Source organism: Carassius gibelio, chromosome A5, assembly GCF_023724105.1.
Source record: "Carassius gibelio isolate Cgi1373 ecotype wild population from Czech Republic chromosome A5, carGib1.2-hapl.c, whole genome shotgun sequence".
Classification (NCBI taxonomy): Eukaryota; Metazoa; Chordata; class Actinopteri; order Cypriniformes; family Cyprinidae; genus Carassius; species Carassius gibelio.
Genome location: NC_068375.1, coordinates 21,428,725 through 21,500,813, shown reverse-complemented (window position 1 = coordinate 21,500,813; position 72,089 = coordinate 21,428,725). Strand labels below are relative to the sequence as shown.

Here is a 72,089-nt window from a genome sequence, read left to right as displayed (position 1 = left end):
GTAAGTTCAAAGGAACAGCATTTCTTTGAATACTAATAATTCTAATAAGTATTTATTGTCATTTTTTATATTTTTGTCTGTGCGTTTGTGTGAATCGTTGCTGAATAAAATATTAATTTATTTAAAAATAGATTTATATTTACAACTTTTGCTTTTTAAGATAAAGGAATAATTCACTTAAAAATACATTTTCAAATTATCATTTATTTAAAGGTGGGGTAAGTGATTTTTTAAAAATGTTTTAGAAAACTGATTTGGGCTGAGTAGCAAAACAAACTTGTAGCCAATCAGCAGTAAGGGGCGTGTCTACTCATGATGTGGAGGAGAGAACATTCAGAGCACAGGACAGACATAAGCCAAGCCGAGTGACAGAAAATAGCGATAACGGATAAAAAAAACAAAAGAGGTAAACATCTGTGGAACAAAAGATGGCTTAAGGCAAGAAGTAGCTTTCCAGTGCTGGAGAGATCTCAAGGACTGGAAGGCCTGCGATCGGACACCGAGGTTGCTTTGTTTCTTTCGATAGTTGAGTAACACCGTGTCTGCGCGCCGCAATAGCTGAAGTCTGTCTAGTACACTGGACACGACAAAGCAACCGTTGAAAATCATTTGAAATTTGTGTCAATGCGTCATGAATAGAATATAGCAGCAATTTTCTGTCTGGGATTTTGTGTCGTGCTGCGCCGCATCCAGTGTAGACCATAGATATATCTTTGGTGTAGACAGCATCACTGATTATAATGAACTCTATAGTATTTTGACTCGCCTCGCTACTCGCATCCGGTGTAGACATGGTATAACATTGATTTTGCTTTGTTTCACAGAACTAATTGTTGCCTGGGTTGTGTATGTATGTGTGGGGCAGAGCTATCAAAATAGGGGCGAGACCCTTTCGCGGTAGGGGCATGTTTGTTTTGGTGATTTCAGATGTCAACAATGGCTACCAGAAATCACTTACCCCACTTTTAACTTTGTGTTGTTTCTAAATTCAAATGACATTTTTCTTCCATTGAAAACCAAATATTGAGAGCTGAGCAGAGCTAAAAAAAAAAAAAGAAAAGAGAAAAAAAGAAATAAAAAAAATTATTCCATAAGACTCATGCCTTACAGTCTGTTCCAAGTAGTCAGCAGTCATGTGATGGCTTTTTATGAGAAACGGAACAACATTTATGTGATTATTTTACTGATAATTGAAGCGGGTAAATAATAACAGAATTGGGGATAAACTAATTACTTTGATAAAATGTTAGGGTTTGGTTTTGCATGAAACCAGTTTTTATTTTCGTTTTTATTCTTTCCATGCTAGCACATAAACAGCAAAAAAAAATCTTGCCACACCAGAGCGTGTCATAAGTGTGCCATATACACATCAGACACATAGTTGTAAGGCCACTGTAAAGTGCCCTTTAAATAAAGTGTTTGTGACAATTATGAAGAATCAAGCCGTGGAAATTACTCTTATGAGTGGAAAGGTAGATGTGAGCACTGCAGTACTTCATAGGGAGGCAAGCAGAATGATCCTGTTTTCATATGCAGGAGTCATTCCCCTGCAATTATCTTAGTGAATGGGGCCCGTGGAAGGTAATTGCTTTGTTTTTCAATTATTTGCTGAGGCTCTGGTAATTTACTTCATTCTATGAAATATGCCAATTAGACATTTTAATTACAGTTTTCACTGTATCACTTTTCCCTGTCTCTGAAAGGATGTAATACTGCTATTAGCTAGACACAGAGGAGAAAAAATGACTTACATTTCTCAAGTAGATTCAAATTGGAGAGATTGGCTTTTTGCCCGCATCTTCCCAGCTCAGACAGACAACTGAATTCTAGACAAAAGAATTCTAACAGACCTTTTTATTTATTAGAACGAAAGTCCCGACAGGATTATTTCTTCAGTGCATCCGCAGAACTGCATACTATAATCACAACAAGCAAGACACAGGTTTGTGTTAAATGTATGTTCATTGTATTTATGTATTTGATAAAAATTGAAATATTTATGCTGAAGATTGTTATATACCGGTTAGTTGCATGCTTATAAGCCTTTATTGTGTATAACATTATTCATATATGTACAGAATATGGTAAACATTTTCCTTTATTTTGCCTGACTTGCTCAACAAAAGAAAGCAAAATGAGAAAAGGTCATAAGGTGTGTCCGTAAACCCTTCATGTTTGTCCCTGTTCCTTTGAGTACATGAAATCTTCCACTTATTACTGTGTCTTCATTTGTCCTTGGAACTGCAATTTGATTTAATTTCAAAGATAAGTCCACAATCCTGTTCCCTGTCACCCCCTCCCACTTACTCTCCCACCAGTTGGATTGTGTGTGTATTTTTTCTTTTTGTCCTTAGGAGCACTTAGGCGTCTAAGGAACAGGCATCTGTCTTGAATATGGCCATCTCTGCCAACCCGCAAGGGCAGAAGAGAGCATCATATGTCTTGAGGAAGGGCTACAGAACCCTTTGTCTATACCTTCAATAACGCGGACTGATGAATGATTCTGATCGCTGGCTCTGAGTAATATATAAAGTCATTTTACAATGTACCTTTGCACTAAATTATACTCCCTCAATAAAGGTTTGACAGGTGCGGGTACTTCACCAGGCTCTTTTATATCTCTCAAGCATCAGATGGCCTCCATTTATCAGTAGCCAACCAGCCCGAGATTTCTTTCACTCTTTTTTCCTCCTTTTGTATATTCTTTGTCCACACAAAAAGCTGGTGTCACGGAATTGTGAGTCGTAGATGTCTTTGCCAATGTAAATATAAAGACTGTTCCAGCTGTGTAATAAAAAAAGGATATTTGAATGAACGCTGATTTTCTACTAGCGTTGCACAGGGAAGGATGTCATTGTGTGGCCATTTGTTTGGCACTAAGCTGAAGGGCCTTGCTAGTGGGGCTGTTATGTTATTGTCAGTGATCCATTAGCAGATAATTCAGGATTAATGAACATCTAAACATTTTGGTAATCTTTGGACTGAGGTGAAAGACTGGATAAATGTTACCCTTGCAAGGAGCTTTTTAGAGCCCCACTTTCTAATAACATCTCGAAAGGAGTATGAAACCCAGTTGAGTTTAGACAAGTTGTATGGAAACACTTCTAAGTATGCCATGCATTTTCTTGTAATGAAGAAATCAGCTAATCTTCTATAGAGACAATTTGGGCAAGAAACTATCATTTGTCCTCCAGACAAATTCTAAACTTTATTTCTTGTTAAACTGAGGGATTTTTTGTTGATGCATGATGCAATATCTCCATTTCAATTAGTCAAGGTAAAAGCAAGGAACTATTTATGTCTATGATCGACACTTATTTATGTGTGTGTGTGTGTGTGTGTGTGTGTGTGTGTGTATATACAATATATATATAAAAGTGTGATGTTGAGAATCTACGGGTTAGACTCATGGGCCACTGCTTGAAAAAAAAACTGTCCTTAGGGCTTCAATTAATCATCACAGTCATTAAACTTGCCTGTCAAGCTGTGAGGCGCTGTGTGCTCAGTCAAAGGGATTTGCTTTTAAGCTAAACAAATGTTAGCATTATGTATGTTGAGCTAACAACCTGTCTCAGAAAATAAATGTAGCTACAGCTTTTCAATTTTAGTATTGATATCACGTTTACGTAAGGCGAGTGGACAAATTGTGTAAAATATCTGTCAGTGCAGCTGTGAACAAAGCTAAATAGATTTGCTGCTTTTCATTTTCTGCATAGAATGACAAAGCTACACAGCAAATGCAATGCTTTTTGTGATTCTTTTTATGATGACAATTGTTTGTGTTTATTTATTTATTTATTTATGTTGGTGAATTTTAATCTCATTAACCCATTACAGAAGTAAAAGCTATGTCTGCTTTGATTTTGATATGAGCTACTTTTTAGTATTCATTTTAATTATATAATTAAATTGTACAAACTCCTATAATATGAATATAAATGTCTGGGAATAAGTCAAAATGGTTTGGCCTGGAATTCATCTTTCAGTATTTATTCAAATTTTCAAATATTGGTCAGCAGATGGTAATCAGCTTACATCAATAATGAAAAAAAGTCAAATAAAAAATCCTTAATGAATATCTATCTTCAACATGTAGTCTGGCCATCACATCTCTAGTACTCACATTTAACACAAAGCTGTCTACAGTATACTATTGTATTATTTCTGTCCGTTTCTCCTTTCCCCTCATTGCTGCTCTCTGCATTTGTTCATATGGCAAATCTGATGCATCAGGTAAAAGCTTGCAAGGTTCCAATGTCTTTGAATGGCAAAATGTCCACATACTGTACATACATAAATATGTACACCACCATTTAAAAGCCTGGGGTCGGTAAGATGTTTTTAAAAGATGTTTCTTATGTTTACCAAGGCTGAAGTTATGTCTTTACTGTTACGTTTGATCAATTAGTTAACTTGTTGACAGCTTGCAGTGTAGTTTTTAACAGCAGTGTTAATCGTAGTTTACCTTACTTCAGCTAATGACTAGCACGGCAAGCTAAAGCTAAAGTATCCACAACACTAGCCTCATATTTTCATGCTAATTTTTGTCAGTGTAAATTATGCCACTAAACACCTCATCCATTCCAAAGACAGGATGTATGAGGATAAAACAGACAACAAGTCACTAAGTACCTTAAATGAAGTCAGGGGTTATGCCCCATATCTAATTGAGTGTTGTAAAACAAAGTCTATGCTGGCAGAGTGGCAGAGTGCTGTAGGCCGCAGGCGGACATTTGCAGCAGTGTATGTAGCCGAGGTGCAGCCCTATAACTTACTGACTGGGAGGTACTTACTATATAATGCAATATTCCTGCACTGCATCGTGCCATTTGTCATTTGAAGCGGGACAGAGATTATGGCTTAGGGCAGTGCATCTGTCCTGCAAGTAGCTAAAAGCCTTCCCGGCTGAGCCTGCTGATTTAGCCGCTGGAGCAGAGGTCAATTCCCCCCATTACTCCTCTCTCTCTCTCTCACTCTCTCTCTCTCTCTCTCTCTCTCTTTATCTCCCACCCACTTCCACACCTCAGCCCACTGCTAGTGTGTATCTACATTCAAAGCGCTGCTCTGTTTGCTAATGTATACTCCCTAGCTTAGCACCCACTTAGCAGCGTCCCCTGATTTCCTGTGACAGTCCCTGCTAGCTAAGCCCTGTGTCTAAGCGGGTGACTAAATGAAACATATTGATGTCCCACTGGGCTCAGCCCTTGTTGTTTTGACAAATCCTCCTTTGGTGTTGATCAATCAGGGCTTCTCAATGGGGAGTGGAACGCTCCCAATATTTCATTCCCTAGTGTGCTCGCACACGAGGCTGCAGGGCAAGCAGGGGTATTCAATTTGGGTTCGTAAGAGCTGCCCGTTTAGCCCGTCCTTGTGATTTACCCGCCATGCATGCATGACTGGGATGAAAAGGAAAGGGAAGATCATCAGCCCCCCCTCCCTCAATGCTGACATAAGTTACAAGCGAAAATTTTAATTAGTGGGGCGGCACACTGCGATAATTCACTGCCTCTTCTGTCTGTTTGCTTGTTTGTCATTGTGAGCTTCTATTCATTGCATCTGGCATCTGCATGCACTGGGAGGAGAGAGAGGCGGCAACGCAACCAGCATTTCAACTCCAGGGAAAAGAAGAACTTATCTTGACATTGTTCAATGATTCAGGATTACAGACCTGGACCAATGAAGAGCGGACTATAAATACAGACACGTCCTTTCATAGTTAATAGATTACAGTGGTTTATTTTGTTTCTGTTTTTACACCTTAGACTGTTTCTTTTTTTCTTCTGTCATTAAACTTATTTATAGATTTTAAGAGGTTGTAACCATAATTGTGCCGACAAAAATAAGCATTTTGTTTTTTGTGTAACAAAAATACTAATGTTTTAAACTCTTTTTTTTAACTATAAACTATCGTTTCAGGTCAGCTGTCTGATTCAAGTTCACGCTTGAAACCCCACATCACTTATCGCACAAGCTTCACAATGTGCACACATCACGCTTCACAACATTCTGATTTTACATCAAGCGTGAGCTCATGAACCCACTTATGACCATTGGCCCAAAGTGATGGTTTATGTTGTATTTATTTATTTTTTGAATATTAGTGTTTTCATCAACTGTTCACTTGGTTCACGTGGTTCTTGAACCATTAAGACCACCGTGGTCCGGTACACTTGCTTTATATGGATTCGATTTCTGAAAATCTTTGTTTGTGTTCATCTGATGAAGGATAGTAATATGCATCTGGGATTGGCATGAGGGGGAGTATGATGAGAGAATTTTCATTTTTGGGTGAACTATCCCTTTAAGCCTTTTGGGGGTTTGCTTTCTATCCTAGCTTACTTGACTAAAATTGACTCAAATTCATAGTGAAATTGAATTAAGTATCATCAGACAGAACAGCAGCAAACCTGCTGCAGAAAATAAAAAGATGTGGTTCACAGTCACAAATTCTTAGTTATGAATCATTACAATCGCTATTTCCAGAGAACTGTATCTCACCCTTCAACAAAATTTGGTGTTTTATATCTTAACCACAAGTTGGCCCTGAGCCGATTGTGAAAAATTAGCAGGAGCTGGTGTCATGCTGACAGGAAGTAATAAAGACTATAGCTATTTCACCTGGAAGAGTGTGTTGTCCTGGTGTTGCCCGAACTAGAGTACTGTTCTGTGTATGCTGTGCTACTCTTCATAATTTATTTACCTCACAGTCTGTTTGCAAGAGCCTCATAGTTCCGCAGCACTTGAAAGCACAGGACTAAGAAGCCGTAGCAAACGGGAACAGTTGGGGGCTGTAATCAAAGACGTCCATCCCGCCGCCCATCACGACCACCCCTATCATTCCCTCCCAGAATGTTATTAATGTCAGTCTACTCTCCACCTCCCAATCTGGTCTATATACCACCAGAGTCAGAGCGATGACTTGTGGCTCGTCCCAGACCACCTCAGGCCCATTGCTGGCCTTTGCTCTCTCTCATTGTCCCCCTCCATGTCAGCCGGGTATGCAGTGACATGCTGGCTAGCTTGTTAGCGACCCTTGAGTTCAAACTGTTACCATCTGTCCTGCTGGTTCTTACCCCGAGTGCTTTATCTTGTGTTAGTCTCTGCTGGATGTTCAGATTTTTCCAAAAGACTGTGGATGGAGCTCACGCAGAGATATACTTGAAAGGGATTTGGTTTGGTGGGAGCGTAAAAACTTTTTGTTACTATTGTTACTTTCACAGTACCTTTTTACACAGTATACTGTATAAACAGTGGGTGTCAACATTGTGTTTTTGCAGTTTTTAAATATGCATTAAGCATTAGGCAAACTATTTTACCTGTTACTGTTGCTTTATTAAAGTCTTTTCTCTGCAGTTTAGCACATGTGCTGTGATGTCACATGGGTGTACTTCTATGGTTGTAATTTTGTAGCTGATATTTGCAGTATATTCAAGTTCAATCCAAACCATTGCATCAACAGTATTTCCATAAATTTGCATAATGCAACTATTTCTGTTAACAAAAGATAATTCAGAAGTCATTTTGTTGTGTTTCTACCTTTCATCATGCTCTGCTGATTTTCATATAAATCTCTTTTCTAAGGATGTGCCGAGCGTTATGTTAGCACAGTGAGAGAGAGGGGAGAGCTTTAGTGGATATTCATTTATGGCTTGCATTTAAGGGGGGAACTTGGAATACAATGAAATATTTATCATGGAAAGATGAATGGCACAGACTGGGAGAGGGCACTGAATTATAAAGGAAAGGTTAGGATCTAATTGAATTAGGATGTGTGGAGAGCACGAGCTAGCCAACTGCTGGGGTTCACAGTGTCTGCCACAAATCTCCACATCACTCTTTGTTTCACTCGTCTGCCTCACTGACTCCTCTCTCAAATAAGAGTTCATGCTTAGAAATAAATCACATTACAAATTATTAAACATTCATTTGTTACAAATGAAAAGATTTTTAGCAGGGATTATTTGTACAGTTTACATAAATGTAAAAGACGATGTGATAAAGACTGATTTTGATCTGAGATTATTATAGTTATATTTATAGTTATTTGTGTATATAAAGAGTGATTAAAATATCTTACATTTGAAATATAATTTAAAAAATTAACATTATTTCCCACTGAAAAAAAAGAAAGAAAGAAATCTGTTCCTTTTAGCTTTAGGTCAACTGATAATGTATTTTACTAATACCGATAGCTAAGGAAAGAAATGAGGCCAATAACTGATTAATCTGTTAATAGTTTTTAAAGACAAAGACATGATTTTAAAACTGACAAACTTTACATGCTATGCAAATTAGTTCTGAAACGTATTAAGAAATTAACAGTAATGTCCTAACCATAGAAATGCTTGATTATGCAATAAAATAAATAAATTGTTGTGCCGTGCTGATAATCCATTCACCAGATGGTGATAAATAAATAAATAAATCAGAAATCCCAAAAATGATCCACATTTTCTTGGGAAGTTGTTATACCCTGTGTGAGCTCAAGTCAATGAGATTTAGTCCAATGCGATAATATTTTAGCATTTTCAGGAAAATGAAAATCCTCTTTGGATCAAAATGACTAAAAACAACATGACAAAAAAAAGCTATGCTTTACCACTAGTTTCTATGTATTGTCATATGAAGTGTATGAATGATACAGAATAAAGTTAGAGAGAGAGAAAAAGAATAGATATAAATAATGTTGTAAGTTTTCTCTTTTTCTAAGTTTTGTTTTTTAAAAATACATTTTACAAATAAAAATACGCAAAAGAAGAAGTTTAGACTTTGTACACAGATGAAAACAAGGCTGTGAGGGACAGACTTACAGTTTCTATGCTTTATAAAGGTCTGATCACATGGAAGTTTCCACAACTCACCAATCAAACTGTTTCATGTTTTATTTTATTTTTTGGTACTGTATAGTGAACAATTTGTAGAAAGATGTTTCATCAGCTGAACAACTGGCATGTTTTTAAAGATCAATCCATTGAACACAGTGTATTTGTGTTCCACATGGGCTTGTTTTCAGTCCTGTCAAAAATAAGGTCCGTTGGCATTGGTTTTGGCCAATAACTGATAGTTCCAATAAGCAACTACTGGGGCAGATTAAACAGTAAAACTCTCACATCAGCAAGTATGAAAACTATTTTGTCACATATAAACCACCAGAGGATAGTCTTCCTGCACATTTGCATGCATTATTTTGTTTTCAATCGTTATAAATTGATAATAGCATACGAAAAAAAAGTGACATTATTCATACTAACTAATACATCAACAAATTGTCATTTATAGATTTAGCAATACAAAGGACCTGCTTAGGTGCCCCCCTGGGGTCCGTGTTCCCCTGATTGGGAATCAGTGATTTAGAATATTAATTTTTTTCAATAGAAATTTAAGGCTCAGTAAATAGAGGCAGACAAAACAAGACGGCACCACTTTGTACTTTTTAAAAGAACATATTTTCATTTCTGTCCATCCCACCCTCCCTTCTTCAGGAATAACCTCATTAGAATCGAGGGAATCTGATTGTGTATTCCTGTGAGATTAACATTTTACTGGTTAATTTAATTTGAGGGGCTGGCAGAGCAGGGCAGTGTTCAGAAGGGAAAGAAAGAAAGAGAAGTGTGCATCCATCTAACAGGTGGCTGAATCGACCTCAGCTGGTGCCACCTCGGCCTCTGACACTGACCTTGCTCAGAACAAGCTTAGCTTAGTCTCTCTCTCTCTCTCTTTCCTCCTCCTCTCCTTCCCTGTCTTTCTCTCACTCCACTCGGCTCTCTCTAAACAAATAACACTTCTGCTTTCAAGGGGGAGAAGATAGAAAGACACTAAAGGGGAAATATGTTACAGTACTTGCGGTGGCGGAAAGCATTTGAGGATGAATAATTTCTCCCTGTCTCTGGAGAGACGTCGCTGTATTTCTTTCGCTTTTTTTCTTTTAAGGAGAGGGTGGATTTACATAAAAGGAGCAGCGACCACAGCGGTCTGAAAGAGCCTCTAACTGGTGGGAGGATTAAGTGTATCACTGAATAGAATTATGTTGTAAATGACAGGGAGGGGTAAAGACCCCCCGGGCCCCCTCGCTCCCCTCTCAGTGCCGTGGTCCCATCTGGTGCTTTAAAGAATACCTAGCAGTAATTACCCCCAGATGGCTTAGGGGCTTTGCACAGGCCGCCCGACCAGGTGCCAGCAAGTCCTGCTGGGTCACTGTATTCACTGCCAGCCTCATCAGGACCGCAAAGTGGACCGAAGCTCACAGAAGGTTTTGTACGTGTGTGTGTAATAATTTTTATGTATTTATTTGTTTATTTTAAAGGGGTTTTAAGCACATATTTAAGCAAACTATTGAACATGACAGGGCCGAGCATCAAACAGGGAGGGAAAGGGTGGTAGATTGGACTCTATAAACTGTTTATTTCACAGAATTGTATGAATTTGATCAGTTCTCATTATCTACAGATACAGTGATTTGTAAAGCAAAGTGTGTTTGAATACCGAGGAGCATCCATATTGCATTGATCTGTTTTGACTGACCAAAAAATAAGATAACGAGAGGCACGCAAACTGAAACCTTTATTGATCACTCGGCTATTTTCTGTCAGGCCCCAATAATGTACCTGAAGGCATCTGTGTTTGGCCACAAGTCTGTTTGGATGGGCTCTCCATAACACAACACGAAAAAGTGCAACGTAAGAGGCTTTTAAACCTATGCTGAAACAAGAGTTTCACTTATTATTTTTACTCACTTTTAGTGTCTCATAAAAACTTTAAAATCACATATGGACTCGTTTAGTGTATTATTTGTATAAAATGATGACACTATGATTTAACAAAAAATGATGTTCAAAGAAAAATTATAAAATTACATGAAATATATTGTAATAATAAACAAAATGTAATTATTTTATATAATCTAAGAAATACTATTAACTTAATTATTTATTGAAAACCTTTATTATTAATATCTGTCAGAATAAGCAGCTTTTGATGTTCTTTATACTAACACAGGTTTTTTATGGTTGCCCGGCAACAAAGTAACTTGGTGCATTAGTACAGAATGTGCCATCACAGGTGTGTATTTATAATCATTTTACAAAAGCTGTGAATGCAGCTCATCCGATCAGAATCAACAGCTGATCAGTGGCTCACTCGTTTTGATGAGAGTAATAGTGACACCTGAGCAGAATCGATTTAGTCTTTTGTTTTAACCATCACATTTACTCTTATCTTTGAGACAATTTTATATGGAGCCCCGCACATGACACGCAGGAAAAAAATATAAGGCTAAATCATGTGCACGATTTACTTATTCGTTCCCTCAATTTACTAAAATGTGCACATGATTACTATTGCGTTCACTCGATTTATAAATTGTGAGCACGATTTAGTAATTCATTCTCTCGATTTAGCAAATCGGGCGAACGCAATAGTAAATCGAGGGAACGCAATAGTAATCGTGTGCACGTTTTAGTAAATTGATGAAACGAATTAGTAAATTGTACGCACAATTTATTTATTTTTTTCTTGCATGCCATGTGCGGGGGCTCCGTAATTTAGTCATTTATCCCTCGCAAAATGATTTCCCACCTTTCTACGTATAATCACTATCTCACAGTAAACCCCCTAGGAATGACACAACTACACTGTTGTGAATGTTTAAACATTGCAAAAACCACAATAGTTTCGGCAGGCAAACTTAAGATAAATACTGAATTGTTTTTTATTTAGTTCTTATTTTTTTATTTAGCATTTCTCAGTATCCAAAAGATTACATGTTTTCCTAATTAATGTTGTTCAGTTCCTTTGACACAATCTTTTTGTTTAAAGCGCTTTATAAATAAAGATGACTCGACAAGATTACTAGAATAAGGTGACTGCATGCTGTTATATTCCTCATATTAATATTCATATTAACAGTGCAGTTCACACTCATTGTATTTAACGTCACATTCTCTCTATAGACATAACAAGCCTGTAAAATCATCATGATTCTTCATCTAAAAATGCACACACATACTTTATTAATATAATCTGACCTACTTTATTATCAGATCTGTCAGTGACTCTAAACAGGCTGCTCCACTTTTGTTTGCAGCCGTGTGTGCTAGAGTATATGCAGGGTTCCTCCTCTAAAAGCAAATGCTATTCAGCCTGCTGGCTGCAAGTGAATGCTGCTCCTCTTTCTGTAAACAATAGAAGCTTGACCTCTGCCACAGGCTCACATTAAACTCCAGTGTCTCTCATCAGCAGACTGCTGCCTTTAACGTTCTTCATAGAGAGAGGGCCGTTACAAAGGTATGATTTGAAGATATGCCTTGTTCTGCCTTACAAACACTCACGCAGGATGGTCATGTTGCTAACGGACACGGTTTCACTTATATTCCTGTATAATTTAGTTTGACAACTATACAGATTCTTGTGGTAACTCTCATTTTTAATTGTATTTTTTTATTCTTTTTTACATAACAATTAAAAAGCCAGAATACACCAGTATAAAGTGTCACATGATCCTTCAGAAATCATATTAATATGGTGATTTATTATTAATTATCAATATTGGCAACAGTTGTGCAGCCAAATATTTTTTGGGGAAACTGCTATACTTTTTTCAGTATTCTTTGATGGATAAAGTTAAAAAGAACAGCATTTATTCAAAAAATCTTTGCTGTCACAAATGAACACATCCTTGCTGAATAAAAGTTGTAATTTCTTTCAAAAAAGAAAGAATACAAATGTACCGATCCCAAACTTTTGAACTGTAGTGTATATTGTTAGAAAAGATTTCTATTTTAAATAAATGCTCTTCTTTTTAACTTTTTATTCATTAAACATTCCTGACAAAATATATATATATTACGGGTTCCCCAAAAAAATATTAAGCAGCAATATATCCTCTCCTGGACATTATTAAAATTGAAAATAGAATAAACTAAATTGAGTGTTAATAAGTCCATGACCAAAAGTGTCATTTGTCTCAAATGAACAGTCATTATAACCAGCCGAACGCTGTTTTAGTTTCATTTCTCAAAAGGCATTTCGTCACTGTGGCTTATGTGGAGCAGCTACCAAGCCATTTGCTCAAGATGCATGCAACGCTTTGCTATTGCAGGTCAACAGAAATGATACCAGGGCGCCTTTTATGCTAGCACTCTCCTGTATGGCTGCAGCAAGGCCGGAGCGGGATTTGAAGGAGACAGACTCCATCATTGCTCTAGAGTGCTATTGATTCTTTATTAAGCCAGTGAGCAGTTCTTAGGGGGATCTTTGGGTCCCCTTCACGCAGTCATCCCTGAGAGGAGAGTGCCGTTTATCTGTTGTGACAAAGTGTTGGTTGGACTGGGGAGATTTCTCTTCCAAAGTACCTCTTAGAAAACCTCAAGCACTGTTATAATTGAAGAGTATTCCATGACCGATGACCAACTCTTCATTTTTAAGATCATAATTGAAAACATGTTACTTTTAATATGTAATATTCTTATAAGTAAATATGCATATTTTATTTAAATATGAATAGAGATAAAATAAAAAAGTAATACTGACCCTTTAAAGGAAAAGAGTGATGTTTTTTTTCCCCTCTAATCCATGATAGATGTCCTAATACCATAATACTTTGGCATGCTGTTGTTATTTTTCTAAATATTTTGCAGCACCAGAGAAGGATGTAATCTCATGTTAGAAAGGGATTACAGGAAAAAAAATATATATATATACATGTGTTTTGCTATTACTCTATCACTCAAGCAAATACTCTTAAAGCTGTAATACTTTTCAAGGATTAACCTTATCGTATAATACTCAAAGGAACTGAGAAATTCACAGCCTTGCTGCTGTATTTGTATCGTGCATCACAGCTTCTGGAACTGAAAGGGTTTCTAAGTGTATTCAAGCAGACTGATTAACTTAGATTGCAGAGCGTGGTGTCATCTGGAAGAGCACCGTCAAGACTCGCCCACCTTCACACTCCATTTATAGTGACCACTGACTGGTCCGGTGGTGTCTGACATATGCTAGACCAGACCCCAGCAGACATCTCCAATGGCCTTGCCCTGATTATTGAATATTGGAGGATCCCCCCACCCCCCCCCCCCACCCCCCTTGGATTGAAATACTAGATGAGAGTATGGGAAGAGTGACATGTCAGAAAACAAGTGTGTCCTCTGTGTATGTCATTGTGCTTCTGAAACAAGCTAAAAGTGTTCATTTTTAAAGAGTTGGATTCTCGTGCTAAACATGGTCTTTTCTGGAGTATAGCCCTTCATAACATCATTTGTATAGGCACTTCTCCAGCAAGAGTGTGGCACATCAACCAGAGCGAGAGCCAGAGCAGCCCATCAGCGTGCTTCATTCGGGTTACAGAAGTCATCATCAGCGCTATACAGGACTTGCTCGAGAAGGATTTGTCATTTTGATTCTAGATTACAAAATCAATAATGTCACCAAAGAAGTGTGTTTTTGGTTGTGAGGGAAAGATGACCCTTTTCAGCTTCCCAAAGAACCCAGCGTAATGAATTAATGATTTTTATTGTTTTGTTTTTTTCATGTGGGGCAGAACAAGAGTTTCACAACTGTGTTTGTTTGTTCCTAACATTTCGGTGACAATTTTTTTATAAACAAATAAAATAAAAACATTTGTTCCTATTTTATTTATGTAGATGTCAGCTTTAGCTCCGCCCACGGCACGCCCCCAGGAGCTCGACTGCCTTCGGAGAGAATTGTAAGACTCTTCAGAGATCTGAAAGATGCAGTACTCTATAGGTACTCAAGATTAACACGAGACTGGCAGAAACTGTTATGTATGCTTTAATGAAAACTATAACAGAAATATGTAGCTATTTTTGCATGAATAAACAACTGATCAAATGATCTACCCCTAAACTAAAGTATTAACAAATTTTGATGCATTAAATATAATATAGTTTAAGAATGTTCATCCCTCCAAAACAGAGAAAACATCTTTCACAAACATCTACATGTCTGTCTCTTTTAGTAAAGTGTTTGGTCTATATAATGAGTTGTATTTGAAGGGGTTATTATATCACCATTCTTAACCCCATCCAAGATCTTAGTAATATTAAAACCCTGGTTACAGCCGTGAATGTAACGATTTAGTATCAATTAATACAAATCTAGGGGCAGAGTTCCTGAATGTTTCTGTGTGCACAGCGTGATCTCTGATCTGGTTTAAACATTTTAAAAATATATATAGTTTGAAAAGTTAGAAAATTAATTTATGGGGGAAAAAAAGCTTCAAAAACTATTAGGTTTTTATCTGAACATTAAAAAATTGTTATGTACTATAGCTATAAATACAGCAAATATCCATAAATTTTACTGGCAGGATTTTCTTCAAAAAAAAAATCTTAAAGTGAGTGTGTGTGTGTGTGTGTGTGTGTGTGTGTGTGTGTGTGTGTGTGTGTGTGTGTGTGTGTGCGCGTGTGTGTGTGCGTGTGTGTGTGTGTGTGTGTGTGTGTGTGCGTGCGTGTGTGTGTATACATAATAAAAAAAAAAAGTATAATATTGTTAAGATCTGCAGTGGAAACTTTGTTGTCGGTGTGATGAGAGCATTTTGAAAATGTGGGTTAATTAATCTTGAAATGTTTTCCCTGCTGCAACAGATGTGGCATAATTGATAGAGTGCTATTTACTATTTACATAATTTAAATTATGCATGCAACACACTTAAAAATATACAATTATAGCTGTGTAGTAATGTTTAAAAGGTTGTGTCAGTTACATTTGCGTGATGTAATTAATGCTACCTAGACTAGGGAGGGGTTCAGCTTGGCATGACCATGGCACAATAGATGGGAGTGGAGAAAAGGGGATAAGCAGAAACACAATTAATGCTGGAAATGGACAGCTCTGATTTTGGAGGGTTATTTTCTCCATAAAAAATGTAGATGCATTGGATGTGTGCTTGTTTCGGGTGAACCTGTTCAGCATTTTCAGTGAGCTTTTGTTTTGGATGTGCTAGTCATCTCTTCTGCGATGAGTGCCACTGATATCTGATTTTAGGTGGGCTTGTTATCTCACAGTTTCGCTGGTAATGGATTGTGTCACTGGAACTTTGTGTTCTAATGTAAATAAATAAATAAAATATGTTTAAATGTAAGAGTAGACATTCATCGATTTGGTGGTCAAATACATACATAAATGAACAAAAAGAGTCATGCTTTCATTTCAAGAGTTCATTTGAGTTTATTTGGCACAAGTTGTAATTCTACAGATCTAAATAGAAATGCCAGGTCTCAAAAACATTTTATTTGCATTCATGAACAGACAAGTTACAGCAGACATCAGATATATATTAGGCTGAAAAAAAATACACACAAATAATGTGTTATTATTTCATTTTTTCTTTATTTGCAGAGAAAACCATAATCCTACAGCTAGTCTCGCATTCCCTGAACCTTCAGTTTTGTTATCCAGTGTCTATCCATTAACAAACCTCTCTCCCTTAACATCTAAGGCACAGAAGACCCTTTTATGCTTGCAACTGTTTTTTCCCCACAGTTTCAATTTTGCTTTAATTTGAACTTCATGCCAGAGGTTCAGTAAGGTGAAAGCAAGGTGGGAGTCTTACAAACGCAAGGTGCAAGCGAGAAAAAAGGGAAGAAGTAAAAGAAAAGCACACACGCCATCCATTGGCCTTTGTATTGATTCACAGGGGTGTTGAAAAGGTCTTTGGTCATGCCCTTGCAAAAGCATACTAATTTGCTCGATCAAGTCTGTCAGAATATAGACAGGGAGGAGGTACAGCGCCCGGCATTGTGTTTTCTTCAGCGGGGAGCCGGTCTGTGAAACAGGATTACCAGAGGTCACGCAGGCAGTGAAAGGATGTCCATCACTTTCTGTCTGCTAATACAAAGGGGCGGGACCTGGGACGTGATTGAGATGTTGAAGACAAGAGGAATGGCAGATTAAAAAAAAAAAAAAAAAAAAAAAAACATCTCTCGCATGCAAATGTCTCACTGTTAGTGTATTCATAGCCATCTCACGGAGTTTTAAATCACAGTAGATGACTAGCTTACAGTTTCCTGTTCTATTTTAGGCTCAGCTTGGAATTTAACTGTAACACAAGTCAATACATGAAGGTAGAAAAATAGATTAGTCATTATTTCAACTTCATTGTAACTTTTTATCAACTTGACCTTGACTGTGACAATGAGTCAAATGTTTTAAATTCCTGGACGTCAATATTGCTTAATGTTCATCAACATTTGTCTGTTATGAGCAACAACAATTAAAAGTTTCTGAAAGTGAACAAAGTAACAATTATACCATGAAACATATTGATGTAAAGTTGTTTTAATTTGAATTTAATACAGATTTAATGCATGAAAAGTCTCAATTTTGACAACAACTATAACAAAATATCTCAAATGTAATCTATTTTCCTTTAATAAATTTAATTTCATATAGTTTAGTTTCTCCATTATTAATTTACCATATTAATTTTGAATTGGTTTGTGCAGTTATACAAAAAAAAAAGTTGTACATATTATCAATTTTATTGTTCTTCTTACAGTAAAATGTTATATTTTTCTACTGCAATATTGACACCTGCTATTTTATATTCATATTATAAATGTTTAATGTTATATAACTGTATGTTCCCTGTGACCCTGAGGCTCTATAAATAAGCCATTGTGCCTGGACTCCTAATGTTTCCTAATCTCTGCACACTCCTGAAATTCTATGCCACCTCATCCAACAAACCTCTTTCCCCAAACAATGGTTTTTATTATACCCATTATTATAACAAATATCCAATTAGCTATTATCTTGTAGATCTGATTGTATACCTCTTTGTGGCTGTAAGGTCAAATACTCTTACCTCTATACATGGAACATCTGCCTGTGCTTCCTGTCTCAACTGTAGCCCTTGTGGCCAGCAGCCCCTTTAACCTGATCACATAGGTATTTTGTTTTCATTGCCCCCCAACCCCCCTGCGTTTTGTTTGTTTGATTGGCTGAGCAGGTGTTTTATAACCATTACAGACTCTATTGCGACCCTGTCTCTGAGTAGTAAGCAAATAGAACAAGCAGACAGCCAAGTCATGCAAGTGATTTTTCTCTCTCTCTCAATGGAACCATCTGGTGACTGAGCCAAAGAAAACAAGGAAACATAGGGTTGGTGTGGTTGTTTACCTTTGGCTTCATAATTGTGTTTCGAGGAAAGCGTGGGGTCATGGGGGAAGCTGAATGTTGGTTTGGCAACTCCAAAACTTGAAAAAAAATACAGAAAAATAATAGTCATAAAATTATATATATATATATATACACACACACATACATACATATCTATATATCTTCTCTTTTTTTCCTTTGTTTGTTGAATGTCAATTAATGTTGTCCCCCAAAAGGATCATCACAGCTCATTTTTGTAACTGAAGTAACTGCGTCCTGCTCTCAGTGCTGATAGTGGAAAGACTAAAATGTTTGGTGTGTGTTTTTGCATTGGTGTCAATAAACATTCAGAGTAGACATTCATCTCTCCTCGTACTGGGCAGACCATTACGCCACCCTACTACGTGTAATTATGAAACTGATGATAATTACTGACTGACTCATTAATCTCTCATTAGACCATTGTGTATAAACTCAATGACATGCAAATCAGAAAAATTAGAACTGGAGAAGAGGATAAATACTTGAAAAAAACTGTGAAGAGCTGTGCTAAGACAACCAATATTAGCTGGAGTAAGACACATCTGAGCAAGAGAAAAGCATATGCATACATTAAAGTGCTGAAGGAAAATGTAATTAAAATCAAAGAGTTACAATTGTTAGTTTCAAAAGGATTGGAATTTTTTGTTTATTTTTAAATATGGACCTTTTTTTTTTTTTTTTTTTTTTTCAGTGACCTATAAAAAATATTTTGAAATCTTAAGCAAGATTTAAATTGAACAGTAAAATACCAAAGCAAATGGCATTTCCAAACAAATGATGCTAGAGCTTTTCTCAGAACTGACTTCACTTTCCACTTCAGTTTTTATCTGTAATTTTGTTTTTAGGAGATGAAATCTGTTCCCTTTAATGTAGTTCATCACATGGGCACAATCCACTAACTTTTGACAACCATAACCACAATGTCATTTTAAAGAGTATGTATATAGATTTTATATTAAAACCCAAAAACTGTGAAATGTTTTGCTTGAAAAGTGTGTTTGAGGGTCAAAATACCTGTTACTGTACAGTACTAGCACACACTAACATGTAGAATAACATCTTAATAGGTAAATGTATGTGAAGCACATTTAATTCATGCATGCTGGTGGTGTCATTAGATGGATGAAAGATTGAGCAATGCATGATGCTTTTCCAGACGTATGTGTTGAGTTGCATCTGAGCAGAAATGTTTACCTGAACACTGCTGGTCTGAGTCTACATTCCCTCAGATGTGTGTGTAACAACAATTCTGATGAAAGCTTGACTCTCATGGCCTAATTGATTTATTTACAGTGATCCGGTCTTAGTGGGAAGCCCCTTTCATGTTGATTGATCACCGCAACATGCAGCAGATTTAACAGCACAACAAACCTTTTTGTGCTAATGACCCAAGAGCATTAAAGCTCTGGGGCAATGTCTCCATTCACACAAAAGTGTGGATTTGCAGCTCAAGTGAGAGAGGGGACTTGGTTTATGTGTTTCTAAGAAGCAGCCCATAATGAACAATTTCTCCTAATGGCAAATTATCCCTGTTTCTCTTTCCTGAAGCCGAGGCCCCCGTAAATTGATGTATCTGTCCTCTGAGGGTTTCACCGTCACATTATGGCATTTTAAAATATTAATATGAGAGTGCATTTAGCCAGGAGTACTGAGGCACAGCTACGCTCCCGTTGCTTTCATGTAGGTCACAAGAGACTGACTCCCTCTCCCTCTGTCTGTTTCATTTCATCTCTCTCTCCATTCCTCATTCTCAATTTTTTTTCATTCAGCTAATTCAAATGCCCCCCTACCCTTTCTAAATAGTTGGATAAAGAATATACAACACACACACACACACACACACACACCATATATATATATATATATATATATATATATATATATATATATATATATATATATATATATATATATATATATATATATATATATATATATATATTAGGGGTGTAACGATACGCGTATTCGTATTGAACCGTTCGGTACGACGCTTTCGGTTCGGTACGCGGTACGCATTATGTATGCCGAACGGTTCGTTGGAGTAATTAATTATATTTGAAAAAAAAAAAAAAAAAGAGAGAGAAAGAAATATAATGATATGCGTTCAACAAGGTAGCCCAATAACCCAAACAACGTAACAGGCAACGCCCCTGACACTCCCGAAGAAGAAAAAAACACCATCTTATATGTTTATGTTAGGCTACTCAGCAGGCGCTCGCTCACTCAGTACGCGCTGAAGGCTCGTTGCAAAATAGCCAATGCGTTTAACAGACTAGAAATGAGAAGATCCCCCAATAACCAACAGGTCTGGTGTTTGGGTGCACTTTGGATTCCCTTTAAGCTATAATGGTGATGGCAAGAGAGTGGTGGATAAAAAAACAACGGTATGTCGCATCTGCAACATGACAGGGTACACCAGCGGGATTACAAAAAAAAAAAAAAAAAAAACCAGCGGGAATATCTGGGATATATGCGTCAGTACTATCTGGGAAAAGACGAAAAAAAGGAGAAACATGCACGCAGCAAACTATCCCTGCAGCATTTAGACACTATAGCTTACAGGGAATCCAACCCAAACACCAGACCTGTTGGTTATTTTAGGATCTTATATTTCTGGTCTGTTAAATGCATTAGACATTTTGCAACGAGCCTTCAGCGCGTGCTGAGTGAGCGAGCGCCTTAGGGGCCGTTCACATATCGTGCCTAAAAACGCATGGAAAACGCTAAGCGCGTCTTTCTCCTGAGGCGTCTGTCTTTGCTAAGCAACAATGACGTGCTCTCTCCATGAGACACGGAAATTTCAGCGAAGGATAAATGAATTTGCAGCTCTAAAAATCGCTTGCAGTAGCTCTGCTACTGAATTTATTTCAAAATTGCAATCCATATACAACTATGATCAGCTGTTCCTTCATCTTGGCTGAGCTCTCAACGTTGTTACGGGAAAGGATGAAGCTGATTGGTTGGTTCTTGTCACATGACCCGCGGTGCGCTTGCGGCATTCTGAAAAGTTGAGATGTTTTTACATTTTGCTGTATCTAAAACGTATCGAACCGAACCGAACCGAACCGTGACATCAGTGTATCGTATCGAACCGAACCGTGAATTTTGTGAACCGTTACACCCCTAATATATATATATATATATATATATAATTTTGTTTATTTTTTTATTTTTTTGCATTATTATTTAGATTTTCATTTAGTGCAGACTTTCTCCGACTGGCATTCAGTAAGCAATGTTGGAGGGGCCCTTTTCCCAGACATGGCCATCTTCAAAGCTCAAACGCTGATTAAAGTAGACTACGTGTCACATCCTGTTACAATATGAGCCAGAATGTGGAATCCTGGGAGATCTGAATAAAGAATACGCTCCGTGTCTTTCTTTTCACTGGAGTCTGAGTGGATAAATGTTTTACATGCTGACCGTTGCCATTTTAATGAGAGCTGTGAAGGACACAGGGATTCACATATAATGTTACAATTAATGACATTACGCTTAAGTGTTGTCATTTTAATTGTTAACTAATGCTCTATGGACCGTTTTTATTATTTTATGAACTGGGGTTTTCAGTGTAAAACTGCATACACTGCAAAAAGTGACAAAGCGAGTATCTACTTAAACCATTGAAAGTTTGTTTGTGTGACCTTGTGTAGTCAGATCAGTTTAGTCATAGAAGATATTTCTGACTTCAATAAAACCAGTTTAGGTTTTTTTTTTTTTTTTTAGTTTTAATTTTTCATTTTCAACAATATGTGTTAAGAAATTGAAGGGACATGTAAAACAGAAATACTAGAAATATTAGAGATATTTTGACATGTTTAATATTTACTTCAAGGTCAAGAAACTACATTTACTAGGCAGAGGATCAGAGATGTCATAAAGTGAGAATGTGCCAGGGGTTGTAGTTTGTTGGGAATCACTGTTGACAGAATTGCTGGTGCAGTGCGATTAAAAATTGATAAGGAAACATCCATGTGCTGTGATCTTCCGTCACCATTTTAAAGGAGGTTAGAAATACAGGACATATGGTGCTTTATCCCTCAATAGAGGGAAAGAGATTGGCAATATCTCAAGCATAAGTGGAATCAAAATATGTTTTTAATAAGCACATGTAGCATTTGTCATCTTTGAAATAAGAAATGGATTTTCACAAACACATCGATAGTGTCATAACCCTGAGTAGATCCTCAAAATCTCAAAGGAATGAATACTGAAACACTTTGAACCAGTGTTTGGTTTTAGAAAGTAATGCTTGAGTTTCTGAATCGCATCTAGCATCTTTACATTTACTAAATTGTAGCATTTTAATTAAAAGCAAGAAAAGTGTAACGATAAAGTAAAAAAATCTAGTAATTAGTCATTTTTAGTCTGTGTCTTTTCTGTTATTTGACTAGTTTGTCTCTCCACGTATAAAGGCTGGTTAACTGCTTCATAGAACACATTCCTTTGGTTGCTGTTGGGTTTTGTTGGATCAGTCTGTTTTTAGCATTACTGTTGGCATTTGGATTGTGAATGCTGGAAAACAATAAGTAACTCTCATTTTCACACTGCCTCAATAAATGAAGTTTTATTAACAAGATTCGGGAGGAGGCTATCAGATACTTAGTCTGATCAACACAGGTGGACCATAATCAATTAATCAATCCCATAGATCCCAACGGTTTAGCAGCATCCCTCCTCCACCCCATCTCCTCACTTTGAGTTCACTTTATAAATAGACGGGGAAGGGGGGGGGGGTACTCTAGGTTTGGGCCATTCCCGAGCTCGGAGCCCTTCCCCGGACAGCACGCCAAATATGCATACCATACCTCTGCTATGTAAGTGTGAATTCGTGAAACACAAACGGCACAACAAATGTTGTGAGTTTGTGTTTGTTGGGGCAGTTTGAACTAGCCTTGCAACATTAAAAATAACAAAATAAATCATTCTCATCATCCCTTGTATTCCTTTTGCTTTCAATTCTCATTCAATGCTACTAGTAGTCCTATTGTGTACAATGCTGTGTTGTTTCTCTGTCATGTAAAGGCAGTTTAGTGTTTGCTTTTATGAGGTACACATGGCAAAGTGCATGCAAACACAAGAGTGTAATATGGTAATCAAATTAGCACAACACATCCAAGGTCCTGGCTTTTTACAGCGGCATTTTCAGATCACAATTCACATTGGCAAGAGCCGATACAATAAAAGGACTTGGCAGCGTGAGCGATGATCCTGCCAGAGGACTTTAGAGTGGAGCAGTGTTCAGTGGAAAACATCATATCACTCTAAATCCACTTTCATATTAAGAACATCTTCTGAATATTTATTTGAGAATGCTGATGAGATGTCAAAAGCAGCCATAACACCTTTACAGATGAGGTGGGTTTTATATTAAGATGAAATTCTCTTTGCTAATTCAACTTGATCATATGACAGTGAGGTTCACAAAGGTCCAAAGGATTAGGAAGGATTTGATCAAACTATGAGATCAATTGGCTTGAGCTGTCTGTAACACATTAGTAACTTTTAATAGAATGAATGCAACTTGATATATTTTGAATATTTCATATATATATATATATATATATATATATATATATATATATATATATATATATATAAATTAATCCAAACTGACAGTAAAGACATTTACATTGTTTCTATTTCAAATAAACGCTGTTCTTTTGAAGTTTCTTTGAAGATTTTTTTTTTAATAATGGTTTACACAAAAATATTAAGAACTACATTGCAACATCAATCATATATATATATATATATATATATATATATATATATATATATATATACATATATATATATATATATAATTTTGCCATAACAGGAATAAATTATATTTGAATATATACGGAAATAGAAAACTGTTTTTCTTAAATTGTTATAATATCCCTTATATATTTATATTTGCATGCATATGAACTACTGAGCATTTGTAGAATGTTTTTAATCTTGTTAATGAAAGTTTGTTAATAATTGTAACTGTCTAAGATCTGTCTGTACGTGGCTGAGGACAATCAGGTGGATGAAGAGAAGAGCTACAGAACAGCCATAGGCTTGAGGATGGAAGCGATTGGTGTTTTATTATTTTTTTATAATATTTTAAGCATACATACATTAGCTATGACATCTCCTAAATATTAAATAATGATACTGTATATGACACAATGGTTACCCAAAGTATTACAAATGGAATGAGAGACCATAATTTTACCTTTATTTATATACAACAGATTCTGTCAAAGCAGCTTTGCAGTATTAAACAGGACAAACTGTGCTGATAATGCCAAAGCACAGCAGAAAACAGTAAATTTCTCAGTTTATTGTCGATTCAGAGATGTCAGTGTCCAGCTCAGTTCAGTTCTCTTCCAATAGTGTTTGTGCAGTCAAGTCAGCAATGTTACCAGATATTGTGTTCCCAACCAACGGCAACAGTGGCAAGGAACCAAAATTCAGTTTGTGACAGAAATAGAGAGGAAGAAAAAAAACTTGGGAGAAGCAAGGATTAGCCGGGGACCAGCTCTCCTCTGGCTAGACGAAACCAGCATGGTGTGGTTTAATTCCCGGCTGCAACACGTGTTCGATTGAGCAGAGGACAGATCTAGTTGACATGGTCTCAGAATCAGAACCAGAAATAACTTTATTGACTGGTATGTCTACACATACGAGGTATTTATTTTAGTGACAGAAGCTTCCACGTCACTAACAAAATGACAGTGACAAGACAAGACACAGATAATAAAAAAATAGGAATAAGTAAATAACAATATACAAATAATATTATTTTAGTTGTTTGAATGACATTTTGCCTATTAATCAGTAAATTGTACTATATTTTCTTAGAATTTCAAACAATTTCATAGACATTTAAAGAAGTTGCAATTCGTAAACTAAGGATATTTAGAAACCATTAGGTTTAAATCACAATGGTGAATTCCAGAATGTTCATTATTGTGCTTGAACTGTGACATCAGATCTTCTGGCTACTAATATAACAGTGTGAAGTTAATGTAACGGTTCATGCGAGCAGTTCTGTGTCGCGTGAGATGGACAAAGAAGGCCCTGCCGTACTAAATAATTGAGTGGGTACTCGGCTGGGAAAACTTATTAACAGGGGAAAGGAAGCAGATGGTATGAAACTTGTCATCTGGCAAAACAATACAAAAAATGTACGAGAAATTAACTAAAGCAGCCATTGCTCCCTATGTTCTGCCGTGCACAACGCATGCACACATACTCCAGCGATCCTGATTGTTACATACAACACTCACAGGAGGTGGGATTGCTGTCTGTATCACCGCAGTATTCCCTGTTCACATCTGGACGACTCGTTCCTCATGTCACCATTAAAGTTTCAGGCGGCGCGTGGCTGAAGATTCCAGGCGGATGTTCCAGCTCCTGTTCTACATGCTGGGATCCCTGAAGAAGCACTGCTGGAAGGCAGCCATGGGCAACAGCGTGTCACAAACACTGGATATGGAATCTCCAGGTGCTGCCCCGGTAAAGACTCGTGTTCGGTAAGCACCTTAAGGGACTCTGAGCGTGTTCACTTTCTTCCAGCCTGAAACAAATTGATTGTGTTACAAGAAGTTTCATGTTCATGTGAAGCACTTCCAGTAGTCGAGGGAACATCATAATGATATTCTAATACATTTCACGCATAATAGAACAACAATTGTGTAGCTGTTGGGCCAGGGGAGAAATTACAACACTGTACTAATGGTGCATTGTGATTTAAGGCCTTCCTTTTTAATTGCAATTCAGATCATGGCAACAGTTCATCTAAGGTGCTAGTCTAAAAAGAAAGCCAGCCATGATGCCGACCTGCCTCTGCTACACCTAACCTTCACAGTAATTGCAATGTGTTCACTCAAGCACTGTTTTTTTGCACCCATTCACAATGGTGCTTATGGAAATATCTCAATGTGTGGCACACATAATATCTCTTAATTAAAGAATAATTTCATATGTCCACAATGCTGCTTTTCATGCAGACATGAAATGGCTCTTCTTGTCACGAGAGACTTGAAGTGGTGTTTTTATCTGACTCTGGCCGTGTGTGTGTGTGTGTGTGTGTGTGTGTGTGTGTGTGTGTGTGTGTGTGTGTGTGTGTGTGTGTGTGTGTGTGTGTGTTTTCATCATGTAGTGGGCCACGAGGTTACTAATGGTTTTAGAATTTTTGATTGGCATGAGTGTTTTCTGCATGTATACAGTTTTGATTTGCTTTGAAAGCACGATGTTATTCACTTGTTTTGGGTATGAATTATGGGATTCAAATATCATAAATTAAAAACCATGATCTTTTATGAGGTTATTCTATTATATGCTCTGGTGAGTTTTTTTCTTTTTTCTTTCTCATCTTCACCAAAAATGTAACTTAAAAGGTATGATTTATCACCAAGCATTTTTCTTTCTTTCTATTAATAGGAATTTAACAAGGTTGATTTACAATCACCAATATAATACAACCTCATCAATTCATATATACATCCTCCTGGAAATAACAGAGACATAAACAAAAAAATAAATAATTTGTAGGTATTTTAGGAGCTGTATGAGCGGTCAGGGACATGTCAGTCTCTCTCTGAGTTTGTGCTGATGAGACCTGACAGACAAATGAGGGTCTCTGCATGGCAGGAAACCTTTTAGCCCACTTACGAAAAAAAAAAAAAAAACTCAGCTGCAGTATTAGTAACTCTCTTCAGCTGCACCTTGAAGCTTCTGGCATTTTGACAGAACTAATGTTTTTTTTTTTTTTTTTTTCAAGGTTATAAATTCACCCATGCATTTGTACAGTGAATGTGTCAGGGTTTTTAATACCAGCAATTGTTAGAAAGTATTTCATTTAACATGCATACTGTATCCCTGATTTAACGCCTCATGCATCATATGCAGAAGACATTCCCCTTAAAGTTATAATAGACTATAAAGGAATCATTTACTGCTTTTTGATGAAAAGCTAGTTTTCTTCCACCATTCTATAGTATTTCTAAAAGCACTTTATAATTTGTAAAATTCATAAGCAAAAAGGGTAGCATATTGAAATATATGATATATGCTGTTTCTTTTTTTTTAACACTCTTCCTCATCAAATGCAAATGTGAGCAGCAAGCAAGCGTGTTACTTTCAAGAAATGTTTAATCTGCAACAAAAAGGGGAAAGTAACAACTACTGTACACTGTTAGATATTTCTTGTTTATATCTGCATGCTACAATTAGACCTAATATTCTTTAGTATTGTTCAAATCACCCACAAAGGACAAACCATGAAATGAAGAGGCCTGAGAAATCTTTCAATATTTTCTAGGTGTTTCTTCTGTGGAAGTTACTATGGAGACTAGCTGCAGTCTTACTTACGTAGCCTTTTACTTAAAGCTGTCATCGGGGGAAAGTCCATTTGTAAATTTGTCTCCAGCATTCTCAAGAGGGACATGCACAGCTCCCCTTACAGACTGTCTTAACTATTAGTCGAAACATAACATTTGTCAGCTTGCCATTTCAGCACCTTAAAGCAATTGCTTGAAGTTGTTCTAACATGGCGTTAATATTCAAGGGTGAGGAGTGAGTCCTTTTTTTTCCCAGTTCAGCCCAAAATTAACATTCTGTCATTATTTTCTCACCCTTACCTTCACTCCCACCCCATATTCAGGTCATTTTCAAGCTTAAAAAGATCCTGTATACTTCTTTGTACTGGGGTATTGTATTTTGGGCAAATAAAGGAATAAATGCAGTATAAATTTATTTTAAAAGTTTCTAAAGCAAAGAAGCCATATGAGAGGATCAAGACAATGTTCACTCCCATCACTCCTCTTCTAGCCAGTTGTTATGTCTCACATCCAGCTGTTGCTTTCATCTGCTTGTTGACATGGCTTTGAGACTAAACAGCAGCATACACGTCTGACCTAATGTATTGCCATCCATTAGTCTAATATAACCTTAATACTGTTGTTTGTCATGGATATACAAGACATATAAAGCATACTGTACATATGTTATTTAGCAAATGATTTACCTTGGCCACATGGTGGCATCTTTGTAATCCATTCCCCCTCAAATAAACATTTGTCTATTTCTAAAAGAGCAATGCAAAATGTTAGAACATTTCATTAAATAATCAAATGAATTAAAAATGTAGATAATATAAAATAATATAACATAATAATGTAAAATGTTCAATATAAATTCAATAGATTTATTTTAAGAAGCAGTCACTTTTATTGCTGTGATGATATAGATATAAAAGACAGATATCCACAGTAGAAGTGTAAGATATGAATAACTCATCAGTAAAAGCCCAGCACTATCATTCAGTGTTCCATCTGACATTTCAGATTCAACAGTCCTGTGCACATATACATAATTACCCCAGCAGTAATAGCAGTTCTGCATTAACCAAACACTTTTTCCAACTGCATCACTTTGACTTTCCTATTTAATCTGATGGACTGATTTTGAATCAAATGAGAGAAACCCTCTCGACAAATGCAAATGCATAAGATTAAGGCACATCGGACACTCAAGAACCATAAACTTTTAGTGTTACTCTCATAGTTTGAATTTTAACTAAATTTACCTTGCTGAACTTCAGGTTTACTTTTGAAATTTCCATTTAATGCATATTAGAAATGCAGATTTATTCTGTTTATGTAAATCTGTTTATTCCGTGAACATTATCTAGAGCCATCATCACTAATTAACACAGAGTGCCCATAAAAGTATAAACGTTCTGCCCTAAAACATTTAGTCAGCCAAACAATAAGTGATAAAGTCTAATGTTATTCATTTATTCTCAGCCTCAAGTGCAATCAATTAATCTTTATGAATAATAATCAAGTCAGCTAATTATCCGGAGGAGAAGGATTAGCCTTTTTGAGACATAATTGTTAATGGCCATTGTGTGAGATGTTTTGATGGATATAGGTGGAAGCAAGAAAGGTCCTCTGAAGACCAAGTCTGAGAGGTGAGGGGATATTGTAGCCTGCAAAACAGACTCAAAGGTCATTCTCAGGTGATCAACATTCAAGCACACTGTAATCCACCCCCCCCCCCACCCCCCCTCTTTCCAAGGCACAAGCATCTTCTATTCATCATACCAGCTTTAAGAAGCTGTCACTGTTTGCCTTGTTATGTGACACATAAAGGAGGGGGTTAAAAATGTAAGATTCTTATACAAGGTGTTTCAAGTATGGAACTCGTGGGAATCTACTGTACTTTATCTTTGGGGATCAAATTATATAGACACTCTAAGATAGAGAGATAGCCAGGCTAAGCCTGACAGTCACATTACTGGCTGACAGTGAAAATGGTTCCTACGTGGTACATCTGCTGTCACTGAATAATGTGTCAGACTATTCACAAGGTAACAATCATATAGATGGATTCACCTTAACCTTAAGGTTACTTCTCTTAGTTTTAATAGGCTTTGGATCTCTTCTTTCGTTTACTAAAGTATCCGTCTCAGTTTAATGTATGGGATTCAGATGAGCTTTAGATGTTTGCCTTGTTTTTAGATTAAACAGCTCACACAAAGCGCACACGACATTCCTCACTGGCTTAAAGATGTACAGCGTAATCTGAATTGAATTCCTCATGGCTTTCATCTGAATCTGAACATGTAGAACTTTTGAAGAAATGACACATTAAAATTGAAAAAGATCCGAATAATAATAGTGATGGTCACGATGGTAATTATTGTGTAATGCAAAATAGTGGGTGGTTTATTATGATTTTCTTAAGAAAAAGGCTAAACAAATATTATGGTTAGCAAGCACGTGTTTCATACATTTCTATTAGCCAATCATCACAACACTAGCAGGAATCTGGTGCTTCAAAAACAGTTTTCTTTACATTACTGAATTGTCAAGTGTTAGTGATCATTAAGAAATGTTCAATAGATGCCCAATAACAAACAAAACAAAAAACTCACTCTAAGCAAGCCTCTGTAGATTATAACATTGTCCAAAATATGACAATTAATATATATTTTTGGTCAAAGTAGGATTAACAATAGCTTTATATAATATCTTTAAAAACAGAGCTTGTGAATGAGGTATATTTGAGAGAGAGAGAGAAAAAAAAAGTAAACCCAAAACACATAAATTATCTAAAATATACTCATGGATCCCTTTTTCATATAAAGGGATTAAAAAAAAAAAGAACAGCAAGGCAAAACAACAACATAATTAAAATACCCCAACCCCATCCCACCACCCCACTGCCCCTGTCATATTTAGATCAGATTAGCTGTCCCTTTTCTGCTGTCTGTTGTCTATCCTGCTTTAGTGTCCACTGTCTGACACCAATATTCACTCTGCTGTGAGGTCTATGGCATCAGGAGTTCACTCTAGTCTTTCTGTAGAAAGATACTGTTTCACATTGGCAAAAATTACAAATTTAATTTCAACAGCAACTTCAGTTTTTGTGTCGCCATTTAATACTTTCTTGCAATAAGTATTAAATAAATGTTTTTTTTTTTCTTTTGTAAATGTATTAGTGTCGAGCATAAAACGAAATACGTCGCGTCAAACATATTTTTCAATAAAATATTATTTCGAAAGAACCTATGCAAGCGCGACAAATAACGTTTATTTGATGTCATTTACGAACAGAAAATGATTGCAGGACCCAGTCTGAAAGTCCATGAAAACATTTCGGTTGGGTTGTGGATCTAACCCAGAAGGGCATCTTGATCTGTGCCCCTTTTGTCATAGGCACTGTGGCCGCCTGGATGCTTTCAAGCAGCCGAGTTTTCGTGATCAGATTATGTATTGTACTTAATCCTGCCCGATCTGCCGACGTCTTTCGTGGTTCAGTATTACTAATGTACTACATTCTATTGGCTGCTTTTGACAGATGTCTAGATCTCCCTCAATCCGATTCCACATAATACTTTCACTTCTATTAAATCCACACTGGTGGTCTCTTTGGATCCGTGCTATCTGAGGACTGGCAGTGATACTTGTTCTCTCCGGGCTAGATGTGATTGGACAGGGGCACTGCTTGACATTTTCCGATGTGATGCATGCATTTGCAGACTCAGCGTCTTGCTTTTAACAACGCAGTGATTTCCAGCATTTTGCGCAAATCGATATGAGGAAATCATAAATCTGCCAGCATGTCAAGACGAATGTAAATAATGGTTCAAATGGAACATAACATGTTCCTTTTCTTATGCAAACAGTCGTAGAATAAGCCTATACAAAATAATAATAATAATAATAAATAAATAAATTCAAAATATCCTACCAAATAGCCTATTCTAAACCTGCTAAACATAAATGTATAAATTATTATTATCATTATTATTATTATTATTATTATTATTATTATTATTACAGCTAATACTATTTCTTTAAAATATTATTACGCTACTATTAATCTATTAGGTTGATTATTTAATACTATTTAACTAACAAAAGTTAGGCCATTTAGCTAACAAAAGGCTATTATTAGTAGACTATTATTAGTACAGGTTACTAGCCTACTTCAAAATTCTAATGAGAGCTAGGCTACAAATAGGCTAATAGGCTATGCGCATTTAACATGCTATTCGTTCAAAAGCTATTAATAGCTATTATTAAAAGCTCTTCCGATTCTCTTTTAAGTGTTCTGCTAACTTTAAAAAAAAAAAATATATATATATATATATACTATATATGTATATATATATATATATATATATATATATATATATATATATATATATATATATATATATATTATTAGTTAGCCCTCAACATATCCCATCCTATTACAATAGTCGATTTACGACTCAATAAAGCCTTGTCTGCAGGAAGGCTATCTGTATTTACTTTGATATGTAAATAATAAATAAATAAATAAATAAATAAATAAAAAATGTTTACACTATGTTTTTGTTTTAATCTGTAAATTCTAAATAAAAAAAAGTCTCCTATTATCCAATATTGATATCTGTTAGTCTATGTTTCAATAATGAGACACGTGTCCTGTCAAAATATATCAAGGCTATTTACAGTTAGGCTACTATCACTATTTTAGTGCAGGGGAAATACACAACATGATCTTTAATCATATCATCAACATATTCAACCTTTTTTTCTCTCTCTTCGAAACAAAGTAACCAATCCGATTGAAAATAGGCTTAATTCATTTTGTCATTTTATTTTTAAAAAGTTTCGTGTTTATCATTAAGTGAATAAAAAACTAATAGAGCTATATATATATATATATATATATATATATATATATATATATATATATATATATATATATATATATATATATATATATAAACGGACAGAATATCGAAAATGTATGCAAGATGAAGAACCGAAAATGTCCCAGACTCAGATTCAAAATCTCTACTTTCTCTAAAAACAGGCATACATACTGTGACAAACGGGAGTCCTGGCTGGCTGTCCTCTTGTTTTCAAAAATGTCCCAGTCGATGACAAGTCGTCTTGTACGGACACATAATTTGTGTCATGTGCAGGTGGCCGATTTTGTGGTATCCGACAGGACCATCTCAATGGTGAAGTCTCACTCCAATTAGGGTCCCCTTTAAGAATCTCATGTTAGCCAGACGTGCAAAGCCACCAACTGCCAGCATAAAAACAAAACGTGTAGCGCACAGAGAAGAAAAATTAATTATAGTCTCTCTCTCTCTCTCACTATATATATATATATATATATATATATATATATATATATATGCACGCATATTCATTCTACCCATGTAGCCTACAGCATTAATTTTAATGTTAAACAGCGACAGCAATGAAGAAGAAATGTGGGTTTTTGGTGACATGTCTGTGTGTGAGCAGCCTGTGTCATGTGCTAGGTAAGTGCTATATTTCCCTCTGGTCAAAAAGACAAAACATTAAGAGAAGGTGTTGTAACAATCGATTTTGGCATGAATTTGCTTGATGCGTGCTTTCGAAATGAAAGTTTAACTGTAACCTTATCACTTAAGGGCAGACTGCCATCTAGCGCTCAAGCAAGCAGAGGATGTCTTGTTCAGTTATTGTAAACTACTGTGCTACCATCTAGTGTACTTCTGAAGAACATCTTCTGAAAATGTGCATATAGTCTTCCACATAGGATAAATCAGCTCTCAAGGACGGTATCATCTATCCCTCGAGAAAATTTATATTTCCCAGCAGATGTGGAAAAGAAGTGACAATGACCCTATAAATTCAAAACTGGAGTTTTGTAGCATTCTTCTTAACATTTCAATGTATATGTGAGTGGAAATCATTTTCTATTTGGAATTATATGAACCTTTGTGCACTCCTCATTTGAGAGTCTTCACGTTCAAAAGTGACCGGAATCCTGAAATGTAAAACTTGAAACCTTTTTTTTCCTTCAGTAAAATCAATCTAATATATTTTTGATCAATAACATATTTTTTATTTTGTATTTTAAGATAATTCCATGATGCTATTCAATATTTATGCAATAATTATGATACATTTCCCATTGAAAATAAATTATTTGTACAATTATTCTTCAATGAATGCAGTATTTCAGATTAAAAAAGAGACTAGCCCTTTAAAATCCAAATTTTTAAGGCAGAATAGCACCTCCTGGTGAGAGCAAATAAATAAATAAATAAATAAATAAATATCCTGAATTTTCATGTTGTGACCACTAGATTCCTGTAAAAGACTCCATAGAGAGATTTGTGAATTCCTTACATAATTGTTTACTTTTATTAGGTTGTGGATTTAAATGTAGGCTATATTAAGGCATTCTCAAGGCATTGTTTTGTTGTTTTAAGTGTTTATTTGAAGTGTAGTTTTTTGCATTATTATTAATACATTCAAACCTGAAAACTGAAAGCACTTTGTTACACAAAAGTGGAAAAAAGGAATGTTTTATCAGAGCTTAATCCTTCTCAGTCTGATCTTATTTTAACCTCTTATTTATTTCAGTCTTCTGACTGCTTTCTCATCCTGCAGTTCATTGACAGAACTGATAATCTAATTCAGCAAGTTCTTTTCTGTACATTTTTGCTTCTGTCTAAGAAAGGGTATTTACAGCATCAAATAATAAATTATCTGTGAGGTATTTTGAGCTGAAACTTCATAAACACCTTCTGGGGACACCTGAGACTAATAGGCTACATCTTTTCAAAAGGCGACTAAAATGACCCATTTAAAATAAAATGTGAATAGGCTTACGGTGAGATCTAATCCCAAGACTGCTTGTCCTCTGTAAGGTCGAGCAGTGGACAGTCCATCACAGCTGAACTAATTTTGACAGGGAAAAAAATATTCTGAGGTCAGCATATAGTAATATCTTTTGTCAGATAAAAACTCAGGCACTGCAATGTCTAGCGATGCCCTAGTTCACAATGGAGCAAGATCACTTGATCACTGAAGAAAGTAGACAGTAGGCTATATTATTCCTGTTGGAAATGTCTTTGCACCACAGATATATATAGATCAGTGCTTTCTTTGCAACCAAATGGATCTCTAGCTCCCTCTTGTGATGTAATGTTTTTGTACTTTTTTATTATCAGTGAGTGCCTGATGATTGAGGAATGCGCAGGTCTACATTTTCACTGTAACTGGTGGAAGTTTACTTCATTTAAAGTAGCTACTGTACGCTACTTTTGGTACTATTACAATCAGGATGGACTATTTACTTAATGATTTCTAAATGGCTCTCATTTGCATCGTTTTGATCACCTTCTTAAGTAGATGTAAATGTAAACATGCACTTTTATCAGTCATCGCATATTTTGTTTCTAAACACCTGGCATCGTAGCTAGCTTTTACGCCCACTTTATTTTTCCTTCCTTTTTTGGGCGGATTTTGAGTCGGCTTTAGGCTGGATTTCTTTCCCTGGGACCTGGCAACCCGATACTGAGCGTGACTTCCTGATTGAAAAAGTGAAACTAAAACGCAGAGTGTTTACATTCAAAAGTGTTAAACGTGTTTTGGGTGACACTGTGATATAGGACCAAACAAAAAGAGCTTCAGCTTGTTCTTATCTTTAAAAAAAAAACCGCATACATTTTTTTTTCTGAAATAAACTTATTGACGGTTACTATATGTAGTTCTTGGCTCATTTTGAGGCCACTTGATATTGTTTGGATTTCCCTGACAACTGAACGACGCCATCGGCAGAGACAGAGATGAGCCTGCCTCAGGTGAGATTGCTAACAGTCGTGCTAAAACCCTGTCAATGATATTTTTCTTTATCATTTCAAAATTTCATTTCAAAAAGTGTGATTTTAAAACAAATTCGTGCAACGTTAGCCTACCGTGTTATTAAATCATCTATGATTATTATTTTCTAATTCCTTGCAGGTATTTACTGGAGTGAGACTACTCCTGCCAAATTCCGATTTAAGCAAACTTCACAGCAAGACTGTGAAACATAAATATAAAGATGTGAATGGTGTTTCCAGCGAGTCATTTCAAGAGGCTGAAGATATTTACAGGAGGAGTGTAATTTTACAAACAACATGTAATGGAAGTAGGGATCTAAGACAGGAGGGGAGACCAGCTCAAAGTGACCCCTTAGAAATTGAACCAGTTAAGGTTGATGACATTTTTATGCATTACATTGAAAAAATGAAATCTAAGGAACTTGACATAATTAAAAAAAGGAATGCAGTTATCATGAAGAGAGACAATAGATTGGTAACCTTTTTGCCTCGGTCTGGGAACAGCCTTCATGCTCAGTTTGCACGAGAACAGTTTATAACATTATATCAAAAGATTGCAACAGGGCTGCAAACTCGGACGTATTTTTACAGTCCAGGAATTACCATGCTTTGCAAAGCAGAATTTCCAGAACTGCTAATATCTCATAAAGATGAAAGGCAATTTCAACTGACTGGCAACTTCATTAGTCTTGAAAGATTTGGGAAATGTTTGAATGGGAGTACACAGAGATATTCACATTACCAAACCACAAATAAAACCTATGAAACACCTTACAGGCAAAATGTGGAACAACAGAAATCAATAGACCGAGCCAAAGATGAGACGTGTCCAATTTGTTTGGAACCACTCAAGACATCTGAATGCACAGTCTTGCCTAAATGTAAGCACAGATTTTGTAAAGACTGTTTGAAAAGAGCATTCCAGTTGAAACCAACTTGTCCGATATGCGGAGAGATATACGGCAGTCTTACAGGGACGCAACCGAAAGGAGGATCCATGACTGTCTCATGGGACAGCTCCTCTCTACCTGGATATGAAAAATATGGAACAATCCTAATTAGCTACCATATACCAAGTGGACGTCAGGGGGTGAGTTTACAAATGCGAGGAGGTGTTACAGATTTTTCTGCTTTAAACTGTTCGAGATGACACCAATCAGTTACACTTCTAATACAAATGTTGTCTTTTGATTACCTCAAACTCTGAAGGATGAACACCCAAACCCGGGCATGCCATACCAGGGTGTGTCCCGCATAGCTTACCTCCCTGACTCAACGGAGGGAAGGAAGGTACTGAAGCTTCTGCAGAGGGCATTCGACCAGCAACTCACTTTCACCATCGGACGCTCATCTACTACCGGTCAGAACAATGTGGTGACCTGGAATGACATTCACCATAAGACGTCTCGTGATGGAGGGCCAACTCGGTGAGTAAACAGTTTGAGTGTTGTCAACATTTTTGGGTGGTTACCTTATCTCAAGCGTTGAAATTATGTTTTTTTGTTTATAGTTACGGTTACCCAGATCCAGAGTACCTCAAACGAGTACAAGACGAACTGAAAGCAAAAGGAATCTCCTGATTATACAGACTGAACCTTGTGATCAATTCAGACACTACATTTCCCATACTATTACAACCAGCAGTCATACTGAAAAAAAGGACAAGAATGAAGTATTATTGCAATCTTGTGATCACTGGTCAAAGTATGGCACTTACATTTTTTACAGGCAGTCCTAATTTTTAATGTTTTTCTTAATGTTTTGAATGTATGAATTTCATGAAGCAGCATAAGAGACATAGAGTTAGTGGGCTGGGCCATTTAAACATCGGTTTCATGTCAATATAATAGAGGATCACATTTATTAATCACCCTTGCTATATCCTTTTGTGGTAATACTTTAGAATAAGGTTCCATTAGTTAATGTTAGTTAATGTATTAATTAACATGAACAAACAATGAATAATACATTTATTACTGTATTTATTCATCTTCGTTAATGTTAGTTAATGAAAATACAGTTATTCATTGTTAGTTCATGGTAATTCACAGTGCATTAACTAATGTTAACAAGCACAACTTTTGATTTAAATAATGCATTAGTAAATGTTGAAATTAACATGAACCAAGACTTATAAATGCTGTAGAAGGACTGTTCTTGCTTAGTTCATGTTAAAGAAAGTAGTTAATTAACATTATCTAATGGAACCTTATTCTAAAGTGTTACCCATTTTGTAATTAGATTTTCTATATTATATTGCATTTTGAGATTTCCTAACAGATGAACCTGGGGTAATATGTGTCATGCAGTGTATACTAAGTTACAGCAGTAGAGACTCGGCAACAAAAAAGGAACAAATGTAAGTGTCTTTGATGTTTAAATTATATGAAGTATTCTGAGAGACATAGACAGTCCTTTCACCATCACCATCAGGTGAAACAACCGGTGATCATGAGAAACTTTAATCAAACCATGAACTAGTCATTTTAGTAACAATAAAACATTCCTGTTGGTATCAGGCTTTTTAATATTACTTGAATTTGACATGGATCATTTATTGTTTACCTTTGTTCAGATTTTGATGGGTTTTAGTATTTTTTAAATTGATAAATATGTGTGTGTGTGTGTGTGTGTGTATATATAATGCATGCATTTTCCAGTGTTTTTACCTGATATATGTTCTGCACTAGTCGTTGTATTATTATGCAAAACAATAAATGAAGAACTTAAAATAAAATTTTATCAAATTTGAAATTATACAATTAGTAAAATTATGCTTGTTTTTTTTGGCCAATGGGAATCAACCCAAAGTCATGCTGATCAAAACAACCACTCCTGCAGCAAAGTATTTGTTAAGTTGGTGGCGATTTGTGTGGTCTGACCATCTAAGAGTCAACTTTTGAAAATGGAAAAGTGTGCATATAATTAATTAATGAAATTCAAATGCTTCTTTTACATATACGTATATGTATTTCCAATTAAATTAAAACTAATATACAATATATAACAACCAGTTAATAATCTCAGAAAATTATTCAAATGTTTCAGAAAATTCTGAAAATGTAAGGAAAGCAGCATGCATTTTCTGTTTCGCTGTTGCTGCCAAATACGTAAAGTTTTTTTTTATTATTATTATTAGTATAGTCACACATCAATGGAAATATTACAGAAATACTGTAGGTTTAAAATGATTGATGCTAATGAAGTGGCAGGTTCATTAAATTAACAATTAAAATCCTTAATTCCAAAACTATACAAATCCTAATCCTATATTCCAAAAATATTATAATTAAAAGGAAAGTTGATGTGACAAGTGTTAAACATGCCTCTGTCCCAACTTTGTGTTGTGTGTTGCAGCAAAATACTATTAATTTGGTCAGTGAAAACACTGGGAATCTTTTCTTTTTACTTTTGTCCATTTAATAAAGGTTATATATATTAATAATTTGTTTTTGTGCTTTTAAAGACAGATAGTTGAAATGGCTGATCGATTCTAGAACTCTATACCAAAATTGCCAGGCACTGCATTTCCCCTCATAAACATATTCTGACTACATCTTAATGTTGGATGTTGTGCACTGCCCAGGCATTTCATGATTGTAACAGAAAGGAAAGGCTCTGCTGATAATGACTCTGGATCAAAGCTGAGTGAGGCTAGTAAGGCTGCAGACCTCCATGTATGAAATGGTATTTTGCAGTATTTATTTTCTTTCAGTTAGAAAGAAAAAAGACAAAAATGACAAGAGTTATTGGCAAATCTGAATTTAATTAACATAAACAGATACATAAGCTACTATTTCCATAACTTGTAAAAAGCCAAAAAGCTTGATCCGTTCGCAAAAGAAGGAAAAAGTAAAAACATACTACAGAAAATATTTGGCCTCCTTGCTGCTGTGGCATTATTTACACTATATACATATTTTCATATATGACAGCACAGTCATATTTGCCATTAAATCCTTATCAATAAGGCACCAAATGCTAAGTAGCATGATCCTTTTTTACCAAATTGTGCAGAAAATGTACAAAACTATACAAACAAACCTATCACATATGAACATCCTCCATCTCAATGAAAAAAAAAAAGATGTTTTGTAACCGTTATACAGTTGTGAATGTGCATGCATGTAAGAACTAAAACCCAACTTGATCCTTTAAAGATATTTAAACAGTATTTATTAACTGATGATTGTGGATTTGAAGGAATATTCTATATAATGATCTGATTTACATCCCATTTTTTAGTAATGACAAACTTGACAATGCGCAAGGATTACATAAACTTTCACTTTAGATTTAACGTCATATTAATCTGTTTAATTGAATCTAAAATGGAGTCAAATGGAATATATTGCAAGGGAACATCATGTGAATTTAACAGTATTTCAGAAAAAATACAAAAAATACTTTTCTGCACACAAAATAATCAATACCACATATTTAATGTGCCCATATTTTAATAAAACACATAATTCTGCTCATAAGTGAAAAAAAAAAGAAGAAAAACTGTTGTGGTGCTACATCTTGACTTCATGTAAAAATTGCATTTCCTTGTATAGTATTTTTAATTCAATTTAATGAACTGTAACTAAATGTGTTATCTTTATGCACAGTTTCCTAATATCAATATTAGGTGATCATTCTCAAAAAAGATTTAGTGATTTTAATGATCGAACAATTTCATGTTTAGAAAGTAAAGTTACCAACCACACAGGTGTCTAAACATCGCTATAAAGAATTGCAAAAATTGAATAGAATACACATTTGAACCTTCTGTTAATACATTACGATGTATAAACAACAAGCAGCAAACACTTATTCTGCCTTGAAATCACCTTACAAAAAAGATTTATCTCGAAATGTTCAAAGACAACTGGGTGCCGATTTTTCCCTTTTATCAAAAATTCTATAATCATAACAAGAGGGGGGAAAAAATCTGAAAGTGTAAGGAAAGCAGCATGCATTTTATGTTTCGCTGTTGCTGCCAAATACATAAAGTCTTTTCATTTTTTGTATTTTTAATCTTTTTTTTTTTTTTTTTTTACTTTACTTATAGTCACTCATCAATGAAAATATTACAGCAATACTGTAGGTTTAAAATGATGATATTAATGAAGTGGCAGGTTCATTAAATCTGGGCAAATCCTAAAACTGAGGATTTAGAAATTGTAAACTGACAGCTACTGTTAAGTAGCATGAAATCTAAGCTGTAGCACAGGGATTTAGTTTTTAAACTACACTTGTCAAAGCTCCATCAGCTGCAAATGCAGTCAACGTCAGGAGTTGCTCGCTTGTGTTCGCCACTCGTCAAACAATAAATATGTCCGTCTTCAAAAGGCATTTAAGATTACATGGAAGTTTGAAACCACTATCATACATTAAGAAAAATAAAGTGCATATACAGTAGACACCTTTTGTATACACAAATTAATGTACTTCAACAAGTACAACTCTTAGTAAACAAGGTCTGATGGCACATATCCTCACAGGAATATTGTTTTTTTTCTCCAGGAAAGTCTCAAAATATTGTATTCTTCAAAGTGTTTCATTTTTTGTATTCTTTACAAAACAAAATAAGCAGTCCATCAGTTGAACTGAAAGACATACCATGCTCTTTCAAAATGTACCTTGAATTTAGAAACTTAGCAAAATGGTAATAGTTTGAATAGTCATGTAAATATGCATGTATCCCAGTGGAACAGTAGAAATAGTGTATTCGGAAGATTTGAGCCAATATCCTTTTTGTTCTGTGTGTGTGTTTACCAAAAATAGCCGTTGGTATTGGCCTCTTGCGCTCAAATGTCCAGCTTTGGGAAAGAGGTCAAGGCAGCGGGATTGTGTTCAAACTCTTTCATCCAGTAGCCGTTTGATTGCCGATGACTCGCAGGATCTCCCGATTAATACCCGGGTCCTGTGTGTTTATACTCGTGTCACCTACCTGTCCGTCCTCATAACTAGTTCACAAGTGGTTGAAGGAAGAAAAAAAACAAAAACAGAGACTTTGAATTCAATTTACCTGCTGTTATTTAGATCAGATGTGCGGCTTTTTATGTTTTGATGGAATAAATGCGTTCAGTATACAAGATACGCACTCTTTATTTTACAAATACACATTTAGCAACAGGAACAGATATATATATGCTGAGATAGACATAATTGTACTTACACAAAGAAAAAGCGTGTGCAGACATGATCTGTATTTGGAACTACCCAGATGTCCCCATGCTTGTGCAGGTCGGGAGATGTAATAACTGTTACATAAATATAAAAAGAAGTGATTGTTAACATGACAAAGGTTACAGATGATAATATAAATGTGTGTTAAATGTGTACCTTCACATAAGGCTATGCATTTCAGGTTGCGGCTCTGCAGAAACTGGGGGTTCTGGCCTTTCTTCTGGGACTGAAAGCAAAAAAAAAAAAAAGAAAATAAAAATGTGGATCTTGTGAGGTTTCAGGCCAAGCATTTTTACTTTTTTTTATTTTTTATAAGACGTTCCAATAATGACTGGGTCATGTGAATGGGGGAAAAATAGTTGCACTAAAAAAAATGCAAAAATAAATGCTAAACGAAATACCTGCAAATTAATATTGGACTTGTTGGCAGCATTTTCATCTTTTGAAGCAACTTTCTGCTGTTTTTTATTCATCCCTTTGGGGCGGGGGGGAAGCCACAGTTATGTCAAGCAATTACTCACGCAACACGTTTTTACATTTTTGGTTGTATTGTGCATATATTCAAATAGAAAGTACAGGAAACATGACAATGAAAAAAGAAGGTTTTAAGACCTGAGTAGCCAAAGGATATGCTTGATAATGGACTGAGATAGATTCCAATCCCATAGATAGCGCCATGAAGCTGCAACCAAGACAACAATTCAGTCTCATCGACTTAAATCATTGCAAACTGTTAAATTCTCAAAACTTTAAATATGTCTGCTAAAATATCCAGTAACCATGTACAACTACATTTAAAGACATTTAAGTTCTATATTCTGTTTGAAGAAACATCGAGTAAATAAGCCTCTTAACTATTAAGTTTCTTCTTATGTAAATATAGAGATGTGGTGTAAAAAGGTAATTGTATCATTAGTCTGCTCAGATGTTTATGAGCTTAACAATGCATTATGCATACACACACACACACACACACACACACACACACACACTATTATATCTTACTACATCTATTTCCACTACAAAAATCAGCTACATCCACACTTCATCCCAGCTTTATTACATTAAAAACATCTTTCCCTTCAACCCTTCTTATCGTTGGTCTCTTTAAATAATCAGATATTGTGGGTAATGTAAGTACCTGAAGCCTTGTGTTTGATGCCACGACTAAACCATTCCTCAAAATGGAGTGCCAGTTTTCTATGTGTGATCCACTGAAAGCAAGAGGGAGAAAGAGTCAGTCAGTTTGTCTTTTTAAAACTGGAAAATCAACAACCAGCAAGAAACCTCATGCCTGTGCAGCTGTGGCTTTCATTAGATCTGTGCTAAAGACAGATTTGACTCCTTCAGGATCTAGATTGCTGCACAGCTGAATAACAACTGAACTAGTTAACACACCTGAAACTGATTTCCTTTTATTGTGACAATGAAATGCACTTCCAAATTGAAAATATTTATTATTAGTGGACACAATCTCAATGCTGTGAAGCATTTAAAGTAAGAAATTATAGCTTTTCTGTTATGTCTTGCAGTCCAAACCAGGCTTGTGGCATCTACAGTACAACATTTGTTCAGCACACCCACAGACTATTCACAGAATGCACACAAAAACTGCCAAGAGCTTGCCAAAAATGACAAGCTCCAGCCGGACAGATATTGCAATGTACTTAGGGACCAGATAAAACGCATTTTCCTTAAGCCTCGTTGTACCCTTATCATGAATTTATGAATTTGTAATGATGTGGGTCAGATTGGCAGTTTCTCAGGTAAATGGAACTCACTGGAAAGCAAAGGTACTCCCAAATAGGCCTTTGGCAGTTCTGAAGTTGGATTCTTTGGCTGGTGGACTGCTGAGCAGGAGGAACTGATGGGGTGTGTGCATGAACTTCAGTTGCTGTTGTGAGAAAAACAAGATGAAAGATAATACACTTCAGATGTTAAGCCTTAATCCTTTTACCTTAATCATGAGACACTGACGAGTTCCTGTGAAATTAAAACGGTCTTTAGGAATACAGGAGAACTCAAAGATAGTTTCTAAAGGAGTCAAGGTTCTCTCTAAGGGAGGTAATGCCAGCTAGACTGCTTTTCCACTGCAGTGATGTATCGCTTCACAGCGGGTGTGATTATAGACTGATGGTTATAGTTGTGCCGTCACCTCATCTACTGACCACGATATAGACATTTCTTATTTTAAGTTGCATGTGACGGTCGTTTAAAGCAAGTAGTTTAAAAAAGTCTTGCAAACAAATGATACTGTGGTGGCTGTTGCGGACTATTTAAATCTAGCAGGTTTGGTGTCTCTTGTTGCAAATCCAATGATTTTGGAAGTGAACGTTCTCTCTGACCAATCAGTGATCTGCAGTGTTTACACGTCACATTTTAGCATTGTACGGATCGCCTGGAACATCAACCGAGGTGGCACTAAAAAAGTACCAGGTACTAGGTACAGTAAACAGTAAAATAAAAATAAAATATGAGCCATGGCATGCAGTGGAAAAGTGCCAGTAGTCGAACCCTGATCATCTTAATCTAGAACTCAGAAATGGTGGCATTTGATAGCAGAAATATTAAGGGAAATCATTACAAATGCTTAATAAGACAGATACAAGACTTACTCTAGAAACAGGAAGCTTCACTATGTGTGATCTGTTACTGGAAATCACCCTGTTAAGAAAATGGATTTATCAGCCATGTCATATACCCCATTAGGTTTAAAACCCTCCACCGCAGGACTGCAGACGAATTTAAATAAATGAGCAATTGTTCATCACATGATCATACTGACTGTCCTAGTTAGTACAAAGATGGATATGTATATTGGATCACATATGTAGTGTATACAGGATATAGTGTCATTCTGTCATACCACTGCAGCAATGGGTGAGCCAGGGGATCATGCTTGTCCATTTGTTTCTTTATCTCCAGGTATGGAGCCTGTGCAGAAGATATGTCAATGGTCAACATATGGTATTACATTCTGGCAAGTCTTTTCCATTAAGTATCAAAGCATTAGATGATTTCTCTGAAGTCGTATGCTATGCAAGATAAAATAATAGCGATTTAAACAACTAGGGCTGTCAATGTAATGTTTAATCAAGTTTATTATTATATTTTACATCATATTAATTAATAAAATGTATTCAATTAAACTATAATAATTTATTATAAAATACATTTTTTACATTATATTTTATATATTTGTTCATATTTTATTTAAACTACTCAATATGAAATGACTGATGGCCTTTAAAAACAATAACAATCACAAAAAAAGCGCATGCTTTTGTTGTTAAATTCAACTTAATACCTGGGTCATTTCTCTGATAGATGCGATACTGTCCAGAGCTCTCACCACTCGGTCATAGTCCTTTTTCTGAAGAAGAACTCAAACAATCAATGTGATATTCCTTTCAGAATAGCAGGATTAAACTAACAAGACTGGTTAAGCTAAAGCTAATTGCTATTAGTGTTTTAAGTACCCTGGGGTTGAAGGCAAGTGCTTGTGAGTCATTGGGATCCACCACAGAGGGATATGGCTCAAAAATGACAACCTTCCTCGGAGACTCCAGCGCAGACCGGCACATGGACACCAGTAGGTCTACTACCTTTAGTCACAAACAGAAATCGCGAAGGCATTTGGTTAGAAACATGGTATCTTCTGTGCAGAATGACTTTATGAGTGCTTACAGTTGTGTAATGTCTATTTTGTTTGTTTGTGTACCTGAGCACCAGTGGCAATCTCATCAGCAGCTTCATTCATGACCCCCAACGTTTGGAAGGCGAATACACACAACTCTCGCTCACACACTGTGGGCTGCAGGACACATTAGAAACAAGATCAATAAAGCCATTTATTACATCACAAGATATTTCTATTTGAAATAAATTATTTGTTACTGTCTTTTTGACCAAACAATATTCTTTTTAAAAACATTAGAATATCTTACTAAACCCAACATTTTCAACGGTAGTCTACTGTATACTTTTAAAGACATGCAATCCCGGGTGTCTTAAACATTTCATTCCAAAGTATTCACACCATTTCCTATTCCAGATTGCTGGTAGAGCAAACGGACTCACTCTGAGCATTGGTCCATTTTGGAACACGTGAGGTTCATCGCAGACCACACAGAACTCATTCAGTACAGGGATACGCTGTTCTGCATACTCCATAGTCTGCAATTACACATCAGGTCAACACACATGCATCTGTTCAGCAGCATTTCTCCCCTCTGTAACAGTAATATAGCATCAGCAGCTCCACCAAAACACTAATACAAATTAAAAGGATAGTTCACTTAAAAATGTTTATATCTTCATCATGGAATGACTTGATGGTGAGTAAACAACGTTTTTGATGTAACTTTGGTCACAAGAATACTAATGACTGGAGAATGTCAACTGCTGTAACCAATCACGTGCCCTCAAGCTCAGTTTGCTTCAGGAAAGGATTTTGCATGTATTTGTCAGTAAAAGAGTTGCATTAATCCAACCGCAAATACTGTCTGATTAGTGAATTTAGGCAAGGGGGAAATGCAGATTTTTTTTTATTAATTGTTTTACCTGAACAAGGAAGCCTCTGTCTCTGACTGGAATGGATTTGGCGCCAAAGTTTGGCTATTCGAGAAAACAGAAGAAAAAAATAAAAACTCAAATTTGCAAACCAAACACACAAAGTTATTTTCAAAGCCTGAAGCCCAAAATTACACTTGCGGGACAAAAATGTTTTAACTACAGAATTGATCTCTCCGTGAGAACGTTTTAATAAATCACCCTGTTCTCAGCCTGCTGTATCATCTCTGCCTGGTACCAGCAATTCATTGTGAAATTGCTTACTCTTATTTTTGCAGTAAATAAATTGTGTTAAATAATGCTTTCACTGTGTATGCAAATTTCCAAGGATGTTACACTTTTCTTATTTTCCACGATCGTGTATAAGTTATATCATTTCTGTGGTACTTAATGTTCTTTTCCAAGAGCTGCTATTTGAAAGATGATATCTGAAGATTGCTTAACTCATATCTCTATTTTTATCGGACTTCTACCTTCTGCATTTTACAGATCATGTAAACATGATCTAGTCCTAAACTTAACTGAACTTAGGTGGCGGAAATATTTGACAATACGTAGATAATGACACAATGGATAAATTCATTTGACATTTATGATTTCTTCTACAAGGATTATTATTCTCAGATGTTTAAGATACTCAGATTACTCTTTTAAGTTTAGCAGAATACACTGAACTCAAATTTCTTTAAATATTATTATTTATTTTTTTTCATTATTAATATCTTCTGTTATGGTTATCATTTATAATATTATATTCAAATAAATACAACTTTACTGAAAGACTACAAATGCCTGGATCTCACTGCACCACACTCGACCAGGTGTCACTGATCAAAGCCAAACCAAACAGGCAAATCCTAATTTATCATGTATTTATCAGGAAGTATTTGCATATGAGGCAATCCCAAGCAGCCTCTGGGAAACATCCTTACCTGAGGTGTGGAAGAGAGTGATGGGGCCAGGATGCCAATTAGCCCTGAGGTAAGGGAGAGACGTCTGCTCTCAGTGACAGGCTCTTTAAAGATCTCACTTTTGCCCATCTTGGTGCTGCTGGAGTAGGACCTGCTGAGCAGACGGTGGTGGTGCTTCAGGCCATCCAGCTCTTCAGTCTGCACACTGCCTGAGCAGGAGCGGCCCAGGAGCCGGTGGGGCTTCAAAGCACCGCCATCGCTACTGCCAGCAGCGTGTTCACAGCGAGGCTCTGCCATGCTCGACCGCGGCGACAGTTTATGAGGCCGCAGCGGAGGGCAGTCCTCCGGTTTATCTGCAGTCGAGCAGGGCCTCGGCAGCAGCCGGTGGGGCTGCTTGAGGGGCGGGTCGCTGGAGAGAGAGTGGCCCAGAAGCTTGTGCGACTTGCCGACACAGCCGTCCAATTCTGGCTTCACCGTGCTTGAGCATGTTCGCCGTAACAGACGGTGGGACTTTGACACACCGTCCTGCTCCGGTTTGAGCTTCTTTTTGCTCTTCACACAGCCAGGAGGAGGGTAGCTGGGGGATCTGAGTTTGCACAAGCACAGCACATTAATCAAACAATGTGAACTAAGGAACACCGAAAGATGTTGTGCAATTACGCTTGTGCAAATCCTGCACATTTCAGAATGCTTCATTGGCTGATTTACAACAGTTCATTTTTCATGTTCAGGTCTGCATAGTTTGCAGTGGGGAAGTGCTATTTCTTGCACTAATGAATTACAATAGGTCGTGCTGGAGTTAATGAGATACAAAGCATTGAGCACTGTGGACAAACTGCTTAACCATTTTTCTGCATCTTTCATTTCTGGATAATTGTATTATTTTATCATTCAAACACACACAGGTAAGCCATTCAGATAAGATTTCCTCTTTATGATTTTAAACTGCCAAACCCATGTCTACATTCTCAAAGTCAATTTCATCAAAATTACAGTCCAGTCTTCTCTGTCTTGGAGTCTTTCCAATTCAATGAAGCATCAGATTTGTGTCAACTGTTCCAACAATTTGATAAACAACCACTGACTCATCCTTTAGAATATATCAGCTCTTATGTCTCAGACTCTCCAGCTGGTCTAATAAACACAGAGGCCATGAAGCTGGCACGCTTGTTAGCTTAAAAGCAAACGCTGGTCCTGAAGACATAAGTTTAGCCTATTCATACCAAATGTGAAATGCATGGAGAAAATGTACTTATTTATGCTGAATGGCATACAAATAAACCTATTTCTCTCTGGACGTTTATTCAAAAGGCCTGTATCTGATTAACTGTCTAGCACTGGTGTAGCTGAGAGACTTTTTTTCTCACCTGCGTAGAGTTGAAAAAATGTGCAGGGGAGACTTCACCTTCTTATCGGTTTGCTTTTTGCTGTGTGGGCTGATGAGTTTATCTTTGCTCTGACACTTCCACTGCTGTGTGACAAAGGTTTGCATTACCCTGCAAAGAGACAACACACTCATGAAGTTTAATGACACTAGAAACCCCTATATAACACTAGACATCATTTTCCAGTAGTTTCTTACTTTTTCAGCTGATGTCCAAGTCCAAATCTGTCTTTTGAAGACACTTGAAACACGTCGACAGTGGGAACTGGAAACAGGACATGAGAAAGTTATTGCAAAACAAAGTACCATATAATGTAACATTTGCTACAGCCATTTGATGAAGCCATCAAAGTGAATAAAACACTGCAACAGAAGGTCACTCTGATATGAGCCACTTATGAGAAGCAATATCTTGGCAAGAGAACAAGAGCAGGCATTGCAGCCGTGTCTAAGTAACTTCTCTCCTGCGATCTGAACTGAAGTGGCCATGTTCTTGAGGCAAGTCATTCTGAACCAATCTACAATCAACAGAGAGAGCTCAGTGCAAGGACACTCAAAAGACTCTCACTGACAAGAACAAGGCATATTGCTTTTATGCAAAAGGAACACAGGGAAAAAACATCTAACAAGGAAAGCTGTTCAAACTAGTCTAATGCTGTTGACGGGAAAATGCATGAATTGCATGATTTTCTTATAGAGTTGTTAACTGTTTTATACGTTTAACAAAGTATAGTCCTTAGTCAGGATAGTGCCATATTTAAGTTTTGACAGGAATAAAAAATTAAGCTGTCCAGGATAGAAATACAATGGATTGGTATTGTTAAATAACACCTTTTTTTTTTTCTTTCGAAGCAGACAAAAACTCCATAAAAGAGTTTTTAAAGATGTGAGTTCTGAAAATGACATGATCTAGGATTGTTATACAGTGTGTGCCATTGTTAAGACTCTAAGTCTATACTTCACAGCCTCGTTTTCATTCATGATAATTCAATATGGCATCCAACCTGAGTAAGAGCTACAGACGTTTATAAAATGAATAGTCTATTACAGAAAGTTTGTTATTGTGTATGTGTGTTTGAGAGAGAGAGAGGAGTAACCTGGTCCATTCAGATATTGTGTGAGGGAGCAGTGAAGTCGCACAATAACAGGTTCACTCCGGATCACATCCCAGGCAAGTGCAATCTCCTCCTATGAAAAAAAAATGCTTTATTTCAATTTCACACGATTTAATTCACACACATACACACACAAAAATATATAATAAAAATCACTGGTCATCATCATTTATCTTTAATAAGACAATGAACAATAACACTTACATCTAGGAAAGAGACATCAATGTGTAGGTCGATGTCCACATCGTCAATTGCACCATATTCCCTGTATTTAGGGGAAAAAATAGATATAACTGCAGACGATTATGAGATTCCATCTTTGACAAAATAAATCCTCCTATTGTGATTACTCTTTATCCACAACAGCTTTTAAAGTACATACTTGTTCAGACTAAACAATTACTAGAATATATTAATCAGAATATTGTTGTTGACAGTCAAGAACAAAGCTTTTAGGGATTCGAAGGGAATTCACAACAAATTTAGACATGAAGAAGTTCACTTTGCTTATATAATTTTGATATGAATTATCATTTGCACCTTATTTTAAATGGGTTGGAAGAAAAAAAAGAAAAGAAAAGAAAAATAAGACAGGACTGGTTTTTATCCATCAGCAAATAACTGAGTGGAAGGAGACTGAAAGCAAATTTGCGTCATCCTTAATGACGTAAGTAGAAAAATGAAAGCATGTTAACTTTAATCAGAAAGATTCCAGAATAAATCAGTCTTGTGTTATATTTTATTTCTTATGCAAGTAGACAGGTACACTTGATGTTGAAGGGATGTAGCTTGATGCTCCAGCTCTCTTGCTGTGCTTTACACAAAGCATTTATTTCTCATAAAACCATTGTGATGAGTTTGTTGCCTTGCTCTGGGCTAACTGTTACCATGGTGACACCTCACTCCCAAATGCAGCCGCTGTGTCTCAAAAGCAAAAGGTTTGAGAAAATAATAATCCCCTTCGATCTGACAAGGGGAAACAGCTTACATACAGCCAATAAACACACATGCATGTTCATATACATGTTAACACACAAAATTACATATTTACTAAGGTAAAGAAAATTCAGAACAACTTCAAGGAATCATTTCTAAGAGCAGTTTTGCTTTTTCCTTCAAATCAAGTTAAATGAATAGGCAAAAGCCAACAAACCAAATATTTTATTTGGACATGTCCTGGAATTATTAAAGGGGGCGCCAGTGAACCCACTCATAGAGACTGCGGCAAAAGCGACCAAGGCCATTTTTCAAGCAGAAGACTGAATAAATATTCAAAATAGTCTTCCATCCATGACTCAGGGCAAATGCATCACACACTAGAGAGAATATAAAACACACACTTCTGCTGCTATGAATAGAGTCTTTTATGCTGTTCTTTCATTTGTCTGTCTGCTCTTATCAAAAGCAGCTTGACAAGATAAACTTTCAAGGACGAAGCTTTTAATAGCTGTCGTCACATGAAACACCATTCAGATTGCCAAATTTTGCAGGGTGAATCACGCTGTTGTCGACAATCTGTCATGAGTTCTTTTCATCTTAGATATTCAGCACAAACACATTTTTTGCTGTTGTCCACAGCATTATTAAAAGCAGCAGTTTCAAATGTGTTATTTCTTGCTTTAAATTTGCTCCAACACTGATTGCAGAGCAGATTAGCTAAATGAAAGCTTCTCTGTCAGGATAAAAAAAAACACAGCAATCATTACACCATTACAGGCTTGTAATCAGACTGAAAATGCTCAGACTCTCCCATCCTTCAGTTGATCACAGAGCCTTTCCCCAAATGACAGTCCCCTGGCCACCTGAGAGTTATGGGACCTGAACGTTCTTGAGCGGGTTAACAGTGCCAGATCACTAATGAATGATTGCTCCAGGTGTCGTTTCCCGTAAAACACTTCTCTGGTGGTAGGGGATTTCAGGAAGGAAGTCACAATTTTAAAACTTGTTTTCTGAGCTGATGAAATGTTTGCACTTTTCCTGACATAATGCTACTTTATTTGAATGTTTTTCATTTTGTGTGTAAAAAAAAAAAAAAAAAAAAAAGTTTAATTGGCAAAACTTTCAAAATGTATTCACATCAACAACTAGAAATGTGTATGATTAGATACCTGAGAGATACTGCATGATGGCCATATAGGTCCCTCACGGCTGCCAAATCAGCCTCCAGATGGGGGTGTTTGTGAAGCTCTCCATCATAACTTACCTGTCAGCACAAACAAACAGGTCAAAGGGTTAATAAACGGAAGCAGTTTATTAAAGTCATTAAAAAAATCAAGAAACACAGGGATAGTTGATCAAGCACTTCTCCCCTCATGATTGAGGCTTCAGAGTTTCATTTTATTGGCTAAACAATGATCTTTTAATCAGTATAAGATCCAGAGCACTTCAAACAAGCTTCCAGACATTAACCATGTTCTTTTTAACCTGTTGATGGCTCTGCACTCTTTTAACAATTAATAAATGTTACATCCTAAGATGTAGAGTATTGTTGCTGTTAATACTGTGTGTTAACTCCATATGTAACTGTGCTTCATTGATGCTTGACATCCTGTTGGGAGTTGTAGTTTTTGTTGGTTTTCCTCTGTTCCTCCCTGTCCTCTCACAGGAGACCTAATTGATGTCACCTGTTCCTCATCAGAGCTGTGGAGAGGAGCTTGTATTTAAACAGAGGGAACGGACACAACACCAGAGAGAGTTTGGCTTGTCTGTTTTTCCCAGTTGGTGGTTTAAGCAGTGGTGCTGCTTTAAGAAAGCCTGTTGTATTTGATTACTATTGTGTGATCAGGGCCTGTAGTGTATCTTCAAGACAGCTTGTTGTGATTAGAAATTGTTTTCTTTTTATTATTTTGCCTGCAGACGCAGTAAGGAGGTGGGTGCCATTTTTATTTTATCAACTTATGCTTTTCTCCTGGTTTTGTGGAACAGTGAGGAAGTCAGGGAAGAGACATGTTGTTGATTTTGATGTTTTGTTTGCTAGGTAAGTTAGATTACTTTGTTTTCAGTTAGCATCCCCTTTTTGTTTGTTATTTTGGCCTTAACCCCCTCCTGAAGCTACAAGCGTCTTATTCTTTCTTTTTGAATTACCCATATTGTTAAACCTCTAATTTTCCCTTACCCTTTAATGCTGTACAAAGACTTTACATTGTAAATAAAATCTTGAAGAGTTTCCATGAGTTTGAGTGCTGGGATTACGGATAGTCAACTCTCTCTCACTATTTTGTTTGCAAGTTCACCGACATAATTGTTAACTTTTCATAAATAGCATATGTTACTCCCCTTGTCACCCCTAGACACAGAGGGGGACGTAACATAAACATCATACACTTTCAGGGCTCGACAATAAGGACTGCCCAGTAGCCAAAGGCCAGCATAAAATACGCTCAGGACGGTTGACAGATTTGTGAATGGCCTGATCAGGTCAATGCTATGTCGTTTCAAAAGTTCATCATTTGCACTTGTTTTTAATCCTTGCCAATTTAAACATTCAAGCAATAAGTGCAAGAAGACGCGAAGGAGAACTGGAATGCTGTTCTCGTGCACCGTTGTCTGTCTTTTCTTTCACTTGAACAGACAAATACAAGCAACATTATGTCAAGTTTACTTATTACTGTCTTGGCGAGTATCCTAAAACATGATTGGTTGTCTTAAGTGACATGTAAACAGGTCAATCGGACTGAATTTGCAAGATCTGACTAAAATTTCGAACGGATTGTAAGAGGTGGTTTATTCCTTTTGTAATCCGAGCGAGAGGACATGTAAACACTTGATCGGATTGAAAACCAAAACTGGAAAGTATAGCGCATGCACAGTGACGTAGATATAGCGTCATGATGTAGGACGCACGGATCGAGATGTTCTTCCTGGTGAATAAAGTGTCATAAATAAGTATCCCATCATTATAAAACTCCCCTTTCACTCAGTGTCTGTGAAGTGGAGCAGAACAACATTCCACCAGAGTTGTTTAAGACTCTCAACAACAAAAGACTGTTTTTTTCTCAAGTAAGCAGCACTGTGCTGGTTGTTGCCTTATTAGAACCCGAAGTAGATAAATATCTAGGGGTGCACTATACATATCGGCTGATGATTAATGTGCATCTCGTCAGTAAAGCCGTTTCTCTAATCACCGGTACATTCCATCAGTTGCGTGATTTCACATAGAGCAGCGGTTACTTCACAGAGCCGTTGTTAACTGACAAGCTGCGCAAATCCACAATCATTATCAGCTTGGATTTTCTGCAGCTTGTCAGTTAACAACGGCTCCGTGTAGTAACAACTGCTCTATGTGAAATCACACACCTGATGGTAGATCACCCATATATCGTGTGCTTTTTAAAAAAAGCATGCAACAACAGCTGGAAACTCTGTATATTCATGCAGTGTGCACATGTCAAAATAGTTAATCCGATCAGAAGCTTGTGACATAAACGCGCATATCAACCCGATCACTTTATTCATGCAAGTTTTTTTTTTTTTATATTTAAGTTCTTTCTTCTAATCCAGTTTAAAAACTCATAAAAATAACTCATAAGTTATTCATATTTAAATGCAAAACATTAATCTGTTTGCTTCTTGAGCCTCTAGACTTGCTCATCACAGCAACACTCAACCAGTTTGAGAATTAGTTTGGGACGGGACTCTGTTTGCAAGACTGAGGTAATATGCAGGAAAAATTGTGATTATTTACTCTCAATCTCAATCATTTGCTGACACTAGTGGCACTAATTTGCTAGGAAAAAAATATAAATATATACAGGTCTTTACATAAAAAGGAAATAATACAATTAATTTTCAGGATGGAAACCTGAATCATAAAAAGGCATTTAATATCAGTATGTTGTGAGAGAATTCAGTAAGAAGTATAGAATAGAAGTATTCTTATCTTTCCTACAAATCATTAAACAGTAACGTACAAAAAGGCATGTTTGCACTGAAAATGATGACAATTGGTTAGTTATTGGATAGTCAATAAGACTGCAGAGATTCCACAGACTGAAATGTTATGTCAATAAATGTAGTGTAGTGATTTTAAACTTACCTGTCCAACATAGTAGAACTCCTCTGAATCATTGTCACCCTCTGAATCCTCCTCTATAGCATAATGGCACTGGAAAGATTTCAAAAGCAAGAGAGGGCTTTAGTCACAATACAGCGGACTCATTGATTTACCTCACATTTGTAAATAAAATACATTTTATAATAAAATAAATAATTATGAATTTCTTACCACGTTTTTGTCGGTTTGAAGTTTTGATTTAATAGACAGACAGCTGGTGGCATCATTATTTTTGCGTATTTCTAAAGACAGAGTAGAGTGAAAGCACATGACATGATACACAAACTGAGAATCTCAGATTAAGATCAAATCTGCCATAATTCCTGTGACAGGCCTGGTCATGTCCTGAATATACAGACTTTCTTACATTGTCTTGTGTGTGTAGACCATATGTGTGTACGGTGATGGCAATACAAACGTTTCAACTGAAACAATCCAGGTCTTACTAAAAGACTAGTTTTTATTGTTAATTCCATTACAATTCCAAACCACAAAACCTACAATCACAGCTCAGAATCACAAATCTGGGATAACACACTGCCACATTAAAGTCCTAACAGAACAGTGAGGTCTTGACCAAAGAAGTGGTACTTGCATTTATCAACTCCTCTGAGTAAAAGTAGATTGTTTATACAGGGATTTGAGTCAGAAATTATTTACAACTGACAAAGTTTGCACATCCAAGATCCATCAGCAGAATGTGCACAGGCTCATTAGTTGTAATTTACTGTAACTTTTCTGTAATAGCTCCTAAACTCTGGAACTCCCCTCCACTTCATATTAAGTCCTGTAATACAATTGTCAGTTTTAAGACAAATCTGAAAACACACTTTTATTCTCTTGCTTTTAATTATTTTTTTTTATATGTTATATTCTATAGCCTTATAATTTATGTTTATGTTTTATTACATTTATTTGAGTGTATTCAAGGAGTCTTGTACTCATTTTTATGTATTGTCAAGGCATATTTTTTCTGCCTTCCCTGTTTTAACATGTAAAGCACTTTGGGTCAACTGTTGTTCGGTTAAATGTGCTATACAAATAAAATGACTTAACACTTTTTTATTATTAAACGTGTGGATTGGAAAACGGTTAGGTGTGCATGACAAGCATCTATTAAAGGTGCACTAAGCAATATTTGAAAAACGTTTTTGACCCCAGTGTCGCACACACTCACTGCCAATCAGCAGTATTGAATATTAAAATAAAACAGAAAAACATAAAATGGAAAACTGTAATTTGCAATAATATTTTACAATAATGTTTTTACTGTATTTCTGCTAAAAAATAAATGTAGCCTGGGTGAGCATAAGAAACTTCTCCCAAAAACATTTGGAAAAACATCTTACCAACACCAACATTTAAACCGTATTGTTTGTGTATATTGTGGCTATATTTATGGTACCTTTGAGTACAATCTACATGCTGTATTTACATGAATATGGTACACATTCAGTACCATGTGCTTCCACTGCTTTTTGTCATGATCTGTCTACAGCCCATCATTAATGGCAGGTCTGAAGGATTATATTGTTAAAACTCTGAGCCAACTCAATGGAATCTGATTGATCCTGGTAGTTCAGGGTTGGAGCTAAAATATTCAGCTGACAGGGCCTTGACCAAAGTTTAAAATTACTGAAATATTACTGACGTACACTCTGGATCTGGAAGGCTGGTGGTTTTCCTTTTCCTTTAGTGTGTCTTTAAAATATCTGATCATTCAACTGGTTCATTGGTTTTCTTCAGCTGCAGCTCTTTTATGATCCATTATTAGATGGTAATGCTTCTTACCTGTTGCAATTCTGTGGAAAATCACTGGTATTGGATCCCTGGTGACTAACACTTCATCATCGTTTTCAGAGTTAGACACATATGTGTTATCTGAAATGACAAGGACAAGCAGGTGCCATTGAAATACATAGAAATGTAGACATGAAGATGATCTAACAGAGTAATCAAACCTGGCAGTAGTAACCAAATAAGAGCTAGCACAGGGCTAGTGTTAAAGGACTATTGCGTCTTATTGTAATATGCAGAAGTGTGGTGAAAGTTTGATCCATCCTTTTATCAAATAATCCATCAACTTGTGTGTGCAATACCTGGATAATCATCGGAGACGTGAACAGAGTAGGACACCCTAAAAAATAAAAAACATTACATTAGAAAGGATAAATGTAACACTGGAGTCCATTACAAGACAGACTCATGCACATATGTGGCCCTGGACAGCAAAACCAGTCTTAAGTCGCTGGGGTATGTTTTTAGCAATAGCCAAAAAAAAAACATTGTATGGGTCAAAATTATCGATTTTTCCTTTATGCCAAAAATCATTAGGATATTAAGTAAAGATCATGTTCCATGAAGATATTTTGTAAATTTACTACTGTAAGTATATCAAAATGTGATTTTTGATTAGTAATATGCTAAGGACATATTCAGTCCTATCCTAATAAACCATACATCAATGGAAAGCTTATTTACTCAGCTTTTAGATGATGCATAAATCTCAATTTCTAAAAATTGACACTTAGGACTGGTTTTGTGGTCCAGGGTCATGTATGGTACCTAACACACAAATGTCTCATTTCATCACACTAAATCAATTCAGAGACAGTTTGAATATCATCATATCATATTGTGACAGAGTACCACTGGAGCTCTTAGACACAAAGGTCCAGATGTTTTTTTTTTTTTTCTTCTTCTTTTTACACCCGTTTCGATCTTACTAAGTCATAATTTATTGTACCTGACTCAGTGCAGTACTTTCACAGACACTGCAAATAACTGAAAAGTACAAAGTCTAGTTACACTTTATTTTAAGGTCTAATTCTTGCTTTTAACAAATAATTAAATACAACTTTTGCCTCAATAATCTCCTAATTTGCTGCCTATGAATAAGGCAGTTGTTAAATTTAGGTAGGCCTATTGGGTACGATTAGGGATGTAGAATATGGTCATGCAGCAGAATGTGTGCTAATAAAGTGTGCGCTAAGCACTAATAAACAGCCAATATGTTAATAATAAGCATGCTAATAAGCAACTAGTTAATAGTGAGAATTGTTTATTCAATTACATACACTGCAGTTAAAAATCCACCAGTCAAAATACTGCTCTTTTAGCATTTTCTATTGTATTCTATTCTTAGGTATTCTATTTTTAGCATTTCTATTATCATTTAATATATATATATATATATATATATATATATATATATTTTTTTTTTTTTTTTTTTTTTTTTTTTATATATAATAATAATAATATTATTAGCATAAAATACAGTGAAAAGTTGAGCATCACTACACCATTGACAAAAAGACAATGGACCCACAACATTTTTCTGACATTTTGCTATTGTCCCCCTTGCTTAAAGACCGCAGCACTCAAGCTACATGCAACTCCTGTATCTAAAATAGTTTGTTTTTGTGTTGGTTTAGCAAGATAGAATTGTCATAGATATTGGGATCCCACCAGTCCATTACTCACTGAATAGCTGACATTATAAAATGTTCACATATGAATAAATTAAAGCAAATGATCCGATACAAAAAACTATTCATTTTATGTTTGGGTGCGGTGCAGAAATGTAATGCTATGAAGACAGAAAAGCCATCTAGCGTTGACAAAAACAACTTAAGATATCAGCAAAATGATTGAAAAATAAATAAATGAATAAATAAATAAATAAAGGCTTGATTAGATTTGACAGAAATAACAGAAATGAGCAGATGTTATAAATTATAAGTGATGCATTACAGAAGACACCATCGGGTCCCAGAGGGGTGCTGCCCACAAGTCCTGAAAACAGCTAGTCTAAACACTTACGTAAGAGGTAATTAAGGAAAGTGTGGTATCAATTTCGCGCAATCAAGTAAATAAGGTTGCAACGAACAATGTTGACAACAGGACACTGTCTCCAGTGAAGTACCTTGAATTAATGTGGAGAATTATTTGATCAAAATCATACTATTACCTCAATATAGGCTGATCTGGCAAAAGTGAAAATATCACGCAGGTGACCTTTATGTGCTTGTGTTTTTTTGCACCATTGCACAAAATGAGAAATTGTATTCGGGAATTAATGGAGCCAATGACCTTAAACATACCATTAAAAATCATGGCAAATAACTTCATGATAAAAAACATAAGCGTACACTTTGTAGCCTCTGACTACTACTGGCATAGAATGCGATACTAGCCCAGAAGTGTTTATGTGATGAGAACACAGAAGAGAAATTGATTCAGTGGAAGTGAAACCCCTTCTGAGGTCTCTCACAGGATGGTGCCACTGACAGAAAGCATTACTCAGAATGACACCTGGTTTTATCAAAAATTGACTTGGGTTGTGGTATACATGAAACTGGGTTTTTTTTGGTCACATGAACACATTTTTCTCAAGCGCTACAAACATCTGCTAAATGCCAATGACTGTGCAAAAGGCATTAAGTTCAGGTGTATGAAGTTTATGCTTACGTTCATCACAGAGTCTTCTTAATAATGCATCTCTGCCCCAATAGCTAATTTTACAGGATCTAATTTTCAATTTCTGCCCAACATCAATTTCTGCTACTGAAATAATAATAGAAAAAAAAATGGTTGCCACACTGGTCAAACCGCGTTATTGCAGGCTCTTACATTAGATCATATGACTTTAACGACTACTCGACAACAAAAATATTTGTCGACAATTTTTTTTTATTGTCGACGTTGTCGATAATGTCAACTCATCGTTTCAGCCCTATAGACGCTTTTTTTTCCAATGACCCTAGGCTGGAAACAACAACCTAAGTGGTACATTGAGTTACACTAATGAAAGTATTTTTTTAAAGGGGGGGTGAAATGCTATTTCATGCATACTGAGTTTTTTACACTGTTAAAGAGTTGGATTCCCATGCTAAACATGGACAAAGTTTCAAAAATTAAGTTGTACGTTTGAAGGAGTATTTCTGTTCCCAAAATACTCCTTCCGGTTTGTCACAAGTTTCGGAAAGTTTTTTTCGAGTATGGGTCCTAAGGCACGTCTGCCGGAAGAGCGCACGCTCCCGTATAGCAGAGCAGAGACATTCACTGATCAGAGCGAGAGCGTCGCGAAATGTCACAAAAGGAGTGTGTTTTTGGTTGCCAGGGCAAGACAACCCTGCACAGATTACCAAGGAAAAAACAGCATTAAGGGACCAGTGGATGGAGTTTATTTTAGCATCAACGGAGTTGTGCAAGTGTTTGTGTTTGTTCCCTGCATTTCGAAGATGCTTGTTTTACAAACAAGGCCCAGTTTGACGACGGATTTGCGTATCGTTTATTTCTTAAGGATGATGCAATCCCAAGGAAAAAGGGTCACGATTGTGTGTTGGAACCGCAGGCGGTGAGTAAAACTGCTTCAAATATCTCTGCCTCCTTGTTAGTGCGTTCGCCTCCCATGCCGGAGACCCAGGTTCGAGCCCCGCTCGGAGCGAGTCGTTGCTGCTGCTGCTCTCGTTCAGTTTCAGCCTCTGGATCTGATTCTGGATCATAAATAAACGGCTGAATCTGACTGTTAGCCATGGTTTGTTTTGGTTTGTTTTTTTCCTCAAGGTAAGGTCACAGCTTCCACATGCTCTCAACGCAAAAGCCTACTGGCGCTCGTGATTCTTTAGCTCCGCCCACACGTCACGCCTCCAGTCGGTCGTGTTTTTCTGGGAAAATCGGTACAGACTATCTTTCTCTTTTGAATATAATAAAACTAAAGACTTTTTGGAGTTATGAAGGATGCAGTACTACTCTATAGGTACTCAAGATTAACAGGATATTGAGTGAAATCGAGCATTTCACCCCCCCCCCCCCACCCCTTTAAGGGTTCAGATAGAGCCATAAAATAAGTTTTCATTTCTAATGTCAAATGTACAGATTTTCAAGGAATAGGCCACCAACTAACCAAATTCTAAATTACAAGGCAACTATAGCATCTCCTGCCCTGGTTGGCTTGATTCTAGGTTAAAAATATTTAAGGTTAGAAATTAAATATGTAAAATGCTGTTTTTCTTTAACAGTTCAAACACTGATGAATAAAGACACAAGCTAGCAGACACAAACCAATTTTCATTAGCCTATTAAAAATTTGTATTTAAAAAAAAATCTAATAAATTATATAAATCTTGTTTTTTAATGTACAGTACAGACCAAAAGTTTGGACACACCTTCTCATTCAAAGAGTTTTCTTTATTTTCATGACTATGAAAATTGTAGATTCACACTGAAGGCATCAAGGGCTATTTGACCAAGAAGGAGAGTGATGGGTGCTGCGCCAGAGACCTGGCCTCCGCAGTCACCGGACCTGAACCCAATCGAGATGGTTTAGGGGTGAGCTGGACCGCAGACAGAAGGCAAAAGGGCCAACACGTGCTAAGCATCTCTCGGGGAACTCCTTCAAGACTGTTGGAAGACCATTTCAGGTGACTACCTCTTGAAGCTCATCAAGAGAATGCCAAGAGTGTGCAAAGCAGTAATCAAAGCAAAGGGGGCTACTTTGAAGAACCTACAATATGACATATTTCCAGTTGTTCCACACTTTTTTTGTTATGTAAATATGAAAATAAAGAAAACTCTTTGAATGAGGTGTATCCAAACTTTTGGTCTGTACTGTATATAAATGCTAAATTTAATTTCTAGCGTCTCTATACAGACACTATAAGCGCCCTCTCGAGCTACTGATGTGGCTAATGGTAAACTATCATTTTATGAAAGCTTTAGGAAACATTTTTATGATAATTTTTCATGGCTAAAAACATGTACAGTATGAAATACTGATAACATATTTCTTTGCATTTAATTGTATCCAGGGCTGGTTTTATGGGAGTCTTAGAGGGAATGAAACAAGTGCTGCATGCTCAGGTGTCTCTCATTATAACAAAGAGTGTAACATGATGTAAACAAGAGATGTGACTCATTGTGCAGTGTACAGCATCAATTGATTATAACAGAACTTTGTGAGATTGTTTATTATGACATCCGCGTGCATTTATATGCTGATGTCACTATTATTGCAATGATATTGATAACCATAAGAATGGACAGGATTATGAAGATATGAAAAATATTTTAAAAAATGTCAAGATAGAAGTAGGCTACATTTAGGCTTGGTTAAAAAGAAAACTGTAACTGGCAAATATCGATATCAACAGGTCACACTTACAAAAAAAAAATCGGAAATCAGAATCAGTCAAGAAAATTTCAATCGGTGAATATTGATCTAATTTATTACATATTTGTTTTACTCTCTACACATGATACATAAAAAACAAATATACACATACATTTTAAGCAAATATTAATGTTTCTGGCTTAATTTGTAACTGTGAAGTCTGCACTGACAAATGCTGTGGTTTATATAAACTTAAACTGGCATAAAACCGTTACAAAAACCCAATGTGGTGTGAATATGGAAAATGACTTCTGCTTTTGATACTTTCGTTTTCGGGACTATACAACACTATAATCACATTAGTTAGTTATCACATTATTACGGTACTTCCTCATCTACTCTCTGAATTAATAGTTTACATCCTTTTGATATAGTATACCAAATGACCCAAAAAGTTTATTTCCAGTGGTCTGCCAGTATCCGAATCTAATGCAACAACATTTGTTTGAATTAGAGCTTGTCACAATTTAGCACTCATGGTAATTATGCAAATTCAGTTAAACAAAGATGATGAAACTCAAACATAATTTGTGTTGATCTTGGCCATGATGGATTATTCATGAGAAACTACTGCATCTCTGGGATTACGGGCTTGTCTGTTCTTTTCACTGCTTGAATCATATTATACCTACTTCTGGTAACATCTAACAAAAGTGATCTCCATGTGAATAGACATCTTTGAATGGTTTGCTGTATCAAATATCAGGGTTATCTGGCATATAAGATATTAGAGCTACCTTGTTGTCTGTGAAGAAAATACAACAACACAAAAATGACAAAGAATGTGTGCAAAAAAATGAGGCCATGTCTATATTAGAAATGCTGATCCTTCAGTAAAAGCTATTGAGTGCAGGTTGCAGCACTACAAACAGGAAATGTGCTACTTCCTCTATAAGGCGAGTTGCAATGTTTTTTCATAGACAGCCTGCCAGCTCATTTCCTGCTTGTAATGCAAGGTACCTCCTCTAAGAATAAGAGTGACAGTTGCAAACAAGGAACTCCCCATTTTTAATTCAGGACACCTAAATTGATTACATTTTTGCTGTGGCAAACAACTGAACATGGAAATGAACAATCAATCTAGTGCAGTGTAAGGAACAGGGTTCTTGCACCTCTGCCAAAGTGAAATTCAAGCACTTATGCATTTTCAAGGTGCATTTTGGATCTTTTCAAGCACTTTAGAACTGTGGTAAATGACGTTTTCATACTTATTCACGTTAAATTAGATCTTATTGTGCTAATAAAACGACATGTCTGGATTGCATATAACGTAGGATAATATAAATAGACAATATTCAGTATATAAATTATTAAAATAATAATAATAATAATAATAATAATAATAATTACTGTTCAGATAAGTAGGGCTGGAAATCGATTCAGATTTACAGATTTGATTGGATTTCAATTCACATGCTCTTGATTCGATTCCATTTGATTCTTGGTTTGATTCTCAATTTATTTATTATTTATTTTATTTTTTATTACATTCAGTGAACATAGTTTTAATACAAATGCTAATGATATTTTAATTTCAATTTACAAATAGTGAATTTATAAAAACAATTTAAGTGCCACAGGCCCTGCATTTTAATCCTTTTCTTTTTTTGTATTGGGTCCTTTTTTAAACAATAATTGGGCCATATAAAATGATGTTCTTAATTTTTCTGGTAATCAGATGAAGGCATAAAACAATTTAATTTATCCTAATAAAGTGAAAAATATTTTTTTTTTTCTGTTATTGAACGAAATAAATATCAGATAAAAAAGTCCCAAAGACAGAAATATCTGATCATCATCCATATCCCTGTTTAAATTACACAACCAAGGCAATGACTGATGCATTTATATTGCATTTCCAAGAGCTCCATTATAAGCTCCAGTGGAAAATGAAACTTATATGGCGTAACTGGCCCGGATTGGCACGGAATGGAACGGTTAAGGGAAGAGTTCGGCCTGATAGTGGAAAAGTGTGAATCACCCATGAGTGAACGTCATGGAAGAGAAGACAAAAATACCTGTAAAAATTTTCTGTAATTGATATTTGATACGCCTATAGTATATATTGTTGATTTAAAAAAACGAGCTAATTTTATCCTCCATGTTAATCAGTAATTTAACACGATAAAAACCTGCTCTTAATTTGCTTGGAAAATACTTGTGAATACTGCAGCCATAAAAAAAACGTACAGTAGCCCAGCCTAATAATAATTTGTCTATATTAAAAGTATTTCTCTTAACAGACCTGTGTATTAATAACAAGCCCTGTCTGCGTGAGGGGTGCCGCTTCCGGCTTGCGCTGTTCTGTAGTTTATTAAAAGTTGAATAATTCTGAGTGTCGTGTGTCCATATTGCACTACCTTGGGTCCGCAGCAACACACACACCACATGTGAAGTCGATTGGATGAACAGTTCTCAACATAATATCAATGCAAACAGACAGACATACAAACAGAGATTACCTCCTTTATTATAGAGAAGAATATGTTCAGCCCCTCCCTCCGAAGCTTCGAAGCTTCGAAGCTCAAAAAATGGCATTCGGACCAGCCCTACTGTGATTAAAGATAAACCAGGATTCCATTCATCCAGGGTTTAGGATGACCCAGGGTTAACAATTTCAAGTGTGAAAAGCCCTTTTGAGGATTAAAATAGAATAGCCTACCTACATTAAAAAAAAAATTTGTGTGTGAGAAAATGGCACATTGGTTATTTAAGTAACATGAAAAACAAAACTGTTTTTCAAACAGGGATTAAATCATATAAAGAAAGCGAGCAACGAACGTTCTCCATCAATTGAAACTGTTGACTCCAATCTTGCGTAAGCTCACCATGCAAATTAATCTTGTTTTCATCGTATCACTTTATTGTTTATAAAATTATTTGGGTGGAGTATCCCTTTAAAACAGCTTTGGGACAACATGAAAGTGAGTAAATGACTCAAAATATTTTCGCGGCAACATGTTTGGTCTGCTGTCATTTTTAAGACCAACACACACCTAATATACAGGCACGGTGTTGATATATCAATCAGGGATGGAAATTAGTATTATGTAAATTATGTAAACTTGCTTCACCTACCGGCCGCAGTGCGTTTTTTTTTTTTTCTTTTGCAAAACGTAAATTTTTTGCGTATATATACAGCGTTAGATTGACTCCATAGATCAGTGCTTTTTTTTCTCAATGGATGCGCAACGCACCTGTATTTAATGTACCATAAACTCTAGTGTTAAAGCGGACAAATCGCCGTCACTTTCGCTCACACTCACATAGAGAAAGAGAGAGAGAGAGAGAGAGAGAGAGAGGACTGACGCACTACATTTAAACAATATTATTTGCCAAAATAACGGCGTTCCTATGGAAGTCTTCAGCTTTTAAGAACAGTTTAGCATGAGAAAAAAGACATGCACGATAATGATGTGTGCATGTGCAGTAAACCCTGGTAGGAAAATCTGATGGGTAGGATAAAATGTCAGGACACCGGTTTTCCGGTAGTGGGTGGAGTTAATGTGCGAACGACAATCTCATTGGCTGGCGCTCACCTATTATCATCTCTGTTTTGATTTCAGCAAATCAGTTCGAGCGAACACACAAAACCTGATTAATATTCATGAATCCAGCTGCTCATTAATCCTTAGAATCCTTAGTGTGTTTTATAGTTTTTATAATTAGGAATCGTATTATTATTACCCTCTCAGTTTTTTTTATAGGTTGTTTCCCAATCGTTTTTTTTTTTTTTTTAACAGAAACACTGAATGACCAAAAAAGCACCACCACCAGTCCAGTTAAAATGTTCAGTTAAAACGACTATTAAGCATTCAAACATTGTTATCAAGTTTACTTCTAATTACTAAAGTTCTATTCTTAAATGATACTTGATTATTATAAAGCTTGACTGACTGGCGAGTAAACTAAAATAATTACTAGCCAATGGCGATTCAACTGCCAAGGTGTCCGTAGAGGGTTGTAAGTGGTTATGTAGAAACAACATTGTATCACTACACATGTTTGATAGCTCTGGCTGATGAGACGCGTAAACAAGATGTATTAAAAACGCTATGCGTTCATTTGTCGACGGTGTAAAAGTTTGCAAGCTGAGATTTCTTTCAGTGATACAGTGTTGAACAGGGGATTTTTCCCCACGTGTTCCCAAACCACAAAAAATTAATAAATACACCAAAAAAACAAAAAAAAGAAAAAAGAATACACTTATACATACACTTACTGGTGAATCCTTTCCTTTGGAATTAAATACAAGATTATTAATGCGTTCGAAAACTGTTAAGAATATATTTAGAATATCACAAAAATGTTTCTGTGCACAAAAAGTGGCCACAGTGGCCGGTGGACAAAAAAGTTAAATTCCATCCCTGATATATATATGTATTAAAAAAGTGTGTGTGTTTGTATCATATTTTAAACATCTAATAATAAATGAGGCTCAATCATCTATTAACAAATGTGCGTGCTTATTTTAGCACTTCCATCAATGAATATGCAGCCTGCAAAACACAAATAAATATCAAATAAATAATAGTTAAACAAGAAAGTATTCTAAAGAAGAAAGTTAAATACACCGTTTCTGCAGGTCATGAGTGGCGCGGCGCGACACGACAAATACTATAGAATTAATTTTAAAGCGGGGTGAAATGCTATTTCATGCATACTGAGTTTTTTACACTGTTAAAGAGTTGGATTCCCATGCTAAACATGGACAAAGTTTCAAAAATTAAATTGTACGTTTGAAGAAGTATTTTTGTAACAAAAATACTCCTTCTGGTTTGTCACAAGTTTCGGAAAGTTTTTTTCGAGTATGGGTCTGTGTGACGTTAGATGGATCGGAATTTCCTTATATGTAGGGGTGCTCCGATCATTTAAATTTAAACCGCTGATAAGAGAACCGGCTTTACTGACGAGATGCGCATAACGATCGGCCGATCGTGATCGGAGCACCCCTACTTATATGGGTCCTAAGGGCACTTCTCCCGGAAAAGCGTGCGCTCCCGTGGAGCAGAGCAGAGACATTCACTGATCAGAGCGAGAGCGAAATGTCACAAAAGAAGTGTGTTTTTGGTTGCCAGGGCAAGACAACCCTGCACAGATTACCAAAAAAAAAATAAAAACAGCATTAAGGGACCCGTGGATGGAATTTATTTTTACAGAGCATCAATGGAGTTGTGCAAGTGTTTGTGTTTGTTCCCTGCATTTCAAAGATGCTTGTTTTACAAACAAGGCCCAGTTTTACGTCGGATTTGCATATCGTTTATTTCTTAAGGATAATGCAGTCCCAACTAAAAAGGGTCACGGTCATGTGTTGGAACTGCATGCATTGAGTAAAACTGCTTCAAATATCTCTGTGTTGTTAACGTAGCTATCGGCGCGTAAGCACATCAAGTAAACAACATGCGATGTTGTCATCAAACTGCACTTTCCACATGTACACCAAAACCGCTAAGCAAATATATACAGTTTCAATACATACTACGTAGTCATTGCTGCTGCTGCTCTTGTTCAATTTCAGCCTCAGAATCTGATTCTGGATCATAAATAAACGGCTGAATCTGACTGTTAGCCATAGTTTGTTTTGGATGATGTTTTTTTCCTCACGGTAATGTCACAGCTTCCAGACTTTCAACGCAAAAGCCTACTGGCGCTCGTGATTCTTTAGCTCCGCCCACACGTCACGCCTCCAGCCGGTCATGTTTTTCCGGGAAAAAACGGTACAGACTATCTTTCTCTTATAAATATAATAAAACTAAAGACTTTTTAGAGTTATGAAGGATGCAGTACTACTCTATAGGTACTCAAGATTAACAGGATATTGAGTGAAAACGAGCATTTCACCCCCCTTTAATCAATCCGTGATGCTGCACTGGATGCAACACTACATGGCATGACAAATCCTCTACAGGAAACTGCCTCATCCTATTTATGAGGTACTGACACAGAGTTCAATTGTCCTGGGTAGGCAGTAGACAACCCTGTTGTGACGCGGTGTCAAGTCCAGTGTAGAAAGGTTTTACCAAAACAAAAGCCTCGTCCATTTGCAAGGTGTGCGCGCAGTCAGCAGAGGCTCCATGAATGGAGATGGCACCAGATCGCCGATGTAGTATTTGGTTTCCCAACAAGGTCAATCGCAAAATCAATTTGCTGAATGCATAAACTGTATTTTCCTGTGCTCAAACCTGCCAATCTAAAGAAAATACTGTGCATGGTGTTTGAGGTAACTTGTAAATTTCTACAGACTTAAAAGTCTAAATAAAACAATTTGCAACTATTACTGTTATTACACTTGTATACAAAACAAGTGTGCATATAGTGTGGGACGTCACATGCACTACTGCCAGTGACAGTAGACATCAGGGCCAACGTCACAGCCCTACACACTACTGTCCGCCATCCCATTAAAAACCTCCGGGAGCAGGGAAATCAATTTAAAGTGACTTATTTTATCAATTAAAATATCGATATTTGAAGCCAGCGTATCAATTCTCCTATCGCACAGAGAAGGTCAATGATATATTGCCATATTGACATTTTGTCAAAAGCGCCATACCAGTGCTAATTTTTAACCAAGGTCTAGTAGTTTTGCAAGTATTACTCATCTAAATGGCCTCGAGCTAAAATTTCTGTTTGGTATCACATCTGACTTCGTTGTTAAATGAGGCTGCAAGTCCCATTTGCTGAAGAAAAAGCTGTCTGTCTTTCATCTCAGTCTGGTGGAGAGGTCTTAATAATATGTCAGCAGAGTTAGGGGTTTGTATAGTAAACAAGTCAATAGATTGGAAAGACTGCCCTTTCAAGAATCAGAGCAATCATGTTCTTCTCATGTTTCCTTTCACCAGACAATACTCTGCATGAGACGCAAGACGTGTAAAACGAGACTTTTTGACTTCTTGTCAAGATTTCACACTAACCAACCAAAATCCACTAGACCAAATCCACTCCAAACTGAAAGTACCATGAACTTCCGCCAGCAGAAAGTGTAGAGACAAACATTCATTCAGCTTTTCTTGTAGTGTCTTTTACGGTCAACACATAAATCAAGAGTCTTAAACTAAATTTAAACTTGACATCAAAGAGCATCTATCAAATATTCATAGCTTTCAAGCAAATCATTACTCAAAAGGCAACACCTGAAGAGTGACATGTAAATATAAAAGCCACACTTGAACGCATTGGAATTCATGATCGGTGGAGCGATGAGTATGGGGTGTTTAATTTCCATCAGCTGCAGTGAACGAGAAATAAAGTACATGATTTGATTTTCTCCAAAAGGGAGTTTCCTAGTGCTCCGGGTTGTTTACTAGCACGCAGTAAAGAGTTTATTCTTTTTTTATATATATGAGGATACATACTGTAGCAGCTGAAAATGGCTGACAAATCATCACTGTTAAAGTGATTACTTAAAGTCGGTGACAGAGTACAGGGTAATGCATTACATTTAAATGAAATCTGTTTTTAATCACAGAGCAGCTAAGAGACTGCTTAGGCTTAAGGTGGTACATATTTATCAATGCACATGCTTTCATAAGCATTGCTGATCACTACAGAAGTGAACAGAGACAATGAAGATGAGGTTATTGTCCTCAGTGACAATGTTAAAAGAGAAATCGCATGAACCTCAAGTGAACCAAGAACGACATCCTGAATCCAAATTAAAGCCTTGCACATCACAGAGAGAATTATTAGTAAACCCCCCCCAAAAAGTCATTGTTTCATATTTCGCTCATCCTCATGTTGTTCTAAACCCAAACAACTTTTTTTCTCAGTGAAGCACAAATGATTTTAAGCAGCATGACAGCTTCACTATCCTTTCACTTTCATTCCATCTTTTTCCAAAAAAATAAAAGCTAATAGATACTGAGTCATTCCACCTGGCAGCTTTTGTTTTTTTCTGCAGAAGCAAGAAAGGTTTTGAGCAACATGAGGCTGATAAGAACATCAGGCTTTTTTTTAGAATAAACACTGAGAAATATAATAACTCAAAACATAAACACTTTAAGAGTGTGAGTGTACAGCAGCTGTTTACATTCAGAGCATAGCATCCTCTATATTTACCTTTTAGGTCCTTTTGAGTAGGTGAAGGTGAAGGTGGAGTCGGAGAATCGGAAGTCTGAAACAAACAGACAAACAATCAGTGAGCAATGTAACACACTGGACCCCCCAAAAAAGTGATGTCCCTTTCAACAAGTGTAGTGTCCATGGCAACATCAACAGGGAATGTCCAACGACAGTGAATAAATGAAATGGATAGCTAAAATAGTAAGGCGTGGGCTAATTGAAAAATCATTCACATCACAAAACAACACCTGGGTCCTGAGACGAATGTTAATGCGTTTATTAGAGTGATAAAAGCAGAATATGTGGTAGTAATAATATAGGCAGTTTACGTTTTGCGAGGCCCTCGGTTGCAGTTGGTTACTGCATAATTTACAATGTCCAGGAAAGATTAAATTGCGTACGACGGAGCACATTAGCCACATACTGTATGCGTTTCTGAACGGGCTTTTGTGTGTTGAAGGAGGAAATAAAGGTATTAGCGGTCAGAGTGACAGCCTGTCAATTGTGTTGAGTAAATCTATTGACAATTATTGTTAAAGTAAGACAGCTCTCTTAATAAGACACAATGGAAACTCACCGGAAAACAGGCAGTCTTTCTCTGCCTTACACCTTTGAATTACGATGTCGACGTCTTTTTGAATCCTCTCTTGCCTTGAACACATCCCCATGAAATAACACACACTAGAATGGCTTCTCTAACTAATATTCGGCGAAACAAACGATTCCTTTCCGCTCGCAGACACGTATGGATGTGGGGAACAGTAGGAATACGTGCTTGGAGATCTGCTGTAACAATCCCAGGTGTGTCACGCCAACCGACACCGTTTCATTTCTTCTAACAATAGCCTCGATCGCATGAGCACAGCGGGGAGAGAGCTCTTGTTCGCGACAGCCTTCATAAAGATATCACTTTTACACCGGAAGCATCTTTCAGTCGTCCTCATAACTCTGCTGAACCCAACAATGGCGATGTCGAAAGCCAAACCACGAAGCGAACAAAAGAGAAAAGATACCGCAAGTCTTACAGTAAAACCAACGAGGGCGTGTGCAGCAGACCGTTACGGATGCGCTGAAGTTGCACCACGGGGCTAATCAGTGTGGGAATCCTGTGTTAGCATGCACGAGCTGAACTCGGTGGGAACGGGAATCACAACAAGGCGGATGATGTCATGGACGTGTTTTTCTCCCCACGCGCCCTCGCTGCTGCTGGGACCTGCTCAGCATCACTGGCTTCTGATACATGCAATAAAAAAAAACGATTTTGCTAATAAATATATATTCAGCTTATCATTGCTGATTTTTAATTAACCAGTCTCACATGAACATTGTCTTTTTGATTATAAAGACGAAGCACATGTATACTGATATGCAGTACAATGGCAACATTACAAGTTTGATGTTTCTTTTCCTCAAGTTAAATAAACAGCTATTAATATCAATTTGTGGATCAGACTTTGTGCCACCCATGAACCCACAGAACGAAAGCGGAACTGGAGTATAAGTTCTGTGATCGTTCTGAGGCTCTACCACGGTTTTGCATTTCACACTCTCCTCACACCAATTACAGAAACCATACCAAAACCCAAATTTATGATTGTTTACATCATCAGTTAATATATAATATTAAAGGGGTCACCAGATGCTGATATTATTCTTTAGGATCTTAATGAAAATTCTGTAACATAGTTTGGTTTAAAGTTTCTCAAAGGTTAGTGCAAAACCTTTTTTATGCCTGCAAAAAAAGCTCTTTACAGAGCAAGCCATTTTGTAACATTTTCCTTTAAATGTTAATGAGCTCTGCTGACCCCGCCCCCTCTCTTCTGAGACTTTACTTTAGCTGCATTCATCATGAAACTAGTACATAGGTAAGGCAATTTGCAAATTAATTTAAATACCTCATACTCACTTTCTCTGTAGACCACAAATTATTTGTGCAAACATAGACACATTTAGGTATATTGGGGGCACATTCCCTTCAGAAACAAACGTAATCTACTGTCTCTTCAGCAGCTCAGATGTCGGGGGTTAAACGACAACTGCTGTGTTCATTATTACATCCAACAACAAAACACCTCAATCACTATGAGACATTCTTGTCTACATTTGCTCTGGCAGTGAAACAATGGTATTCTGTTCACATCTCACTCATGGCGGTCTAAGGTAAGACGCCAATCCAGTCTGTGCTGAAATACACTGTCAATCAAACTATCGTGGGCGGGGCCTGTCTTTGTGATGTCAAAAAGACAGGCATCTGAGATCAGCTCGATTTGAGAAAGGGGTAAAGATTTTAGAAGATTAAAAAAAAAAAACACTGGGTGGATTTTTATCATT

The 72,089-nt window shown here is 36.4% G+C and overlaps 2 protein-coding genes across 2 annotated transcripts; one reads left to right on the top strand and one right to left on the bottom strand.

The window, feature by feature from the left end:
- The first annotated feature begins 34,850 nt into the window (after positions 1 to 34,850).
- On the top strand, positions 34,851 to 38,068 carry LOC128002655 (E3 ubiquitin-protein ligase DTX3L). The gene is made up of 4 exons (XM_052592461.1): positions 34,851 to 35,290; positions 35,451 to 36,401; positions 36,521 to 36,738; positions 36,822 to 38,068. The coding sequence occupies exons 1-4, from the start codon at positions 35,276 to 35,278 to the stop codon at positions 36,889 to 36,891; spliced, it is 1,254 nt and encodes a 417-aa protein (XP_052448421.1). The 5' UTR covers positions 34,851 to 35,275; the 3' UTR covers positions 36,892 to 38,068.
- Positions 38,069 to 39,057: 989 nt separating this feature from the next.
- parp8 (poly (ADP-ribose) polymerase family, member 8) lies at positions 39,058 to 70,939 on the bottom strand. Its single transcript, XM_052592459.1, has 26 exons — positions 70,336 to 70,939; positions 69,756 to 69,810; positions 56,623 to 56,660; positions 56,315 to 56,404; positions 54,695 to 54,765; positions 54,506 to 54,574; positions 51,579 to 51,673; positions 49,675 to 49,735; positions 49,453 to 49,543; positions 48,554 to 48,620; positions 48,339 to 48,467; positions 46,993 to 47,557; positions 46,052 to 46,105; positions 45,569 to 45,664; positions 45,210 to 45,302; positions 44,968 to 45,093; positions 44,796 to 44,861; positions 44,355 to 44,422; positions 44,104 to 44,152; positions 43,270 to 43,382; positions 42,630 to 42,702; positions 42,101 to 42,170; positions 41,890 to 41,963; positions 41,645 to 41,714; positions 41,478 to 41,562; positions 39,058 to 41,265 (listed from the first exon to the last, which is right to left on the bottom strand). Exons 1-26 carry the CDS (start codon positions 70,424 to 70,426, stop codon positions 41,163 to 41,165), a joined length of 2,562 nt encoding a protein of 853 aa, XP_052448419.1. The 5' UTR covers positions 70,427 to 70,939; the 3' UTR covers positions 39,058 to 41,162.
- Positions 70,940 to 72,089: the final 1,150 nt, after the last annotated feature.

Excerpts from the sequence above, each read along its gene's own strand:
- LOC128002655 (XM_052592461.1), top strand. Across the intron at positions 36,402-36,520 it reads TACCAAGTGGACGTCAGGGG|GATGAACACCCAAACCCGGG; the intron begins GTGAGTTTACAA and ends CAAACTCTGAAG. Across the intron at positions 36,739-36,821 it reads CGTGATGGAGGGCCAACTCG|TTACGGTTACCCAGATCCAG; the intron begins GTGAGTAAACAG and ends TTTTGTTTATAG.
- parp8 (XM_052592459.1), bottom strand. The coding sequence starts at position 70,426 with ATGGGGATGTGTTCAAGGCAAGAGAGGATTCAAAAAGACGTCGACATC. Across the intron at positions 69,811-70,335 it reads GAAAGACTGCCTGTTTTCCG|ACTTCCGATTCTCCGACTCC; the intron begins GTGAGTTTCCAT and ends TGTTTGTTTCAG. Across the intron at positions 44,862-44,967 it reads CACTTGCCTTCAACCCCAGG|AAAAAGGACTATGACCGAGT; the intron begins GTACTTAAAACA and ends GTTCTTCTTCAG.